The following is a 72,089-nucleotide window of genomic DNA, read 5'->3' as shown; positions in this document are numbered from 1 at the left end:
GAGAAATAAATTTGTGAGGGTTGCCCCAGCATCTTGAAGAGCTCTGTTACCACTCTTCTCTGTAGACTGGGAACTTAGTGAGAACTGTTGCCAGTGAACTGGGAAAACTAAATGTAATGGGTATAATTGGATCAGGAGGTGGCAGGGGCCATGTGGCTGCAAGGTGGGTGTGGTTACCATAATGAAGAGCAGATTTAAAGCGGAAATTAGAATAGCTTGACTTTCAGAGGCCTGTGGTATTGGCTAGTTGATCATGGTGTTCCAAGAAGTGAAATAGATAGGCAGTCAACAAAATTTTTACTTTATCTGTATAAGTATATTTCTAGGTCAAGTAAACAAAAATCTAACTTGAATCATAAGAACATAGAGTCATGACCCCTCAATCAATTCTCAGTCTTGATCCTGTTTACAGGTCCAGAATTCCTTGAAGGGAAGAGAGGCCAGGTTTCCTTAAGGAAGAACCATGATATACTGCCAAAAATTTATACTGTTAATCTTCCTCCCAGCCTTCCCCAGAGAGACATACAGCCTTTTACAAGGGTGACTGGGAAAAAGGAAATAATCAGACCTTTTGGGAACTACCAGACACTTACTCTGAACTCACACTGATTCCAGGAGATCCAAAATGTCACTGTGGTCCAGCAATTAGAATAGGGGCTATGGAAGGCAAGTGGTCAATGGAGTTTTAGCTCAGATCTATCTCACAGTAGGCTCGATGGGTCCCTAACCCCATTCTGTGGTTATTTTCCAAGTTCTGGAATGCATAATTGGAATAGACATACTCAGCAACTGGCAGAATCTCCACTTTGTTTCCCTGATCTCTGGAGTAAGAGCTATTATGGTGGGAAAGACCAAGTGGAAGCACTAGAACTGCTTCTACCTAGGAAAATAGTAAACCAAAAGCAGTACTGCACCCCTGAAGGGATTGCAGAGAATGGTACCACCATCAAAGATTTGAAAGTTGCAGGGATGGTGATTTCCACCACACCTCTATGATTCGACTCGCCTATTTATCCTGTGCAGAAGATAGATGGATCTTGGATAACGACAGTAGATTATTGTATGCTTAACTGGTTAGTGACTGTACTTGCAACTGCTGTACCAGATGTGGTTTCATTGCTTGAGCAAATTAACAAACCCCTGGTACCTTGTATGCAGCTACTGATCTGGCAAATAATCTTTTTCTCCATCTCTGTTAGTAAAGACCACCAGAAGCCGTTTGATTTCAGCTGGCCAGGTCAGCAGTACATTTTCACTGTTCTACTTTAGAGTTATATCAACTCTCCAGCCCTATGTCATAATTTAGTTTGTAGGCTTGCCTTTCCTTCCATAAGACGTCACACTACTCCATTACATTGATGACACTGTTATGATTGAACCTAATGAGCAAGAAGTAGCAACCACTCTAGGCTTATTAGTAATACATTTTTGTTTCAGAGGGTGAGAAATAAATCCAACAAAAATCCCAGGGTCTTCCACCTCAGTGAAATTTCTAGAGGTCCAGGGGTGTGGGGCAAGTCGAGATATCCCTTCTATGTGAAGGATAAGTTGTTGCATCTGGCCTCTCCTATTACCAAGAAAGAGGCACAACCTCTAGTGAACCTCTATTTTTTCTTGGCCATGCCATGCAGCTTGCAGAATCTTAGTTCCCCAACCAGGGATTCAACCCAGGACCATGGTAGTGAAAGCACTGGGTCCTCACCACTGGACCGACAGAGAATTCCCCTCTAGTGAACCTCTTTGGATTTTAGAATCAACATAGTCCTCATTTGGGTGTGTTACTCTGGTCCCTTTACCAAGTGACCCAAAGCTGCTAGTTTTGAATGGAGCCCAGAACAAGAGAACAGTCTGCAACAGACACAGCCTGCCATGCAACCTGTTCTGCTACTTAGGTTATGTGATCCAGCAGATCCAATGGTACTGGTGTCAATGGCAGATAGTGATGCAGTGTGGGTTCTTTGGCAGACCTCTATATGTGAATCAGAGCATAAACCCAAAAAGGAGCAAAGCCCTGCCATCCTCTGTGGATAACTACTCTCCTTTTGAGAAGCAGCTTTTGGCTTTCGATTGGTCCTTAGTAGACAGAATGCTTAACCATGGAAAGCCATGTTACCATACAATGCGAGCTGCCCATCGTGAACTGGGTGTTATCTGACCCACTATACCATAAAGTTGGGTGTATACAGCAGCATTCCATCATCAGACAGAAGTGGTATATATGATATTAGCCCTGGGAAGGCCCTGAAGTCACCAGAAATTTACATGAATTTACAAAATTTACATGAAGAGACCAAATACCCATGGTCCCTACTCCTGGTACACTGCCTTCTCTTTCCCAGCCTGTAAGTATGGCCTCATGGGGAGTTCCCTGCCATCACTTGACAGAGAAAGAGAAGACTTGAGCCTGATTTACAGATGATTCCTCACAATATTCAGGTATCACACAGAAGTAGACAGCTACAGCATTTTAGCCCCGCTCTGAGACATCCCTATAGCACATTGGTGAAGAGAAATCCTTCCAGTGAGCAGAAATTTGGGCAGTGCACCTGGTTTTTCACTTTGCTTAGAAGGAAAAATTGCCAGTTGTATTATTATATGCTGATCATGGGCTGTGGCCAAAGAGTTGGCTGGATGGTCAGGGACTTGGAAGAAACATGATTGGAAAATTGGTGACAAGGAAGTCTGGGGAAGAGGTATGTAGATAGACCTCTCTGAATGGATGAAAAACATGAAGATATTTGTGTCCCATGTGAATGATCACCAAAGAGTGATCTCAGCAGAGAAGGATTTTAATAATCAAGTGGATACCATGACCAGTTATGTGGATGTCAGTCAACCTCTTTCACCAGCCACTTTTGTCATTGCCCAATGGGCTCACCAACATGGACTTTCATTCATCAAGGTTGACGTGATTAGAGCCACTACTGAGTGCCTAATCTGTCAGCAGCAGGGACTAACACTACGTCCTTGACATAACATCATTCTCTAGGGTGATTAACCAGTAACTTTGTGGATTTTACCACTTCCATCAGGGAAGGGGCAGTGTTTTGTTCTTACTGGAATAGACACTTACTTTAGAAACAGATTTGCCTTCCCTTAATGCTATGCTTTTGCCACAACTACCATCAATGGGCTTACGGAATGCCTTATCCACCATTATGGTATTCTACATAACATTTCTTCTGTTCAAGGAACTCACTTCACAGAAAAAGAAGTGTAGCAATGGGCCCATGCACATGAAATTTACTGATCTTACCATGTTCCCCATTATGCTGAAGCAGCTGATTTGATAGAATTAGTGGAATGGCTTTTTAAAGACACAGTGACAGTGCCAGCTATGTGACAGCACCTTGCAGGGCCAGGGCAAGGTTCTCCAGAAGACTGTATATGCTCTGAATCAGTGTCCATTATATGTGCTGTTTCTCCCATAGCCAGGATTCACAGGCCTAGGAGTCAAGGTGTGAAATGGAAGTGGCACCACTTACTATTACCTCTAGTGACCCACTAGCAAAATTTTGGCTTCTTGTCCTCAAGACCTTATGCTCTGCTGGCCTAGAGGTCTTAGTTCCTGTGGGAAGAACAATTTGACCAGGAGATATAACAACATTTCCATTAAGCTGGAAGTTAAAATTGTCACTTGGCCTCTTTGGGTTCCTCATGCCTCTGAATCAATAGGCAAAGAAGGGAGTTGCTGTGCTGGCTGAGGTGTTCGATCCTGACCGCCAAGGGAAATTGAACTACTATTCCACAATGGAAGTAAGAAAGAGTGTCTTAGTTCAGGCTGCTATACTAGGGTACCAAAGACTGGATGGATTAAACAATAAACATTTATTTCTCACAGTTCTGGAGGCTATAAGTCTGAGATCAGGGTATCAGCATGGTTGGGGTCTTGGTGAGGACCTTCTTCCTGATTATGTCCTCACATGGTCTTCCTTGGTGCATGCATTCAGAAAGAGAAATCCTGTGTCTCTTCCCCTTTTGTAAGGGCATTAACCCCATCATGATGGCTCCATTCTCATGACCTAATCTAATCCATATTACCTACAAAAGGCCTCACCTCCAAATACCAGCATACTGAGAATTAGTGTAAGCAGATGGATTAGGGGGTCTTTGGAGAAAGCGAACAAGGAATGGCTTTCTTGACATAAGAGAACCCAATTTGGCCTAAGACATTTTGTGACCTAAACCTGGCTGCAATGCTTGCCCTTGAACAGGTCTCAGTAATTAACAATCATAAGGGGAAAAAAGAAATGCAGGAACAGAGAAAAGGCAGTCAAACAACAGTACAGTGATAAAGCAGAGTCCTAGCTCCTCCTCAAGGGATATACATAATAATATATCTTTGAGTTCTGCAGGAACTAAGGATCCCACCCACGTGAAGGATGGAATGATGATGTTGACCTTCCAGACTTCAACTAAAGCTCAGACACTGTTGACCTTTACCCAATTCTATGCTGAATTCTCTCTCAAGCTCCTTCATAAATGTGCACATACCCTTAGATTCAAATTTCCCCAATTTTGCTGTTTGGGAACATACTGCTTTGGGAAAGAGCCCCAGTATTCTCCTTATTTGTTGCAAGTAATAATAAATCCTTCCTTCTCCCATGCCTTGGCTTGGTTGTATCTTTTGGCTCAACACCTACCAAAAGGTGAACCCAGTTTTCAGGTAACATTAGGATTTTAACCTGTGTACTTTGGGGGGACACATTCAGCCCATAGCAAAGAGTATGCCTGGAATCCCTTGGGGCATCTCTCAGTATTAACGTGTCCTGTGGTTAAAGTCAGTGGAAGATACAACAACTCAAACCGGGCAGGACTACTAATGGCCCAGGAATGGAAGTTTGGGTCACTCCACCAGGTAAAGAACTAAAACAAGCTGAAGTGCCTAATGAAGGCAAAGGGAATGCTGAATGGGTAGTAGAAGAAGGTGATTATAAATACCAGCTACAACTACATGACCAGTTATAGAACCAAGGACTATAACTGTCATCAGTATTTCTTTCTTATTTTGTTATAATATAAGTTATAATTTTGTTATAATATAAGTATGTGTGTGTGTTTGTGTGTGTGTATCTCTACATATTTATATAAAACAAATATATTTGTTTTCTTCTCTATCTTTCTTATCCTCTTATCATATAAGGTAAGATGTATCGGCTTTACATAACAGTATTTAAGTATTGCTAACATTACATCATAGTATTTAAGTTATAGAATATCAAGGGGAAGAGTAAACATAACCCAAAGACTTTGTATCCTCTTCTGGAGAACAGCTTAGGGCGATTTTCCTTATAGGTAAGATGGTTGTATCAGGTGGAAGTGTGACCTTGTTATTGTCTTTACTCGGAGATGTAGTATGATTTAATGAGATGTGTATGGGTGCCTAGTTGACAAGGAGTAGAAATGTGATAGTTACTTTTATATGTTGGTGACATAGGAATAAATTGGGAGACTGGGCTTGACAAATACACACTGCTATGCAATAGATAACTAATAAGGACCTACTGTATAGCACAGGGAACTCTTCTCAATATCTGTAATGGCCTATATGGGAAAATAATCTAAAAAAGAGTGGACATATGTATATATATAACTGACACACTTCACTGTACAGCAGAAATGAATGCAATATTGTAAATCAACTATACTCTAATAAAATTTAATTAAAAAATAATAAAAGAAATACACACAATATTAAGTGGGGATAATAAAATTGGTCATTATGACTTATCATAGACTTCTTATAGAATGCATATTTTACAATCTTTGAAGCAGTTTATTAGTGTCAATGACATTGGGAAATAACACTTGTCCTATTGTTACCAGGCTACTGTCCCAGAATGAGACCCCTGTCTGATTTTTGTGTGTCAGTTTGGCTGGACCACAGTACCCAGGTATTTGGTCAAACATTCTGGGTGTTTTTGTGAAGGTATTTTTTAAGGTAAGATTACCACTTAAATCAGTAGACTTGGTGTCTAATGCAAGTTTGTGTGCCTGGCACACTGTGAGGCCAAACAAACTGAAACACTGGAGTTTGGAGCAGAGAAAGGTTCCTTGCATGACCAAGCAAGGAGAACACGTGGCTCATGCCCAAAAAATCCAAACTCCCTGATGATTTTCAGGGGAGTGTTTTTATAGGCAAAACTTAGGGTGAGGGCTGCAGGGTGTGTGACTTTCTTCTTACTGGTTGGTGGTGAGGTAACGGTGGTATTCCAGGAATCCTGTGCTCAGCATGCAGTTATCATCCTTCACCTGGGTGGGGGCCTTAGCACCTGTAGAAGAAGAACTCAAAGATAATTATTATGGATATCTCTTTAGGAGGAACCAGGACCCTGCTTTATTGCTGCACTATTGTTTCGTGACTGCTCCTCCTTTCTGCATTCCCTACAAACAAGAAACAGGGGACAAGGAAAGGCTTTTGTACTTGGAAAGTTCCCACAGAGTCCTGCTCAGTTTCAGACTGTGTAAAGCAGATTACATACCATAATGTGGATGAATCTCATCCCATCAGTTGAAGGCCTTTTTAGAAAAAAACAACCTCCCAGAAGATGAGGGAATTCTGCCAGCAAGCATTTAGACCTGAACTGCAGCTATACCCTGGGCCTCCAGCTGGCAGCCTACCCTGCAGATATTGGACTTGCCAAACCTCCACAATCACATAAGCTAATTCTTTAAAATAAATCTTTGTCTATGTATATACAACCTGTTGGTTATGCTTCTCTGGAGAACCCTGACTGACATCATTCATACAGGCAGTTTCTCTTGCCTGCTTTTCCTTCAGTGCATGGGTCATACTTTCCTGTTTCTTTGCATGTCTCATAATGTTTTTTGGAAATTGCACATTTTAGATACTATATGGTAGCAACTCTGAGTACTATCCCCCCTACCCCCACCCCCTGCCGATCCCAGGGGTTTGTTATTGTTATTTGCTTGCTTACTTGTGTGTAGTGACTTATTTGGCTGGATTATTTTCATGATGTCTGTTACCCCTCCTTCTCTTTTTTCCCCCATCTCCACAGGGGGAAGTCTCTAAGGATGCTCTTCAGGGGACATTATGTATATGCACCTTATGTAAGGCCACAGTCCCCCCTGGGGTGACAGTGGTTTTAGCAGTCTTTATTTGACTATCTTTTTTCCTGACTATGCCCAGCTATTACAAAGATTACTCTATTGTTTTCAATGAGTCCTGGGAATAAATGGCCTCATAGACTAATCCAACCAAATTCAGACTTCTTTTGTGAGGGAACAGAGAGTAGAGGTGGAGAGGAGAGTGAAGATTCGGAAACCTTCACTTGCCCAGTGAGGAGCTAGAGGATGTTGTCTATGGTTAGTGAAAAGCTTTAAGTGTATTGATTATTACTGCTGTTAGATATAATTGAAAACACAGTTAAAACACAGCTAAAAATATCAATATAACTATGTAGGAGGTAGTAGTGGTGAAAGAACCTAAATTCTTTCTATTATAGTAGGAAAATAACCAATGTCTATTGGTTAATCAAGAAATAGTGATTTGACCCAACCAAAAGAAATTGAGGTGACCATAAAAGAATTGAAGTCAGAACCAGTTAAAAGTGGTTACCTCAAAGGAGCAAGGCTAAAAGGCAGGGAAACTCATTTAGAGGCCCTCATTCCCGCTCCCTTTCTTCTCTCCCTCCCTTCCTCCCTTTGTCGTTCCACCTCTCCCTCTCTCTCCCTCTTTTTTTCCTTTCCCTCTCTCCTTCTTGCTCTCTCCGTCTTTTTTTAACTCTCTCTCATTAGCCTTTCTGTACTATTTTATATGTTAAACATGTGCAGTTATTACTTGCATTACAATTTCATTAAAATATTTAAAGATTTGCTCAGTAAACATTAGAAATTAGATTACTCAAGAGAACAAGAGGTTTTTTTTTTTAAGTACTTGAGGGTCACTCAATTATTAAGTGATATGCAAGTTATACAACATTCTTATCTATTTATTAAGGCATGTCCCCTTGTACCTTAGGATATTCTTAATGTGAGTCATTATAGACCATTGTCTGCCCTTAGAAATACTAAAATTGCATTCTTTGAGATGATCCACCTACCAAAAAAAACCCCAACCCCCAAAGCAACTCTCCCTCCAAACCAAATTCTGTCTCCTTTGAAGAAATAGTTCCCAAAGTCAGTGTTTGAAATTTGTTCTGACTCCAGAGGGCTCTTCATAGCTTTCTCTTTTCCTGTTCTCTCTGTAAACCAGTGGACCTATAGTTTAGTCTGTATCTCCAATGAATACATCATTTACTTCCCAGCTGCCTTTCACCACAACCTTCACTGTTTTTAGAACACCCTTAGGTTTAAACATTTCTCACTCTGTTGCAAATGAAGTCAGTTCCTTTGGGAAGATATTTGGAGCTCTCTGTTCTGTGGTTTGCTTCTTTCTCTGTTCTCTGGTATGATTCTCCCCCCGGGGCAAAATCTCTGAGCAGTGACTCTGGTGCTGGAGGTGGGGACAATGTCAGGCTTCTCTCCGAGTGACACGCTTGCATTAGGAGCTGAGTGCTCATTGGAGTGGTGGGCAACAGTCTCAGAACTTTTCTTGCCTCTCTTGGCATGGAAACTTGTTCCATGAGCTGGGTAAGGGGTGATCAGGGCTCCAGTATTGGCGTATTCTCAAGGTAGAGCCTCCATCCCAGGAGTGTTGGTTGTGAAGAAGAAGGGAACCCCTACCTTACAGCCACACTCCCCTGGAACTTATCCTTAGCAAGAGGAGGCCAAGGGCAGGATGAGAAATGTTGACTTCTGCCTCTCCCAGGAGGACAGTCCTCTGACTGGGAGGAAGGGTGACAAGGAGCTCTGTGTTCTTGACTGTAACAGTATGGAGTAAAGTTTCCATCTCACTGAGCTGGGAGAGGGGATGAGCATGGATTTTGGTTCAAATAATGTTTCTACTATTTTTACTGAATTTTAGTAAATTTTCTTGAATAACTTTTAAAATTTACTATATGCCCTTAGGACCATTTGCCATTTGCAGAGACTTACCATTTAAAATATAGTAATTTTCAGTAGTTGACTGGTCTGCAGAGCTTTTCACACTGTTGTACTGGAAGTGGAACTCTCACCCGGGCGCCACTTTAATTTGTTCTCAGGAGTACCCAGAGCCTGCTGGAGCCAGGGCATGCTGATTATATGTGAGTTCAGAATTAAACCACCATTTCCTGTTGTGGTTATGTATGTGGGAAAGGATGGTGTAGGGAGAGTCTTCCAAATGCTTATCAGACCCAGAGCATGGCAGGTGACTCACACACATGTGCATTGTCTCCTCCCTTCCTCCCTTCCTCCCTCCCTCCCCCCCTCCCTCCCTCCCTTCTTCCCTCTTCCCACTCACACATTCACAACAACCTATCCAACCACACCAGCTCATGGCAATCCTACCTCACCCTGTCACCCAAGTCCAGCCTTGTCATCCCACACACCACTTCTATGTTGGCCATAGTGAGAATGATCAAGTGGAAGAGGCTCCAGTGAGGAGCCTATCCTTGGACTCCAGGAGAGGCCTCAGTGGGCTGAGCCCCTCATTGTCCATCCTGAGCCTCTTCCACTCCTGGCTGGGTGGAGTTGTGGACAGGGTTACAGGTCCCAGGGATTCTTCTATGGTTGTGGCCCAACACACTGGCTGCTACCAGAGCAAAGGGGGACCTGGGTTCCCCATGTCCCAGCGCAGAGACATATATGGAGATAAGGGTCCTTGAGTGATCAGGAATGGAGCATGTAGTCTCTTTGAACTCAGATATTCTTCTACCCTGGACACCTTAGAGGGTGGGCAGGGACCGAACCTCCTTCATTCATTTCTGTCCAGATAATCCACTGAGTCCTAGATCATCTTTCAGTTTCAGATCATCTCCCCTCACAGCACACAGACAGGGACAGCCCTTAGCACTCTCCTCAGAGACTTCCATCTCCTGTTCAGCTCTCTCTCTATAAATAATTTTTGTGACAGAAATGTGTCAGAGCTGTTTGGTGTGGTGGAGAAAGAATGTGTCCAAGGTCAGAAGGTGGAGGTGTAAGCTCCTTCCCCTTCCAAGTGTGTGGCCCCGGACACCAAATAAGGTCACACAATACCCTCAATGTCCATTCATGTCATCACAAATGGCAGGATTTCCTTATTTTTAATGGCTGAATAGTATTCCTATATATATAATATATTATATATCTCATTTTCCTTTCTTAAATAAAGTATTTTATTGAAGTGTAGTTGCTGTACAATATTATGTTAGGTTCAGCCATACAACATAGTGATTCAACAATCAAATACAGTATGAAATGATCACCACAAGTCCAATAACCATCTGTCACCATGCAAAATTATTACAGTATTATCATATATATTCCTCATGTTGTACATTACATAACTATGACTTATTTATTTTATAACTGGAAATTTTTATCTCTCAATCCCCTTCACCTATTTTGCCCAACCCCTGCCCCCTTCCCCTCTGGTAACCACCAGTTTTCTCTATCTATAAGTCTGTCTCTGTTTTGTTTTGTTTGTTTCATTTTAAGTGAGATTATATGGTATTTGCTTTTCTCTGTCTTACTTATTTCACTTAGCATACCCTGTAGGTCCAACCATGTTTTTACAAATGGCAATATTTCATTTTTTTTATGACAGAGTAGTCTTCCATTGTATATCTATGTACCACATCTTCTTTATCCATTCATCTATTGATGGACATTTAAGTTGCTTTCGTATCTTCGCTATTATAAATGATGCTATTATGAACATTGAGGTGTATGTGTCTTTTCAAATTAGTGTCTTAGTTTTCTTTGAGTAAATACCCAGAAGTGGAATTGCTGGATTGTATCATAGTTCTATTTTTAATTTTTTGAGGAACTTCCATACTGTTTTTCACAGTGGCTGTACCAGTTTACCTTCCCACCAACACTGCATGAGGGTTCCCTTTTCTCCAGATCCTCATCAACACTTTTTATTTGTTGTCTTTTGATGATAGCCATTCTGACAGGTGTGAGGTGATCTCTCAATGTGGTTTTGATTTGTATTTACCTGATAATGAGTGATATGGATCATCTTGTCGTGTATGTTGGCCATCTGTATGTTTTCTTTGGAGAAATGTCTATTTAGTTCCTCTGCCCATTATTTTTTTTTTTTGGCCATGCTGCACAGTTTACAGGATCTCAGTTCCCCAACCAGGGATTGAACCTGGACCACAGCAGTGAAAGCTCAGAATCCTAACCACTAGCCTCTGCCCATTTTATAATTGAGTTATTTGTTTTTTGATATTAAGTTGCATACCGCATTTTCTTTATCCATTCATCCATCCATGGACACTTAGGTTGTTTTCATGTCTTGCTATTGTGAATAATGCTGCAGTGAATATGGGGGTGCACATATCTCTTTGACACACTGATTTCATTTCCTTCAGCTATATACCCAGAAGTGGAATTGCTGGATCATATGGTAGTTATCTTTTTAATTTTTTGAGGAACCTCCATTCTGTTTTTCAGAGTAGCTCTACCAATTTATATTTCCAGATAGAGCACTTTCATACAGGAATGAGTGTGTCCCTGGGGGAGCAGTGCTTGCTGCTTGAATGGGCACCAGAAAGGACAGAACTGGAGGGATCTGGAGAGGGGGACTGGAGCACAGAGAGTGGGGAAACCCGGGGGTTATGTACCTGTTATGCGTTGAGTTGTGTCCTCCAAGAAAGATATATTGAAGTCCTAACCCTTGATACCTTAGAATGTGCTCTCATTTGGAAATAGGGTCATTTCTGATGTTACTAGTTTAGTTAAGATGAGATCATACTTGAATAGGGTGGGCCCCAATCCAGTATGGCTTGTGTCCTTATAAGAAGAGGAGAGAGACATACACAGGAAGAACTCCATGTGAGGATGAAGGCAAAGATTGGAGTGATGTATCTACAAACCAAGGATTGCTGCAGCCACCAGATGCCAAGACAGGCATAGGACAGACTCTTTCTCAGAGCCTCTAGAAGGAACCAACCCTGTTGATACCATGGTTTCAGACTTCTAGTCTCCACAACTTGAGAGAATACATTTTTATTGTTTAAGCCACCAAGTTGTTGGAACCTTGTTATGGCAGCCTTAGGAAACTAAGACAGTTACCTTCATAGTTTGAACCCAAGATGTCTTCCTGCCTCTTGCCTTCACACACCCACCACCCAGTCCAAACTGATCCATTCATAGCCCCCACATAGACCTTTTAGTTTTGACATATAGACTTACTCCACCATCTGGAAAACTTCCACATCTCCAACCTAACTCCCTTTCAAGTCCAGTTCAAGTCCCCTACCCCACTTCAGCTCCTTGCATGTTTATGATGAAAGCCAGAAAGCACTTTCTTGCCCTGTGAATTAGTCAGTGGGGAAAAGTGCTTTGAAGCCAGTAGTCAGAAACAGCAGGGGTGACATTTTCTCTTTTACTCATCTCCTCTCATGTCCTCACAACAGCTGGATCCAGAGTCTCGGCTTCCATTGAGGAACAGTCTCAGGGAAGCAGACTGATAATGGGGCCCAGACCTCAGCCCGGACCTGCACTGTAACCTTGGTCTCCTAGGGTCTCCTTGCAGGGCTGCTGCAAGTGTCACAAGATAGGGCAGTATGCCCTGCACATCAGGCCCTGCAGCCCTGCTCCTTTCCACCAGATGCTCTGCCGTACATCCTTACTTTGACTCGCTCACTTCTCAGATGAACAAATGTGGGCCTTGGGATGAAACTTTGCTCCTAGCCCCCAAGCTGTGGCTTTTGATAATTCTGTCTCTACCTCTTGAACTAAAGAAAAAAGCTGGGACTCAGGGATGGGATCTTCATGGTTGGTCCAGTGGTTTCTTCACATATGACAACTGCCTCTTTATTTTCCCTGCAGGTCCCGGGAAGTGGGACTTCCACAGACCAAGGGCCCATGGCCCCATCTGAATCTCACTTATTCCAAGCCTCAAACTCAGACCACTCCTGCACATCTGTGTTCCTGGCTTATGAGCTCCATGGGAAATGATGGGTGAGAGCACTGTGGCAGCAACTGAAGCTAAACCTTCTTCAGATCTAGTCTTGCAGGTACTGTTCTAGCTGCTTTGAACTCAGGTGCTCTGGCTCCAGAGTCCAGGTAAGAAAACTGTAAGCTTTTATATTTTCCTTATGCTCAGGATCTTACAAAGAGCATAATAGCTATTGGTGGGTCCACCAGGGTCCCAAAGATGAGGGGGAGCTGCATAGTTGGTCACCCTTCTCTAGCGTGGACACTGCCTATGCTCAGCCTGACTCTATCACCTCTGGGCCCTTACCTGGCTCCTTAAACTTTGACCCAAGTCATTTTTCACCCATTTTACATGTTCAGGAAGAGTGGGATTTTGATGAGTTGGACAGCTGCCAGGTATACAAATGGGTACCATAAAGAGAGATTGAGTATGTTTGTAGAGCTCTTATTTCCTCCTCCACCTTCACATGACACAGATCTGTCTTTGAAAGAAGTGCAAACACCATCTGTCTCTTGTTAGCAAGTAGCAGAGGCCTTGGATACTCTAAGACCCTGTTCTCCTGGAGACAACCTGCCAGGGATTGTGCAAGTGGTGGGCGGTCCCAGGTCAGGACTGGACAACTTGACACCATCACATCTCTTTGACAGATGTCTACCCACATGTTATCAGGGATAGATAGCAATAAAACCCCTGCCTGAGATGATAGTCAGTGATTAAGAAACTTATTTTCCCCTACCCTGGCTTTCCTCCTCCCTGTCTTTCTCTTTAGTTTGAGAAGATTGGATGTGACACCCAGTCTCAAAAGACTCCCTTCTGAAGAAAATCCTTTCTCAGCAGCCTGGAGGATCAGTCCTTTTCAACATGCCCATGCTGATGAATGCACTTGTTCAGTTGTATGCATTTGCCCTTGCTTTTCAGCTAGTTCCATTCCTGGTCTCTATCCTGCATCTTGAGATTTTAGAGGGTAGAAACAGTATCTTCTACTTTTGTTCAAGTCAGATGCTATGACATGGAAACTTCATGGTCTTTAGACAGCAGTGTGAATAGCAAGTTGGAGATGACAGTGTGTTATCCTGTGTATCAGCCAGGAGAGGTTAGGTACTGCTGGTGTAACAAGCAACCCCAAGATGCTGGAAGCTACAACATCAAAGATGTATTCCTTGCTCATGCTATCTGAGTCAGTTGCATTTCCTCTCCATGTCATTTTAACTAGGGACCCAGGCTGATGGAGAAGATCCTATTTAAAGAATTGCTGGTTGTCATGATGGAGAGAAAAGAGAGCATGGTGATTAACACCACTGGACTGTGCAATTAAAAATGGTTAAGAAGGAGCTTCCCTGGTTGCTCAGTGGTTGAGAGTCTGCCTGCCGATGCAAGGGACACGGGTTTGTGCCCCAGTCCGGGAAGATCCCACATGCCGCGGAGTGGCTGGGCCCGTGAGCCATGGCCACTGAGCCTGCGTGTCCGGAGCCTGTGCTCCGCAACAGGAGAGGCCACAACAGTGAGAGGCCCGCGTACCGCAAAAAAACAAAAATGGTTAAGAAGGTAAATTTTGTTATGTGTATTTTACTACGACAAAATATGAGAGAGAGAGAGAGAGAGAATGGAAAACTATTACACACTAGCAAGTCATATGACCTGCCATCAATGAGACAGGGGAGTATAATCTACCCCAGGAGGGTCCATGAATCTCTGGAAATATTAGTATTGTCTCCCAGACCCTACTTGGATGCAAGAGCAAGCTTTTGGCTATCTATTCCTCTCAGGATTGGGGAAGTGGGGCAGCTGCAAGGTAGAGTGAGCCTCCTCTGGCTCTCCTGATGTTGATGGCAATTAGTGGTGGGGACGATGGGCATTAGAGGGAATCAGAAGACCTAGATAGCTCTCTTTCAGCATCAGCCAAGCTTTGTATCTTCTCTGAGCCTCAGATTCCTCATCTGAAAAGGAGCTTGGACTTGACGAGTGCTAAGTCTGGTGTTGGCTGGAGCTGATTGCAACTATGTGAAGAGCCAAGATCTGTCAGGGGAGTGACTCATGGTTTGCCCTGAGATAGCAGAGTACAATGTGAAATAGCAGGTACTCTTGTCCAGGCCCTCACCTAAAGTCTCCACCTGTTTTCACATCTTGGCTTACTTTTCCCCCAGCTTGGTATTCCCTCTTCTTTATTCTCTGCTTCCTCAAAATCTGTTTGTATCCCTCCTTAGAGAAATTCTACTCTCCCATGGCAGGGAGAGCGTCTCACAGTTTTCTGGTTCACGCACTCATGTCTTATCTTCCCAACTGTCTATAACCTTCTTGAAGTTTACATCTAAGTTTTGTACTTCTTTTCTTAAGCTCCTCCTACCCTGCTTCTTCCCCACCTCCTACCATATCTTTCACAGAGCTGGACTCAATTGCAGTTTTTAAAGCACCAACTATGGTTTGCATATATTACCTCATTTGGTTCTTATAACATTACCCTAAGGAAGATATTATTTCCCTCATGATAACATCCAACTCATAGCTCTTTGGACAATCCAGTGAAATGTAAAATATTTAGTGCCATGTTTGGTATGTAGTGAATGATCAATAAGTAGCAGCTACTGCTATTATTGTTACTACACTGATGAAAACATTGAGGTTTGGAAAGGCCAAATCATGAGCACCTATTGCACAGTTAGGGGCTGAGTTTGAATTCAGATTCTTTTGATTCCAAAATCCAGTGACTTTATTTCTGTTCTAGCCCTCCTGGGTATATGTTGGATTGACATTCCCCACTCTGTGCAAGGTAGTATGACCATGAATCCTTGCTTCGGCAAAAGGTGACATTTGTCACACTCTGCTGCCCCCATGAAGCATGGACATTCAGTTCTCAGAGTCAAAGGAGAAAGCACTAGTGATGGGCTCACTGTAGGGCTCAAGTAACATGAACACTGATGTCTGTGTGTTTATTGTTTCAGGAAGCTTTTCCATCCCCTCAACAATGGCAGTCTCTCCTGTCATTATCATCACAGGGCACACACTAAACCATTCACAGCTCTGGTTCTCCACAGTTTACAAAGAACTTTGTCAGACATGTGGTGTCTCTTTGCTCTGCCCAAGCCTCCTGCAAAGGGTGTGCTTCTCCCTGCACAGTGCCGCTGCGTGCTGCTGCCTGGCCAGGTGAGGGGGTGTGTCTCAGGCTATGATCAGGGAGTGAGGCTAAGAACAGGCCCCTGCCTCTGCCTCTCAGGGCCTGGGCCACACACTGTGTCCCTCTGTATCCACCTCATGGCATACCGCTGTATGCTGGCCTGGATCAGCCTCTCCTGGAGGTGGGAGATGGGAGCCCCTCTCTCTTAGAAACTTCCAAGCTGGAAGTCCATAGTGACAGGTGCTTCACATGTGCAAGTCCCTGGGGCTGGGGGGAATTCAGCGGCTCTGATTCACAGTGGTGTGAATGCAGATCTCAAGTTGCTCCCAAGAGCAGTTTTGGTGGGAAGAGAGAGATTACAGAGCTTACATGGATGGGTACACATGTGGGTGCAGCCAGCAGGAAGGATTGTATTTGGGTGCTGGCTGTGGGGAGCATAAACTGGAGACCCTAGCGGCAGGTTGTTTGACTCCACAATGATACCCCTTCCGGTTGAGCCTCCCCTTACAGATGGGTGCCTGGAATTGTCTTCCCCTGTTAGACTGTAGCTGGTGCTCACTATGGACATGGCTATCCTCACCTTAATCTTCCAGGCTGGAAGCGCTGGCGGGCTACATGGGCACCCACTTCCCAGTTCGAGTAACTGGCCAGCATGGGGATTATTGCTGCTCAACTAAGTCTGAGCTCATGTCAGAAATGTGCGGCCGAAGGGGAGGCGGAGGGAGTGGGGCTGAGGGTGAAGAGGGCACCACAGAGTGGGTGTGGAAACCAAGAAGGGGACAGATATGTGCTAGTCTCCTTGGGTGCTGGAGAGAAGCTCTTTGATCTTCTTCCCTCATAAAGAGGTAAACCTCAACAGAAATTAGAACCGTGGTCTGGTGAGCTAGCTTGGGACTGTGTATGTCCCAGTTAAGAGGCCAGAAACATTAGTAGGAGATGGAACAATTTAAGATGACTCTGGTTTCTGGAGTGGCTGACTGGCTGGATTACAGTACCAGTGCCTACAATGGGAGAGGGAATAGGAGAATAAACAGGTTTGAGAAGCCAAGTTGAGCTTAGCTGGAGTGGTGTTGAATTTCAGTTCCCCATCAATATCCTGGTTGAGATGGAGACACCAGAATGGCACTCTGGAGAGGGAGAGTTCTGGACCTGAGGAAAAGGTGACCTTGAGTCCTCCTCAGTGGGTGGGGTGGGGGGCGGTTCTTCAGTTATTAAAGTTTGCTTTGGACACACCTCAAAGCTCATTGGAAACCTGTAGAAAACACCATGGTTGAGAGGGGCTCCCCTGGGGGAAGGCTGAGTTTTTTGGGCCGAATGTGTGTGTTTGTGTGATGTTAATTTTTTTCTAGCTTATAGATGTCAAACCCAGCTGAGACAACCTTACCCCAAAGAACAGTTGAGAGGACTGACACTCCTCCCACCCCTCACCACTGCTACCGAGGAAGCTGTGTTTCAACCAGGGCTCCATAATCTGATTGCAGGGCTGTTGCCAGGAATTCTCTGGAGATGGTCTTCTGTATGCTGAGGCCCATGAGTTTCACAGTAACTCCATCATAAATGTACAGGGAAATGCTCTAAATGATTAACCTGCTCCTTTACCTGCCCTTGGCTTTTACTGTAAGCAGATGCCACCCATATGGAAATGGTGGGGGGAGGGGATGGGAGGGCCCGATGTGCTTCATGAGATCTCCAGAGTGGCCTGAGATCTATGTAAAGCATGGATAAAACATGTGTTGGGACCACTGTAGAAGGTTCTGGGGATCCAAGCTGTGTCTGCCAGGAGCATGCAGCAGTAGGACGGGTGATGGGGGCAGCTGTGGTCTTGGGGTTGGTTTGGAGTCAGTAGCCTTGTTGTTGAGTCCTACCTCTGCCCCTTCACAGCTTCAGTGAGCTCTGGAGGCCCCAAGCTGGTGCACATAGGGCAGACGGGACATGATATCTTGGATTTGATACCCCCATCCAGCTGCCTTGCTCTTTGAGCTCAGATGGAACCCCGGGAAGAATACACTTTTGAGAAGTTGCTGAGTGGGAATTAGGGTTAGGGGCAAAGAGGAGAGGCAGCACTTGGGACCTGTGTACCTCTCCCCACTTGCTCTGCCTAGAGAGAGAAACAAAATCCAGTGTTCCACCCTCCTACCTACCCCACCCCAAGTAAGGATGATCCTGAGGCTCTCTCCTCCACCCAGTCACATTGGCCATTGCCTGGGTGTGGGGCTAAGTACAGATAAGCCTTCCGTTCATCCTTTCCCATCAGAACTCTGGAAACTCCCTTCCTCCTCCCAGCCTCTCTCTTTCTAAGAAGGAAAAAGTAAAGTTGTGCATCACACCTCACACCTCCTAGAGTTCATCAGTGGAGAGGATTCTGTATTGCCTGAGGCCCGACACATGCTATTTAATACCCACATCGCTAATCTTATGCTAACAATTAGCTTTTTTTTAAACATAGCAAACAATCATCAATCATCTAAATATCTGTACTTGGGTTTAACAAATTACATTTCCCCAAATGCATTCGTTGTAAAATGAACAAAACACTTCTACGTGTTGAATTAGTCACAGCCTGATGTGTCAGCTGCCTGTGAAACAATTTAATCCTTTTAGTGCACTGAGAAGGTATGCACAGCTTTATAGGATTGCAAAGTCCACCATTGTGGGGACACCAGCACTGCTTCTAACTGCTCTAACGCCAGGAATTGATGGATAATTGTTTACCTTTTCTTCCTTTTTGTCCTACTCTTTCTTAGGGTTTGCCTCCCTCAGGTCTCATGAATATCACTATTCTTACTCCTCCCCATCATGCTGTAATCTTACCAGAACTTTAAAGCAGAAATGGTATCCTTCCAGCCACGTCCTTGGTCTGGGTAACTGAGCAGGTAGCTCTCATTGGGTCCTGACATATGTATGTAGTTCCAGGTGATTCAAAACTACCTCTCTTAAGTGATCTCCATTAAACTTGTCAGTAAGACTTTAAAGTCCACACTGTTCTCATAAATTTCTTGTTTGTCTTGTTTTGTTTTGTTTTGCGGTACGAGGGCCTCCCACTGTTGTGGCCTCTCCCGTTGTGGAGCACAGGCTCCGGACGCGCAGGCTCAGCGGCCACGGCTCTCGGGCCCAGCCCCTCCGTGGCATGTGGGATCTTCTCGGACCGGGGCACGAACCCGTGTCCCCTGCATCGGCAGGCGGACCCTCAACCACTGCGCCACCAGGGAAGCCCTCTTGTTTTGTTTTTACAATGTAGTCTTTCCCCAGTTGTGTTCTCTTGGTGTTGACTTGGCCAGTGCTGTGTATCTAAGAGCCTGGTCAATGTGGTATGGAGACTTGACCTGCTAGCAGAGTTAAACACCCTGGAATCCTCCTCTGTATTCTGTTATAATCAGTGGGCCCTGGAGGATCCAATTTCCAGGATGTGTAGGAGTCAAAGATAAAGAAACCTGGACTAGCTAAAGTGGTAAGGACAGATTTTAATCAGTAATATACAATTTCAGTAGGGAAAAGAGTCCAGCATGAATTGAACTCAACTTTGATGTGTACAGGGGTGATAGGAGGTTTTAAAGAGAGAATGAGGGACTAGGGATGGGGAATTGAGGGGTCCAGGGGCTTGAGCAGAGACAGGGAAGTGAAAAATTACAAAAATAGTGAAGAGGGGATTGGTTCATGTGAAGCCCATCTGCGTTAGCTAACTGGTGCTTATAGAAGTTAGGCCCCTGCCCTCCCACACAGGTTGGGAAACAGGTGCTGGCTGGAGCAGTCAATTCTTCTGGCAGCCTTGAGTTTTCTCAGTAGGGATTTTTAAGTTGGGGTCATCCTAGGGTTGTGATCTTGAGCCGTTAGAAACTATGTTGGGGTTTTGTGCAAGTCTTTATAGGCCAGGGTGAGGTCCAGTGGAGAAGAGGAGCCTGGCTAGAATTTGGTCAGGGAGAGGATCTTTGTCAGGGCGTTGAATCTAGGTGAATGAGCTTTCCTTTAGGAACTTGGCTCCTTCTTCCCTGTGGAACACACTCTTGAACCCCCTCCTCCTGGTTCATCTTGTTTTATCTGCTTCTATTTGGTACATTTAGAGTTAGATCCTAATCTTTTCCCCTCCTCCTGCTTATACAGAAAATGACGTGTGCAGATTTTCCTCAACTTACAAGGGATAAGCTCCAATAAACCCACTGTAGGCTGAAAATGTCATAAGTAGAACATGCATTTAATACATCTGACCTACCAAACATCATAGCTTAGTCCAACCTACCTTAAAAGTTCTCAGAACACTGGGACTTCCCTGATGGTCCAGTGGTTAAGAATCCACCTCCCAATGCAGGGGACACGGGTTTGACCCCTGGTGGGGGTAAAAAGATCCCACATGCCGCGGGGCACCTAAGCCTGTGTGCCACAACTACTGAGCCCATGCCACAACTAGAAAGAAGTCCACGTGCTGCAAGGAAGAGTCCATGCACTGCAAAGAAAGATCCCACATGCCACAACAAAGATACCATGTGCTTCAACTAAGACCTGATGCAACCAAATAAATAAATATTAAAAAAAGAAGATGCGAGATATATATATATATATATATATATATATATACACACACACACAATGGCATACTACTCAGCCATAAAAAAGAATAAAATTTTAAAAAATGTTCTCAGAATACTAATATTAGCTTAAAGTTGGGTAAAATCAAAGAACACAAGATCTATTTTATAATAAAGTATTGAATATCTCTTGTAATTTATTAAATATAGCACTGAAAGTGAAAAACAGAATGGTTGTACGGGTATAGAATGGTTCTAAGTGTATTGGTTGTTTACTTTCATGACTGCATGGCTGACTAGGAGCTGTGGCTCACTGCCACTGCCCAGCATCATGAGAGAGTATAGTACCACATATTGCTAGCCCAGGAAAAGATCAAAATTCAAAGTATGGTTTCTACTGAATGCGTATTACTTTTGCACCATTGTGAAGTCAAAAAAACATGAGTCAAACCATTGTAAGTCTGTACTTAGCAGAAGAAGCAAAAACCCATTTCTCGTGAACACTTCCTGTATCGGTTTTCTGTGGCTGCTGTAACAAATTACCATTCAGCTGTGGCTCAAAACAACGTAAATTTATTCCCTCACAGTTCTGGAGGCCAGCAGCCTGAAATCAGTTTCACTGGACTGAAATCCAAGTGTTGGTAGGGTCACACCCCCTCCAGAGGCTCTGGGAGAGAATCCATCTCTTGCCTCTTCCAGCTTCTGACTGCTGGCATCCCTTGGCTTGAGGCTGCATCCCTCCAATCTCTGCCTTCACAAACACATCACCTTCTCCTCTTCTCTGTGTCAAATCTCTTCCTGCCTGTATCTTATAAGGACACTTGTGATGGCAATTAGGGTCCACCCACATCACCCAGGATCCCAATGCAGGATCCTTAACTTGATCACATTTGCAAAGTCTTTGCTATCTAAGGTAACATTCTAAGGTTCCAGGGATTAGGAACTAATATATTTGGGGCCCGTTATCCAGGCTATTACCCTTCCCTACTTGGTAAACTGGATAGAAATGAAACATATTACCTTCCACTGGCTGAACTTTTTTCTTTGAGGGTCACTGTGAACTCATGGTCTTTCAGAGTCTTGCTTATATATTAATATTTGCTGCTCAGATTGTCACATCATGGCCAATAGGTTGGCTCCTTGGTCCTTCATATGTGACACTGACATTTGTGAGAAAATTTCTGCTTTCTGGATGACAGAAGTAATCCCAGGGCTGTTAACTTTCCTTTCTGACACACAGAATGGCTGTCTTCATGGACTCCTGCTTCCTCTGGGTCAAGCCAGCATAAGATTCAAATGCCTGGGCACTGTGAAGGGGTATGAATCAGGGGTGTGAGAAGCGCTGCTGCTGGGGCCAAGGGGGTCACTTTCAGGAGTGTCAAAGATGGAAAAGATGCAACTTTTTAAGGTTCTTCCTTCCCACTGGTTTTTCTACTGTCACATGCAATGTTACTAACACCTTACTTTTCTCGTTGCATGAGGTCTCATCAACACTGCAGCCTTCTCTGAGCCGATGTCAGCAGTGGTCCTTGGCAGGGGCCCTTGCAGAATGGCTCTTTGGCCCCTAGCTTTCTCCATTAATGTAAGGCACCCCTCTCCCTGGAAAGAGAGTGAGAGCACCTCAGCAGACCTCCTCTTCTCTGACTGTAGGCTCCGAATTCTCTGTCTCTGGCCCTAGTTAGCAGAATAAGGAAATCTTGCCACTGACATATCCCCCTTTTATGTTATCATAAGGAGCAGCTTCTTCTTCACCAATGCAGCCTCTCTATTCAGTGAGCAAGGACTGAAAGGTAGCAGATGGTCCTAAGGTGTCCTGGTAAGCTGTGAATCACAGAGAGGGGATACTACCATGACGTGAGGGTGCAGACAGCCTGGTGACATCTGTGTGACAGGGTCCAGCTCTGCTGACTGCTCGCTTGGGAGCCTGCTCACACTGGCTGCAGACACTGCCCTCCTTGGGTGCTGTGTGGCTGGGCAGCCTATTCAGATCTGAAGGTCTCAGTCCAGGTTATAGTATAGACTGTGGTTTCTTTTATTTTTTTTTTTTTGCAGTACACGGGCCTCTCACTGTTGTGGCCTCTCCTGTTGCAGAGCACAGGCTCTGGACACGCAGGCTCAGCGGCCATGGCTCACAGGCCCTGTCACTCCGCGGCATGTGGGATCCTCCGGGACCGGGGCATGGACCCGCGTCTCCTGCATCGGCAGGTGGACTCTCAACCACTGCGCCACCAGGGAAGCCCCTAGCTATGGTTTCTAAACTACTGGCTCTGACCTGTTACTGAGTCATAAAGTCAATACAGTGGGTCTTGACTAGCTTTTACAAATAGTAATTATTGTCACTGTACAAACATGTAAACATCCCTCACTGTCAAGCTCTGTCTGAAGTGCTCTACATGTATTTCCTCATTTAATCTTCATGTCCACCCTATGAGTAGGGCTATTATTATTTCCAGTTTTCACAAGGGGAAACTAAGGCACAGAGCCCTTAAGTCACAGAGTTAATACCTGGCAGAACTGGGATATTTATTTATTTATATTGAAATATATTTGACATATAATATTTTGTAAATTTAAGAGTTACAACATTTTGGTTCTATACATTGATATGATTTCCACTGTAAGGATAATTAGCACCTCTATCACATTACATAATTATCCTTTCTTTTAAGTAGTTGGAATAATTAAGTCCTAGTCTCTTAGCAAGTTTGATGATTATAATAATACAATATTGTTGTCTATATTCACTGTATTGTGCATTGTATCTCTAGGGCTTATTTACTACTTGTTGTAAGTTATAGCCTTAAACAACATTTGTCCTGTCTCTTCACCCCCCCACACACACACCTGGTAACTACCATTTTATTCTCTGTTTTTACAAGTTAGGTTTTTAAAATTTTTACATATGAGTGATATCATACAGTATTTGTCTTTCTCTGTCTGACTTATCTCACTTAGCATAATGTGCTCAAGGTCCATCCATGTTGTTTTTGCAAATGGCAGGATGTCCTCCTTTCTCATGGCTGAATAATATTCCATTATGTATATATAATATGTATATAATATCCATTATATATAATATTTCATTACATGTTATATATATATATGTATAAAACATCTCCTTTATCCATTCATCTGTTGATAGGCATTTAGATTGTTTCCATATCTTAGCTTTTGTGAATAATGCTGCAATAAACATGGGAGTGTACATATATATTTGATATCCTGTTTTCATTTCCTTTGGGTATACATTCAGAAGTGGAATTGCTGGGTCACATATGGTAGATCTATTTTTAATTTTTTGAAGACCCTTCATATTGTTTTCCATAGTGGTTAAACTAATTTACATTTCCACTAACAGTTTATAAGGGTTCCCTTTTCTCCATGTCCTTGACAACATATCTCTTTTCTTCTTGATGATAGCCATTCTAATAAGTGTTAGGTGGTATCTCATTGTGGTTTTGATTTGCATTTCCCTGATGTTTAGTGATGTTGAGCATATTTTCATGTGCCTGCGGTGATTTGGATGTCTTCTTAGGAAAAATGTCTATTTAGTTCTTCTGTCCATTTTTTAACTGGATTTTTTGGATTCTGAGTTGTATGAGTTCTTTATATATTTTGGATATTAACCCCTTATCCAATATATGGTTTGCAAAATTTTTCTCCAATTCTGTAGGTTATCTTTTTATTTTGTAAGTGGTTTTTGTTTGTTTGTTTGCTTTTTGCTTTGCAAAAGCTCTTAAGTTTTGTGTAGTCCCAATTGCTGATTTTTGCTTTTTTGTGTGTGTTTTTGGTATCATATCCTAAAAAATCATTTCCAAAACCACTGTCCAGGAGTGGTTTTTCTTTCCCTAACCTTTCTTCTTGGAGTTTTATAGTATCAGGTTTTATGTTTAAGTTTTTCATTCATTTTGAGTTAATTTTTGTGAGTAATTTTGTGGGGTCCAATTTTATTGCTCTGCACGTGTTTGTCCAGTTTTCCCAACATTTGTTAAAGAGACTATCCTCTCCCTATTGGATGCTTTTAGCTTCCTTGTTGAGTATTAGTTGACTGTATAAACAGGAGTTTAATTCTGGGCCCTCTATTATGTTCCATTGGTCTATGTGTCTATTTTTGTGCCAGTACCATACTGTTTTTGTTACTGTGGCTCTGTAGTATAGTTTGAAATCAGAAAGTGTAATACCTTTGGCTTTCTTCTTTTTTCTCAGGATTGCTTTTGATATTTGGAGTCTTTTGTGGTTCCATACAAATTTTAGGATTGTTTTTTCTATTTCTGTGAGAAATGTCATTGGTTTTTTGATGGAGATTGCATTGAATCTATAGATGGATTTGGGTAGTATGGACATTTTAACAATATTAATTCTTCTGATCTATGAACACAGGATGTCTTTCCATTTGTTTGCATCTTCTTTGATTTCTTTCAGCAAGTTTTGTGGTTTTCATGTACAGATATTTCACTTCCTTGGTTAAACTTATTTTGAAGTATTTTATTGTTTTTATGTTACTGTGAACAGAATAGTTTTCTTTATTTCTTTTTCAGCTATTTCATCCTTAGTGTATAGAAATGCAATTGATTTCTGTTTGTCAATTTTGTATCCTTCAACTTCAGAAGTAGAATTTAAACCCAATTGGGCTGTCCCTAGAGTCTGTGATCATAATTGCCATACTTTCTGTCCATCAGTATAGAAAAAACAAAACAAAGCAAAGCAAAACAAAACAAAAGAGGAAATAGAATAGAGAATATTAGATTGCTTGTACTAAGGATTAAGTATTATTTTATGAAACTTATTCAAGTTGTGTTTTCACTGAACTGAAGTTGGGTCTGCTCACCTAACATGGAGCAAAGCCTATCTACTGACATCTGGTTGTGGTGAAGGAAAGTACAGCGTTTATTGTAGGGTGCCAAGCAAGGAGAATGGGCAGCTCATGCTCAAAAGACCCAAACTCCTCAATGGCTTTTAGGGAAGAGTTTTTAAACACAGTGTGAGGGAGAGTGTCACAGGGTGCATGATCAGTTTGTTCACAATTTTCTGATTGGCTGATGGTTAGATAACAGTGTGATGTTTTGCATATCACAATCATCAACCTTCTGGTTAACTTTTTCCAACTGGTGGGGGTTTTGGTATCTCTAAAACAACTCAAGGATATGGCTCTGGATATTATCTATAGCCCTTGAGGAGGAACTAACAATCCTTGACTTTGTTTTATGGCTAAACTATTATTATTTTGTCTTGCTTGACTGGTTAACTTTTCTGATTAAATTTGCTCTTTGGAACTCAGGAAGGTCTCAGAGGCTAGAAGTATTTTACAAACAAGAGGTGGAGGACATAGGGATTCTGTCCTTGGGAAGGCCCCATGGGGTCATGCTTGATTTCGGTGTGTGTATGTATTGGGTTGCAATGTGAAATCTATTTCTTAAAATTGGTCATGATCAAAGAGTTTGAAAAGTTCTTACTGGCCCAGAAGATATTCTGTCTGATGTGAATTTACAAATATATGGTTCAGCCCATTGCAGACTGAGTTTATAATTTAACTCCCAGGTAGCAATGATAAACAGTAATATAATGGAACACAACATCATAAGCTATGCTACGTGCTAACAGCTACGATTTATTGAGGCCTACTGAATGCTAAGCACTTTGATCACATCTTCATAAGGTCTAAATGAAAATGGAAGGCTGAGAGTGGAATAAGGGGCTAACGTCATCTGAACCCCAGGACCTGCGTCTTATGGGGCTGTTCTCACCAAGCTCTAGATTTCTCTCCAGAAATAATTTGATGTCTTAAAACTCTCTCGGAATTTCCTGGAAATTGACTTGACAGAAAAAGTTGGCCATAAAGTAGGTCATCTTAGTGGATAGTCCCTAAAATGTCAGCATACTCAAATATATCTTTATCTACTTACTCCCTTCCTCCTCTTTGTGTTTCTGGGAATCCCTACCAGCCTTAGGAGAGAAGGTCTGGCATTTTTCACTATCCTCCAGGATAATGGCTTCTGTTCTCCGAATTCACTGGCTCTCTACATCTTTATATCATTTACATTCAGCAAGTTAATTTACCTCTGTGAGACTCATGTTTGCATATCTTACAATAGAAATAATAATAAGGTTTACCCTACGGTGTTTCTATGAGTATTTAATGAGTATATATATAATCTATGTATAGGATTCCAGCTAACAAAAATAAACTTCCCTGGAGAAAGATAAGCACTCAAAAATATTAGCTGTTCACAGGACAGGATCTCTGGTGCCTGACCCAGTACCCTGAACATACATATGTTATTAAGTATATTGTAGATTTATTGATATAATTCCTACTCCTACCATTTTGCTTTCCCACTAACAATTGAATGAGAGTTCCTGTGGTTCTACATCCTTGTCAGCATTTGGTGTTGTCAGTATTTTGGATTTTAGCCATTCTAATAGGTGTGTAGTGGCATCACATTGTTGTTTTAATTTGCATTTCTCTAATGACTTATGATGCTGAATAAACTTTCATATGTTTGTTTCTCATCTGCATAACTTTTGTGAGATTTCTGTTCAGATCTATTGCCCATTTTTTAAAACATCTTTATTGGAGTATAATTGCTTTACAATGGTGTGTTAGTTTCTGCTTTATAACAAAGTGAATCAGTTATACATATATATATGTTCCCATATCTCTTCCCTCTTGCATCTCCCGCCCTCCCACCCTCCCTATCCCACCCCTCCAGGCGTTGCTTCCCACTAGCTATCTAGTTTACGTTTGGTAGTGTATATATGTCCATGCCACTGTCTCACTTTGTCTCAGCTTACCCTTCCCCCTCCCCGTATCCTCAAGTCCATTCTCTAATAGGTCTGTGTCTTTATTCCAGTCTTGCCCCTAGGTTCTTCACGGTCTTTTTCTAAAAATTTTTTCAGATTCCATATATATGTGTTAGCATACGGTATTTTTTTTCTCTTTCTGACTTACTTCACTCTGTATGACAGACTCTGGGTCCATCCACCTCACTACAAATAACTCAATTTCATTTCTTTTTATGGCTGAGTAATATTCCATTGGATATATGTGTCACATCTTCTTTATCCATTCATCTGTTGATGGACACTTAGGTTGCTTCCATGTCCTGGCTATTGTAAATAGTGCTGCAATGAACATTTTGGTACATGACTCTTTTTGAATTAAGGTTTTCTCAGGGTATATGCCTAGTAGTGGGATTGCTGGGTCATATGATAGTTCTATTTGTAGTTTTTTAAGGAACCTCCATACTGTTCTCCATAGTGGCTCTATCGATTTACATTCCCACCAACAGTGCAAGAGTGTTCCCTTTTCTCCACACTCTCTCCAGCATTTATTGTTTCTAGAATTTTTGATGATGGCCATTCTGACTGGTGTGAGGTGATACCTCATTGTAGTTTTGATTTGCATTTCTCTAATGATTAATGATGTTGAGCATTCTTTCATGTGTTTATTGGCAATCTGTATATCTTCTTTGGAGAAATGTCTATTTAGGTCTTCTGCCCATTTTTGGATTGGGTTGTTTGTTTTTTGTTATTGAGCTGCATGAGCTGCTTGTAAAGTTTGTAGATTAATCCTTTATCAGTTGCTTCATTTGTAAATATTTTCTCCCATTCTGAGGGTTGTCTTTTGGTCTTGTTTATGGTTTCCTTTGCTGTGCAAAATCTTTGAAGTTTCATTCGGTCCCATTTGTTTATTTTTGTTTTTATTTCCATTTCTCTAGGAGGTGGGTCAAAAAGGATCTTGCTGTGATTTATATCATAGAGCGTTCTGCCTATGCTTTCCTCTAAGAGTTTGATACAGTCTGGCCTTACATTTAGATCTTTAATCCATTTTGAGCTTATTTTTGTGTATGGTGTTAGGGAGTGTTCTAATTTCATACTTTTACATGTACCTGTCCAGTTTTCCAGCACCACTTATTGAAGAGGCTGTCTTTTCTCCACTGTATATTCCTGCCTCCTTTATCAAAGATAAGGTGACCATATGTGCGTGGGTTTGTCTCTGGGCTTTCTATCCTGTTCCGTTGATCTATCTTTCTGTGTTTGTGCCAGTACCATACTGTCTTGATTACTGTAGCTTTGTAGTATAGTCTGAAGTCAGGGAACCTGATTTCTCCAGCTTCATTTTTCTTTCTCAAGATTACTTTGGCTATTCGGAGTCTTTTGTGTTTCCATACAAATTGTGAATTTTTTTGTTCTAGTTCTGTGAAAAATGCCAGTGGTAGTTTGATAGGGATTGCATTGAATCTGTAGATTTCTTTGGGTAGTATAGTCATTTTCACAATGTTGATTCTTCCAATCCAAGAACATGGTATATCTCTCCATCTGTTTGTAACATCTTTAATTTCTTTCATCAGTGTCTTATAATTTTCTGCATACAGGTCTTTTTTCTCCTTAGGTAGGTTTATTCCTAGATATTTTATTCTTTTTGTTGCAGTGGTAAATGGGAATGTTTTCTTGATTTCACTTTCAGATTTTTCATCATTAGTGTATAGGAATGCCAGAGATTTCTGTGCCTTAATTTTGTATCATGCTACATTATGAAATTAATTGATTAGTCCTAGTAGTTTTCCAATAGCATCTTTAAGATTATTTATGTATAGTATCTTGTCACCTGCAAACAGTGACAGTTTACTTCTGCTTTCCGACTTGGAATCTTTTTCTTTTCTGATTGCTGTGGCTAAAACTTCCAAAACTATGCTGAATAATAGTGGTGAGAGTGGGCAACCTTGTCTTGTTCCTGATCTTAGTGGAAATGGTTTCAGTTTTTCACCATTGAGAATGATGTTGGTTGTGAGTTTGTCATATATGGCCTTTATTATGTTGAGTTTAGTTCTCTCTATGCCTACTTTCTGGAGGGTTTTTTAAATGATAAATAGGTTTTGGATTTTGTCAAAAGCTTTTTCTGCATCTATTGAGATGATCATATGGTTTTTCCCCTTCAATTTGTTAATATGGTGTATCACATTGATTGAATTGTGTATATTGAAGAATCCTTGCATTCCTGGGATAAACCCCACTTGATCATGATGTATGATCCTTTTCATGTGCTGTTGGACTCTGTTTGCTAGTATTTTGTTGAGGATTTTTGCATCTGTGTTCATCAGTGATATTAGCCTGTAGTTTTCTTTCTTTGTGACATCAGTGTCTGGTTTTGGTATCAGGATGTTGGTGGCCTTGTAGAATGAGTTTGGGAGTATTCCTCCCTCTGCTGTATTTTGGAAGAGTTTGAGAAAGATAGGTGTTAGCTGTTCTCGAAATGTTGATAGAATTTGCCTGTGGAGCCATCTGGTCCTGGGCTTTTGTTTGTTGGAAGATTTTAAATCACAGTTTCAATTTCAGTGCTTGTGATTTGTCTGTTTACATTTTCTATTTTTTTCCTGGTTCTGCCTCGGAAGGTTGTGCTTTTCTAAAATTTATCCATTTTTTCCAAGTTGTCCATTTTATGGGCATATAGTTGCTTGCAGTAGTCTCTCATGACCCTTTGTATTTCTGCAGTGTCAGTTGTTACTTCTCCTTTTTCATTTCTAATTGTATTGATTTGAGTCTTCTCCCTTTTTTTCTTGATGACTCTGGCTAATGGTTTATCAATTTTGTTTATCTTCTCAAAGAACAAGCTTTTAGTTTTATTTATCTTTGCTATCATTTCCTTCATTTCTTTTTCATTTATTTCTGATCTGATCTTTATGATTTCTTTCCTTCTTCTAACTTTGAGGATTTTTTGTTCTTCTTTCTCTAATTGCTGTAGGTGTAATGTTAGGTTGTTTATTGAGATGTTTCTTGTTTCCTGAGATAGGATTGTATTGCTAGAGACTTCCCTCTTAGAACTGCTTTGACTGCATCCCATAGGTTTTGGGCTGTCGTGTTTTCTTTGTCATCTGTTTCTAGGTGTTTTTTGACTTCCTCTTTGATTTATTCAGTGATCTCTTGGTTATTTAGCAGTTTATTGTTTAGCCTCTATGTATTTGTATTTTTTTACAGATTTTTTCGTGTTTTTGATATCTAGTCTCATAGTGTTGTGGTTGGAAAAGATACTTTACACGATTTCAATTTTCTTAAATATACTAAGACTTGATTTGTGATCCAAGATATGATCTATTCTGGAGAATGTTCCATGAGAACTTGAGAAGAAAGTGTATTCTGTTGTTTTTGGATGGAATGTCCTATAAATAAAAATTAAGTCCATCTTGTTTAATGTGTCATTTAAAGCTTGTGTTTCCTTATTTATTTTCATTTTGGATGATCTGTCCTTTGGTGAAAGTGGGGTGTTAAAGTCCCCTACTATTATTATGTTACTGTCAATTTCCCCTTTTATGGCTGTTAGCATTTGCCTTATGTATTGAGGTGGTCCTATGTTGGGTGCATAAATATTCATAATTGTTATATCTTCTTTTTGGATTGATCCCTTGATCATTATGTAGTGTCCTTCTTTGTCTCTTGTGTTAGTCCTTATTTTAAAGTCAATTTGTCTGATATGAGAATTGCTACTCCAGTGTTTTCTAATTTCCATTTGCATGGAATATCTTTTTCCATCCCCTCACTTTCAGTCTGTATGTATCCCTTGGTCTGATGTGGATCTCTTATGGACAGCATATATACAGGTCTTGTTGTTTTATCCATTCAGCCAGTCTGTGTCTTTTGGTTGGAGCATTTAATTCATTTACATTTAAGGTAATTATCGCTATGTATGTTCCTTTTACCATTTTCTTAATTGTTTGGGGTTTGTTATTGTAGGTCTTTTCCTTCTCTTGTGTTTCCTGCCTAGAGAAGTTCCTTTAGCACTTGTTGTAAATTTGGTTTGTTGGTGCTGAATTCTCTTAGCTTTTGCGTGTCTGTAAAAGTTTTAATTTCTCTTTTGACAATGAATGAGATCCTTGCTAGGTAAAGTAATTTTGGTTGTAGGTTTTCCCTTTCATCAGTTTAAATATGTCCTGCCACACCGTTCTGGCTTGCAGAGTTTCTGTGAAAGATCAGTGTTAACCTTATGGGGATTCCCTTGTATGTTATTTGTTGCCCTTCCCTTGCAGCTTTAATATTTTTTCTTTGTATTTAATTGTTGATAATTTGATTAATATGTGCCTTGGAGTGTTTCTCCTTGGATTTATCATGTATGGGGTTCTCTGAGCTTCCTGGACTTGATTGACTATTTCCTCTCCCATATTATGGAAGTTTTCAACTATAATCTCTTCAAATATTTTCTCAGTCCCTTTCTTTTTCTCTTCTTTTTCTGGGACCCCTATAATTCAAATGTTGGTGCATTTAATGTTGTTTCAGAGGTCTCTGAGGCTGTCCTCAATTATTTTCATTCTTTTTTCTTTATTCTGCTCTGCAGTCGTTTTTTCCACTATTTTGTCTTCCAGGTCACTTATCCATCCTTCTGCTTCAGTTACTCTGCTATTGTTTTCTTGTAGAGAATTTTTTATTTCATTTATTGTGTTGTTCATCATTGTTTGTTTGCCCTTTAGTTCTTCTAGGTCCTTGTTAAACGTTTCTTGTATTTTCTCCATTCTATTTCCAAGATTTTGGATCATCTTTACTATTATTACTCTGAGTTCTTTTTCAGGTAGCCTGCCTGTTTCCTCTTCACTTGTTTGGTCTGGTGGGTTTTTACCTTGCTCCTTCATCTGCTGTGTATTTCTCTGTCTTCTCATTTTGCTTCACTCACTGTGTTTGGGGTCTCCTTTTTGCAGTCTGTAGGTTTGTAGTTCCCATTGTTTTTGTTGTCTGCCCCCACTGGCTAAGGTTGGTTCAGTGGTTTTTGTAGGCTTCTGGGTGGAGGGGACTGGTGCCTGTGTTCTCGTGGATGAGGCTGCATCTTGCCTTTCTAGTGTGCAAGACCACGTCCAGTGGTGTGTTTTGGGGTGTCTATGACCTTATTATGATTTTAGGCAGTGTCTCTGCTAATGGGTGGGGTTGTGTTCCTATCTTGCTAGTTGTTTGGCATCTTCATGTATTCTTTAGGTACACATCTGTTCATAACCCTTATATCTTCCTGATGGATTGATACTTTTATCATTATAAAAGTCCCCATATATCTCCAGCAATACTTTTTCATTTTAAATCCTTTTTATCTGATATTAGTATAGCCACACTCCAACTTATGGTTGCTATTTGAGTTATACATACATACATATATATATATATATATATATACACATATATATATATACATACACACACATATATATGTATATACAATTTCAGAGATTTTTTACATGGTTATATTTTTAATAATTCTCACCAGTTATGCTTATTTCATTGGGGAGGGGATCCACAGAGCTTCTAATGTTGCCATTACTGAAGTGGAACCCAGTTTGTAAAATGTGAGGTTTCTTTGACCATGTTTTCTTTTGTCAAGGATTTTGTCTTTATTTTTCCCTTATGAACTTTTCAAATACATTTTAACTTATGAGATAGTTTTAAAAGGCTTTGTGTGATGGGTTTGCACATGGTCTGCACTAAGGTCAGGTTGCCCAATCTCAAGAACCATATTTGTACTCAGAAAAGAGATTCAAATTCTGGGGACTGAAGCCTCAGACCAGTTGGTTCTGTTAAAATAATACAATTGAAACTAGACTGAATTCTGGACTTATCAGTGTCTTTCCTGGGGCACATATGAGGGAAGGACTTTGACCAAAATCACACCGCCTATGAAAACCAGAAATAGAAACCAGCCTTATATTCCATACTTCCTTATTGCCACCAGTGTCAGTATAGGCCTTTCACTGTGTCACCCTTTAAAAACTCATTTTTAATTTCTGAAATAGCATGGTATTCCCTATAGGAGTATGCCATTTGAATGAGTCCCAAAGGCATGGAAAGCTTGTCCCTGTACCAGTAAGCATATAGACGCAGCCTTGTAAGCAAGATGCAGGAAATAGCCTTATGTATTGTCTGTCTTCAGCTGCCCTTGTACTTGTTTTTTCTTCCTTTAAGCTTGCCAGTTCTTCTTGGCCCTTCACCATTCTAGCTTCTGACTTTAGGACAAACTGAATAAGAGAATGAATTGTCTGCACCCCCGGTTTCCCAAGCAAATATTTGAAGCTGCCATAGATTTTCTAGATTTTATGTTGAAAAGTAACAAACAAAAACAGCACTACCATCTGTCATCAGAGTGATGAGAAAGTGGTTGTAACACCTCTCTGAAGCAGGGCAGTTTTGCTCACTGGTGGAGGTGCATTCAGTGACAGGTTGTTGGGTGCTGTAGACCGATACATCCAGAAGGAGCCTGAGTCAACTCACTTCTGTCTTGGGTCTCAAAGAGGAAGCAGAAGGAGGGAAGGAGGGTCCTGGATGATTCTTCTTTCTTCTGGGTCTACCTCTTCTCACTCCTCCCTGATTTATCTCCCTCTGTTTCCTATGAAGCCTCCAGTATTATCTCTGCTTTCCCTCCTTCCCACTCCCCAGGGAAACTCAACTCCACTGCATCCCTAGAGACACAGAATCTCATCCCTTGTTCCCTTCTGGAATCTCACCAATGCTATCACCTTGGGCTCTGGCCAGCTGCTAATGGAGGCTGTCCTCTGCCCGGGGTTGTTGGTTCTGAAGAGAGGAAGAATGAGCTACGGAGTGGGGGAGGGGGTTAGCTGGGATCAGTTCAGACTCTTCAACAATGGGAAAATTGCAGGTTACCTCACTCATTACCTAGAAAGCAAAATTGAGTCTTAATATTCTTCTCAAGACAATGTAATTCAATCCTATATTAAGAAAGTATAGTCTCCCAGTCAGCATGACTTTGCTCCAAATGGACACAATAACCTTGACATGGTCTGTAAGGGATGTCTTGTTTCTGAGCCTGTGCTCACCTACCACATTCATTAGGAATGATAAAACCAGTGACAAATTAATTGTTTCCCATTCTATTTCATGGATGAAGGGCAGGGAGTCACCATCCATTTTCTCCCAGGTAAGTATTACTAATTTTACCATTTTATGTAAGGGAATTGTGATTCATGGATAAAAGTTAACACCTGACTAGTAAATTGCAAAACTAGGTTTTGAACTCTCACTTTCTGTCAAAAAGCCTGGTACTCTTTGCACTTCATCTAAGCTGTTTGTGAGAAGAGCCAACATAAAATGTTGAAATGAGCTCAGTAAGGTGTGGATGTAACCTTGTGATTCTTCAATACACTGGTGTGCCTTTTTGCCAGTTCCTTCAGCAAGGCATGTTCTTCACTGAGGAACCTTTATTGCTCATGTTTTTTGCTCTGTTCTGGGAGACATCTGACCTCCCTCTTCCCTTGCCTGTTTCCTTCTCACCTCTTGGAGAGGTCTTCCCGCCTCAACCCTATTCTTTCCTAACTCAGTTACCATTTTGTTTCCATAACAAATCTTCAATTTGCAATTATCTTTGTCTATTTACTTAAAAAATGTTTCCTTGTTTGTTTGTAGTTGTTATTAGCTTAAAATTTTAGGGATGGCGAGGAACTCATATGTCTCATTAACTTTGTAACCACACTACCCAGTGTCTGGCATAGAGTAAATGCCCAAACACATATTTGTTGAATAAATGAGGACATTTAAGGTTCAATTGTCAGAGAAAGGATGGGGGGAAGGCAGCTGCCATTCTTTGTGTGTCAGCCACTATGTGAATGAGCAACCATGAACATCTCTGTCCCTTTGTTTTGATGGAGATACTGAGAATCCTAAACAGGTTACACAGCTCATAACTGGTGTAGACAGGTGTCAAACCAGGCCTGTCTGTTCTTTCTCACCAACCCAGTGGAAGTTCACATTAGTAGATCAGGCAGACAAACTGGTTTTATAATGTCAGATGCAATAATTCTTTTTTTTTTTAACATCTTTATTGGGGTATAATTGCTTTACAATGGTGTGTTAGTTTCTGCTTTATAATAGAGTGAATCAGTTATACGTATACATATGTTCCCATATCTCTTCCCTCTTGCGTCTCCCTCCCTCCCACCCTCCCTATCCCACCCCTCCAGGTGGTCACAAAGCACCGAGCCGATATCCCTGTGCCATGCGGCTGCTTCCCACTAGCTATCTACCTTACGTTTGGTAGTGTGTATATATCCATGACTCTCTCTCGCCCTGTCACAGCTCCCCCCCCCCCATATCCTCAAGTCTGTTCTCCAGTAGGTCTGTGTTTTTATTCCTGTCTTACCCCTAGGTTCTTCATGACATTTTTTTTTTTCTTAAATTCCATATATATGTGTTACTTCACTCTGTATGACAGACTCTAGGTCTATCCACCTCTAGGTCTATCCACCTCATTACAAATAGCTCAATTTCGTTTCTTTTTATGGTTGAGTAATATTCCATTGTATATATGTGCCACATCTTCTTTATCCATTCATCTGATGATGGGCACTTAGGTTGTTTCCATCTCCGGGCTATTGTAAATAGAGCTGCAATGAACATTTTGGTACATGACTCTTAAAATATATTTAGAGCCTGGAGTTTTTCGAGAGATGGTCATATTGAAAATGTCCTGAGATGATTACTGATTTGGTCCTAGACATTGATTTGTTGCCTGCCACAAAGAAAGCCCAGGAAAACTGTCAGTGACTGAGTTGATGGTAATCATAGCAAAATGTCCTTGGACCAAATTTATAATAGTGTATACCCCATGCAAAGAGCACCATGTGTTTCCTCTTAATCTTTATGAAAAGTTGGATATTGTGGATGTCCCTTTTCTCTCAGGTGAGGAAACTGAGACTCAGAGAACTTGCAACTAATGGTACAGGCTTAATCGATCTGTAGGTGGCAGCAGCGTGCTCTGAGGTCGGGCCCCACCTTAACCCCTGCCCTATGTGACCTGGTGTGTCCCCCTAGGCTGTGGTGTCACTGGTGCAAACTCTAGGAGCAGTAACTGTAGTGGGAGTAATCATTTTTTGGAGTCCCTACAACATGATGGATGTATACTAAGTGTCTGTCCAAGAGATCTCCTTTAACTCTCAGAATTACTCTTAAGGAGTGAGTGGCAATGCTTTTCCCATTTGACAAAAGGGGAACTCAAGACTCAGAGGCTTACCACCTTACACAGAGCATGGACTATCTCTCAGGTCATGCACATTTCTCCTGCATGGTGCCTGCAGTTAGGGACAGCAATTTCATTATTTTTAGCCTGTTCTCACGTTTCCAAGGTGGAGGAACAAGCCAGTCAACGAAAGCTCCCAGAAGCAAACATAGATGGAGAGCAGACGAAGCAGGGGTGGAGGTTCTCGACTGAACCCTTTGCTTAGCTCTCGGCTTGGACACCTGTTGGAGTTCCTGCTCTGGCCATCCTGCCCTGATGCTGCACATCTCTGCATGTTTATTCCAAAACAGAGTGGACTCTTCTAAGAACTCACCTCAAAGCTTTGTCTGCTAATGATCGAGGGAAATGGGAGAAGCCCATTTCCCACAGTGGTTCTGATTCACACCCTAGGATAACTCTCCAGGATCCAAGTGAGTCCCAGATTGCCCCACAGAGTGGTCATAAGGACAGCCAGCCTTGTCTTCTTCTAAGGGGATAATGGAGCCAGGGTGACTGAGGTGTGCCCACTGTGCTTAGTTTAAGAGCAAAAGTTGGGATGTGTGTTGAGACCTTGTCTCTCTTGGGTCCCTGGACATCTTGGCTAGTCAGGAGGGTTTGCTTTAGCGGGGTGTCTTCTTGTAATACCTTGTGACTGACCCCAGCCCTTGGACCCTGATAGCCCCGCAGTGATGACAGAGAGGTGACCCTGGAACAGGGAGGAGGAGAGCTGGGTAGATGTTCTCAACTCTATGGGCAGAGGCTGGTCCTACATAAGCTGTGTTGGCCCTGGTACCTGAAGACCTGGAAGAGAGGCCTCTCTGTGGCTCAGTCTCCTCATCTGTCAAAGGGATAATGATACTCATCTTGCCCAGGGCCTTGGGAGGGGCAGACCCAGGCCTGCTGTTAGTGGTCATGCACAGCCCAGCTCAGGGATTGCCACTGCATCACACAAGATCAAATGCCCCCATGGCATTACTGTTAGATGACACTGGAAAAAACACAATGGAACAGGGTAAGGATTCCAGGATGAAATAATCAGCAGGCGTTTCTTCAGTCTGTTGTTCTCTTTCTACAGATGGGAAGCTCAGGACCAGCAAGCCAGGTTAGTAAGTAACTTACGGGACATGAGGAGCAAAGTCTGTATTCAGACCCAGACCTTCCGAAAAGAATTAACATTGATCAGATTGATTTTCCGGTCTGTCCTTGGCTAGACACTGGAGCACAACACCCCCCCACCCCACCCCCCTCCACACACACCCAGGGCTGTTATCTCAAAGGCAGCGTATGTGGGCTCTTCAACTCCTCTATCCTCAGACCCTCCCCCACCCACATCCCATTGGCTGCTCCTGCTCTCACTTCCCCCACTGGGCCCTGCCAGCTGGTTATGGTGAAGATTGAATAGGATTCTGTTAGGGAGAGAGCTACCTTTGTTTTGGAAATTGCTGTTGTAGTCAGACTGATGACAGAAGAGGAAGAAAGGAGAAAACAAGAGATGGCCAGAGGCTCTGCTTGTAGAAATGACCCAAATTTTGCCTTCTCCATGAGACCAATGCAGACCTCTCTATTTAAAATTGAATCATGTGCCCCCTTTTCCCCCAGTATGGTTGATCCCTCACCTTTGCTCTTCTCTGTCTCTTTGCCAGAGCAGTCACCGCATTCTAATCTACCCTGTAATTTGCTTATTTATCGCTTTGTTTATGTCATGTCTCCCCCTCTAGACTACACTCCAGGAAGGCAAAGTCTCTGTCTCTTTGCTCAAATACCTCCCAAATGCCTGGAGTGGGCCTGATGCATGGTGGGTCCTCCAAAAATATTGAATAAATGCATGAGTTTGGGGAAAGAGGGAGAGCTGAGCCACAGACCAGCACAGAGTGAACAGCAATGAACAAGGAGTATCTTCAAGAGCAGGGATCTCTAAGGTTTAATTGTAGGCTGGAGATGTTGGTGTGATGCGTACCCCCAACCCCTGAATCCTCAGTCCCCCACCCATCCCGTGTGTGTGTGTGTGTGTGAGTGTGTATGAGTGTGTGCATGTGCCTGCGTGTGTGTGAGTGAGTGTGAATATCTGAAGTGGCAGGAACAGCAGGAGAGAAGGGAACTCAAATCCACATTCAAAGCCAGGAGCACACACAGCACAATGTGAGGGCGGGGCTGGGAGAATCCTGGGCTGACCTGAGCTCTCACCAACAGTGGCTGCCCAGACAGCACTGCCAGACAAACTGCCTGGGGTGTTGGAAGCTGCAGCAGCTGTAGCTGTAGGCCCCTCACTGAGGTGCATAGGGCATCCTGCAGGCAGGGACTTTGTGGTCCCTCTACCCTGTAAGTTTACCCAGTGAGTTTATCCTCGTCTTGTCTGTAGGACCCTGAGACTTAGTGAAGTTCAAACACTTTCCCAAGGGTACTTGAGACCCTTTCCCGAGCCACACAAACCCCATGTAACCTGATTCTGAGTTCTGACCCTGTCCCAGCTGTGTAACCTTGGGCAAATCTGTTATGTTTCTCTTACGTGCCTTGGTTTCCTCAGCTGTAAATGGGCTAATCAAGGTGAGAGCTTTACCAGGTTGGGATAAGGGGATGCTTGTGACACATTAACCAGTCATAGAATCCATCTGGTGGGTGACAGCCAACATGAGACAGTGCCAGGGACACACCTTGCTCTCTTGCACATTTTGCCAAAGGCAGGTCTTGACCAAAGTTTCTCCCAATTCCTGGAGGCTTCAGAGAGTTGACCAACATCATCGCTGCCTAGGATTAAGCCACCTATGTCCCTAGGGTTGGGCAGGGCCCAGTCTGGCCCAGAAGCCCCTCCCTGTAGGCAGCCGTGCTTTCTGACTGTGCAGCCACCTGCTATATAAGGGCCCTCACACACCTTCTCCAACCTTCTGCCAGGATCCACCTTCTTCGGGGCAATCTCTGGGCCAGACAGAGAGGTAAGGGACTGGGGCTGGGCTGTGAGACAGGACCCAGCCTGGGAGAAGCTGAAAGCAGGGGAAGGGCATTCAGCGCTGGCTGGGGTCCAGGGCATTCTCCTGGCATTCTCTTGCTCCTCCAGCAGTGCCCGGGAAGGGGAAGGCTGGAGTGGAGAGGTGCTGGGGTTTGCTCTGTGTGTGTGCGTGTGTGTGTGTGTGTGTGTGTGTGTGGTGCTGCGTCCTTCTCACAGCTTCTGTGAGCTCTTGCTCCTCTGTGTAAGATGAGAACAACTGAGGTAAGACCCTTTCAGACAGCTAAAAATGTCCAACAATAGGATGAATAGGAAGGACTTTGCAAAGGGGTGTACAGATGTACTTGGTCTCATTTTCCCTATGGGGCCCCTGCCCTGACCCCCAGCTCACTGGCTCCTCTCTTCTGCAGAGGTGGTGCACAGGGCCCTGAGTCCCACCACCTCCAAGATCTGCCTCTTCTGCTACATGTCCCTAGGTAGGGTCCTGACCTCTCTGGGCTTCCATTATTTCCCTCTGAAAATGAGGCTAATCATCAGGTCTATACCGCAGGGCCGAGGTGATTTGTGCACTTAACTGATGTGGCTGCTGTGGACTCTTTCCCCTCCTTTCTTGCCCTCCCATCTCCTCTTCCTTTACACCTACAAGGCTTGAGAGGCCCTTCCCAGGAGGCCCAACCCCTGAACCTCTCTCTCTACTGGGGTTCTGGGCCTGGAGTGGTGACTGGGCACTGGGGGATGCAGGGTGCAATGCACAGAACATCTGCCACAAGCTTCAAACCAAACATACTTAATTTTTCTCCTAGGATCTCTAACTATTGGGGCCATTAGATAATTGATGGGCTGTCTGTCTCCCTCCATTGGGGCTAATGTCTCTTTCTTTTCACCGACTCTTAATCAGTTAACTAGGGGATCATAGTGTTTGTGTGTGTGTGTGTGTGTGTGTGTGTGTGTGTGTATGTATGGGTGTGGAGTGTATGTATGTGTGTGTGTGGTGTGGTGTGTATGTGGGGGAGCATGTGTATGTGGTGTGGTGAGGTGAGATGCAGGCGGTGGCCTGCAACGTCCTAATGAAAGTCAGTTGCTCCTTAGTAAGTGGCAGCTATTATGGTACAACTCGGCTTTGGACCTGGAAGGACCCTGAATGGAGTCCCACTTTTCGTCTTACAAGCTGGGTGAGCTTGGGCAGCTTCCATTATCCCTCCGTCTGCAGTTTTCTCAGCTGTGGAGTGGGCAAAAATCTTTACAGCAGCACTGTGCCCTGGGACTTGTTCCATACTTGCACTGACCAATACAGCAGCCACCAGCCACATGTGGCCACTGAGCACTGGAACATGGCTGGTGACTGAGAAACAGTATCTTTCCTTTTTATTCCTTCAATGAATCCAAAGGTAAGTAGCCACAGGTAGCTCCTGGTTACTATTCATAGTATAAATGAGCTAACGATGAATTAAGGGTTCAGTGCAGAGCCAGACATTTCCCTTCCATGCTTTTTGATACACGGGCAAATTAAAATTCTAGGAGCTCTGATTCAGGATCTTTTTTTTTTAATTGAAGTATAGTTGATTTACAATGTTGTGCCACTCTCTGCTACATAGCAAAGTGACTCAGTTATACACATATAGACATTCTTTTTTAAAAAATATTCTTTTCACTTTGTCCCAGCTGGCATGGACTTATACATACTACCAAATGTAAAATAGATAGCTAGTAGGAAGCAGCCGCATAGCACAGGGAGATCAGCTCCGTGCTTTGTGACCACCTGGAGGGGTGGGATAGGGAGGGTGGGAGGGAGGGAGACGCAAGAGGGAGGAGATATGGGGACGTATGTATAAGTATAGCTGATTCACTTTGTTATACAGCAGAAACTAACACACCATTGTAAAGCAATTATACTCCAATAAAGATGTTAAAAAATATTCTTTTCCATTATGGTTTATCACAGGATATTGAATATGGTTCCCTGTGCTATACAGTAGGACCTTGTTGTCTATCCATCCTATATATGAGTGTACATCTGCTAACCCCCAACTCCCAGGATCTTAATAAATACAGCTAAACCTTAGCTATTAGATGACTTTCATGTGCAGAGAGATTGATGACAGACCAGTCAGAAGTGTGCTGGGGCTTCTGATTGAGCTCTGTAGGTTGAGCATGTCCAGGTCCGGGGCTTTGGGGGTCGTGTGTGTTAGAGTCAGTGTGGTTAGAGGCCTGGGCCAAATCTAGCTCTAACCCCTCCCAGGAGTGCAACCTTGACTTTGAGTGCTTTACTTAACCTCTCTGGGGCTTGATTTCCCCTTTGAAATAAGGTGATGCTAAAAATAGTACCTGCCTGCTGGGTGGAGGAATTACATGAATCAATGCACATAAGTGCTTGGAACAAGAGTAAGTGCTCAATATGTGCCTGCCTGTTGGAGTGGCGATGGCAGAGACAGAGCTCCTATGCATTATGTGAATGTGGCAAGATACCACCTACAGGATGGACATTATGCTCCGGGACATGAGAGCCCAGCGTTCTTCTTGGTCTCCCATCCTCAGTGGGGTTGGCAGTCATCTTTCTGCCCATTTTGTACCCATAGTGGCTCTGTAGGAAATGCCCTGGGCTGTGTTTTGTACTTGTGTGTGGACGCCTTTGCAGGCATCTAGGATTGGGAAAACCCGACTTTTGTGGGTATAAGGGCAGGGTGGAATCTACATCTTGGCTCGGTGCTCCCAGCTGAGGATGCTGATTCCTTCTGTCACAAGGATGGGCTGGGTCTGTTGAAGTTTGATTGCAATCCTAGGGAATATCACTCCCCAGCAGCCTTCTGATTCCCCAGACTGCCCTCTTTGTGCCTCTTCTGGCTTAAGGCTCCGCGGCCACAGTCCTCATCCTCAACGACATACGTCCAGCACCATGAAGGGCTTCCTCTTCGCTGGTATCATCGTCATGCTCACGGTTGCAGCTGTAGGTGAGGGAAACCACATGGCCCCCTTTTGGAACGAAGACCCCTCTTTCCACCTCACCACGGTCTTCTCACTCTTGGTGCCCTGGGATCCCCTCATGTGACCTCTCGTGTCAAGGTGTGGGCAGTGGAGGCCATGAGACCTCTCTGTGCACACTGCCCCCTGTGGTACCACTCAGTGCTGTGGGTCAAGGTTGGGTCTTCCCAATGGGGAATGGTGGACAGTGGGGATAAACTTAATGCGGGTGGCTCCATCTCACAGCTTAAAGTTTGGGGGACCCCAGAGGGAAGGGATGCCATCCTGGCTATTCTTTTACCCTGAGGTGAGTGCAGTGCTTTGGCCAGAGCACACTCTGTAAATGTCTCCTGAATGTTGACGATACCGAACATCTTGTCTTCCCAGAATCCTTGAGTTGTGTGCAGTGTAATTCGTTGACAGACCCCTGTGTTGACGGAAATGCCGTTGAGTGTCCCGCAAATGCCAGTATCAGCTGTACCACTTTCTTGACGAACTTTTCTCTAGGTGAGCCTGGGGGATGCTCATCATTCCCATTTCTGGAACTTGCACAGGGCAGGTGCTGGAGGGGTTGGCCAGGAAAGCAAGGCTAAGGCTGGGCTGTGCAAGGAGAGAGGGGGTCATGAAGGCGCCTCTCAGGAGGAGCAGCATGCAGGAGTCAGTAACAGTGGTAGAGCCAAGCAAGCAGACAAGCCCTGTGGCTCCTTGGAATTGCGGCACCTGACTCAGACTTCATGCTAGACCTGTATTAGTGAACGTAAGAAGCAGGGGCAGCTCTTAGCTACATTACAAAGCAGGCAATTTGCTCTAGGTGTTTTCATTTTTCCATTTTCTGCCCCCCTTTCCCTCTTCTCAGTGTTCCTTCCTGTTCCAGATCCAACATATTTTCACTCAGACTTCCTTCTAGGGTGTTCTGCTGGCGTGATTGTTACCTCTCTCTCAGAGCATTTTGACTTATTTTAAACTTTTTATTATGGACATTTCAAACACACACAGAAGCAGGTAGAAGACTATAATGAACTCCCATGTAACCACCATCCTGTGTCAACAATTAACATTTTGCTATTTTTTCCCCATAGTATTTTATTTTTATTTTTAAAATTTTTATTGAAATATAGTTGATTTACAATGTTGTGTTAGTTTCAGGTGTACAGCAAAGTGATTCAGACACACATATATATGAATTCTTTTCCATTTTAGGAAAATGGATTCTTTTCCATTATAGGTTATTACAAGATATTGAGTATGTTCCCTGTGCTATACAGTAGGTTCTTGTTGGTTATTTATTTTATATACAGTAGTGTGTATATTTTAATCCCAAATTCCTAATTTACCCTCTCCCCATAATATTTTAAAGCAACCCAAGATAGCATGTTATTTCCCCTATAAACACTTCACTATTCATCTCTGATAAGAACTTTTTTCCCCTTTTTATATAACTACAATACAATTATCACACCTAAGAAAATTAGCTATAATTTAAAAATTTCTTGTAATACCCAGGCCACCTTAAAAATGTTCCAAGTGTTTCAAAGATGTATTCTAGTAGATGCATTGGAATCTGGATCCAAACAAAATCCTCACATTGCATTTTGCTGTTAGGTCTATTGTGTCTAATTTGTTTAATAATAACTAATACCACTTTCTTTGCTCAATCCCATTGATTTGTTGGAGAAATGGGGCCATTTATCCTGTAGCTGTCTTATATTCTGGCTGTGTTTGATTGCTTCTTTGTAATGTCATTTCACTTGTTCCCCTACTCCTGGTCTTTCCTGTAAACTGCACTCATGCTGTTCAGTACAACTTGCTTCAGTGATGTTAATGTCTATGTCAATGCTGTCCTATGTGGTAGCCACATGTAGCTATTGGTCACTTGAAATATGGTTAGTGTGACTGAGGACTGATTTGTAGGTGGCCACATAGAGCTCGGGCTACCATATTCGATAGCTCTGGTCTAGAAGCTTGATTGACTTCAGGTTCAACATCGTGTTGCACATAGACCCATCACATCTACTTGTCTATATTTAGATGCTAAGACTGTTCAGTGGGTTCTGGGTGTGTCAACCTGAACCACCCACTTCTAAGCTCCCCATCAGCCTTTCACCTGGAATTTAAGCTGCTTCTCTGATAATCTCTTGCTAAACAAAGGAACTACCTCACGGAGAAGGATTTTTCTTTTTGCAGGAAACCCTCTCCAGTGTCCCCCAAACTGCATTGAGCTGAGGGTGTGTTTTCTGCCCTTGCCTAAAGCAGTTGCTCTTCAGGACCTTTGCCCTCCCTGAACGCTCTGTACCCAGGACTGACAGTCTGTGTTTGCCTTTGTGTAGGAGAAAACATCACATGGTATGAGGATAAGGCCTGCTCTGCGGATAATTGCAGCGTGGCTGAGACCTTCACAGTCCACGTATCTGCTAATGAAACCTTCCATTTTGCAAGCCAGTGTTGCCAAGGAAAGGCGTGCAATGACACCAACGACACCATAGGTGGGTGCTGGCCACATCCTTCCTCTGTCCTCCCTGCTCCGTCCCTTCCTGCGCTACCTATGGTTCTCACTCTTGGGTGGACATCTTAAGTCTAGGCACTTCAGTGAATATTTGGGTAACACTAACTGCTGACATACAACAACTACTTGAGAAACAAATGAGGAAAACCAGCGCTACTACCATGCTTTCCCCTTTCTCAGTAAAGACAGAAATCACAGCGCTCCGAGATGTGTGGGAGGTTACTGGATGCTCATTAGTAGCTTTCAAATTGTGTGGCCTCAGGACCTCTTTCAAGACTCTAAGTCTTAAAAATTATTGAGGACTCCAAATAACGTTTGTTTCTGTGGACTATATCTATCAATATTAACTGTATTAAAAATAAGGCTAAGAAATTTTAAAAATATTTATTAGTTCACTAAAAAATAATAAAACTCATTACATGTTACCATTAATAACATTTGTTTTTACATAGAAATAACTATTTTCCAAAACAAAAAATATTTAGTGGGAAGAATAGCATTGCTCCATGTTTTCTCAAAGCTCCTTAATTTCTGGTTTAATAGAATACAGCTGGGTTCTCAGATTTGCTTGTTCTCTTAGTCTGTTGCAATCTCACATGTCATGTAGCCTCTGGAAAACTCCATTGTATTTTCATGAGAGAAAGAGAGTAAAAGAAGCAAAGAACATCTTAGTATTATCATGAAAATGATTTTGACCTAGTGGACTCCCTGAAAGGGTCTCAGGGATCCCCAGGAGTCCCTGGACCACCATTTAAGAACTGTTGGCTTAGATCAAAGCCTTCTTTTTTTTTGCGGTACGCGGCCCTCTCACTGTTGTGGCCTCTCCCGTTGCGGAGCACAGGCTCCGGACGCGCAGGCTCAGCGGCCATGGCTCACGGGCCTAGGCGCTCCGCGGCATGTGGGATCTTCCCGGACCGGGGCACGAACCCGCGTCCCCTGCATCGGCAGGCGGACTCTCAACCACTGCGCCACCAGGGAAAAAAACCTTCTTTTTGAAGAGGAGAAAATGTGGCCATAGTCATAGAGCATGGTTCATTAATAGCAGAGCTGAATCTCGATGTAATTTTTTTTTTTTATCCAAGTCACGTTGTTAAATAATGGCCTGTGTTCATTTGTTCAGAGCTAGATTTAGTAATAGTCACACACCTGTTGGCTAATGTTCAGAATAGCTGGCTACCGTTGACATTAGCTATAGGTTGGTTTTAGCTCAGAATCTTACCTTTCCCTCCTCATCCCAACACCCTCACTGACCACAGTTCTTGAAGACTGGATGACCTGTAAGGGCAGGTCTGTGAGGTTGTGTGCTGTAAATATTTTGGTGGGACATGGGATGGGATGACTGGTATTTTTATGGCAGGATCTGAGATTCCTGAGCATGCAGAGAGACCCTGAGAGGTCTCTCTGGCTAGCGTCTTTGTCTGCCTTTCCCCTTCCACCCAAGGCAGTACCGTGATATTTGTGATAACACTGTTCTGAGTTAATGACTCTTACTCTACCCAGATCCCCCACAGGAAGAGGTGTCCAGCAACACAGGGTGCTCTGCATGTTATGGATCTAGTGAAACTTCCTGTAATGAGACAACCCAGAAATGTTATAAAGAAGAAAGATGTGTCAGTCTAATCGCAGAATTTAAGAATGGTATGTCATTTCCTTTTTATGGGACTTGAGTTTAAAACATGTCATGCCTTGGATCATAAATTCTGGATTAACAAAAAAGGCCTGGAGGAGGTTAGTAAGAAGAGGGAATAAGGTCAGGATGCCTTTGAGATAGTGAGGCTGTTAATGTAGCTTTGAGCTGGTTGCTATTTCTGCCACCTCAGTCCAGAGTTCATTCCTCCTGGGCTGTTGGTCTCTTGAACCCTGTTCTCTTATGGCTTGTAATCAAGCCAGGCTCGTTTAAGGGCATCATGTCACTCCTGACATTTATTTCTTTACTAGGGTGAGCTGTTCTGTAGGTATGGGTGGGTCTGACTTTTATTTCCTTTTATATGTATACTTCCCTTCTCTGCATGTCACTGAGAGGTATTGGATTATGACAGCTTGGGTCACCTGGAAGGAAGAGTCAAACGGGGCTTTAATATCCAACTAATTGAAAAAAGAACAACAACAACAACAAAATAAAAAAAAATCTAACATTTTAGCCATGATCTATTCCCCTGTGGTGGTGGTGTACAACCAATACAGCATTTCATACTTAAAAAAAAGTCATTGTAAACTTGAAAATAAACAATACTGATGATTTCTCTCAAAAAAAAACCAACCAACTGTTCTTTTCTACAAAAGTAATTTGATATTAACCATTATGAGATACAAATTAACCATCATACAATATAAAACCAATAAATAAAAAAGGCTTTTTTTTTTTTTTTTTTTTGCGGTACGTGGGCCTCTCACTGTTGTGGCCTCTCCCGTTGCGGAGCACAGGCTCCGGACGCACAGGGCCAGCGGCCACGGCCCACGGGCCCAGCCGCTCCGCGGCACGTGGGATCTTCCCGGACCGGAGCACAAACCCGTGTCCCCTGCATCGGCAGGCGGACTCTCAACCACTGCGCCACCTTTGACTTAATCTGAAAGCCAGATCAAAGCCATCATAAATGTAGGATTTTGTTTTTGTTTTTGCCCAAGCTGTATGACACAGGGAGATCTGCTTGGTGCTTTTTGTCCACCTAGAGGGGTGGGATAGGGAGGGTGGGAGGGAAACACAAGAGGGAAGGGATATGGGGATATATGTATATGTATAGCTGATTCACTTTGTTATAAAGCAGAAACTAACACACCATTGTAGAGCAATTATACTCCAAAAAAGATGCTAAAAAAAAATACTGTAGCCATGTGCCAGGCAACACATCTTCCTAACACACTCTAATTCAACCTCCAGCACTGATATTTGCTCTAAAGCAGCAACGAATTGCTTTCTTTACTGGGATGTGGAGGCTTCCCCCTCCTTCTCAGAGCACGTATGGAGTCAGTCTTGAACTCAAATTGCAGCCCTGCCTCTAACAAGTAGCCAGTCACCTCCTCCAGCCCCTTCCTCCCCTGTGAGCTGCCTCTCCTCCAGGGCTGTTTGACTTGCAGCCTACAGAGCAATACTGGCACACAGTAAGTACTCAGTAAAAGGTAGCTGCAATCACAATCACATCTTTGCAAATTCCCTTGTCTTTTCCTAGGACCTGCACCTTAAAACGGGGTTAAACACATCACAACACAGATTTAGAGTTAAGACACAGGGGTCTCTCTGCATCCCCTCTGGCTGTTTTTCCCTCTTCTCAGGGAAAACTCAGGCAGAGAGAACTCAGGTCCAGAGAGGAGTGGGGATGGAAAGCAGAGCCTAGAAGAGGGGAGGCCAGGAGCAGGTCTGAAATGCTGACTCCCTCCTGGATTGAGAGCAGAGGACTACGGAGGGTCTGAGCCTGTTCCTGGATTTCACCACCTGCCAGCTACTCAGGAAAACACTGAAGAGTTCAGTCTCAGGTTCAGCTCTGGCCCTAACCCATGAGCTCAGGTTCCCATCCACCTCCAGGAGCCTCGGTTTCCTCCAGGACTGATTTGGAAAGGGTATCTAGGCCCTCACCTCCACAGCCACTCTGCCATTACCATTTGGTGTTCTTGATCCTGGGCTCCTTCTTCCAAGCTCCTGTGTCAGGAACAGACCTGTTTCAGCTCTTGCAGGTCATTGAGAAGACTGGGGAGGAAGGGCGAAGGGGCTGTGAAGTCCTTACTGTCTCTTTTGAATTCACAGAGATGAAGCTCGTGCTGAAAGGCTGCTCCAATGTCAGCAACTCCACCTGTGAGTTCCTGGCTACTGGAAATCGGACGGTTGGAGGAGTCACTTTCCTAAAGTTTGAGTGTGAAAACAGCTCCGATGTCTCCTCAACACCCACTCCCACTCCCCCGAGCTCCACCAGTGACACTGGCTCTAAAGGCTTCTTCACACCCTTGACCCTTGGCAGCCTTCTCCTGCTGAGGTTGCTGCTCTGAGATCTGCACCCTCAAACCCCCCCGTCCCCTGTTTAACTGCTCAGTGAGTAACAGTAGCAGTCACAGCCTTCCAGGTAATGCCCTGTGATAGCCACATTATTCCTTATTATTAAAGCATTGATTCATTCAATGACCAAATCTGTCCTGATATGTTCTGGGCTGGGCTTCCTTCAAGCCACTGTCCAGCACCACTTCCCAGTTACTTGCCTTTGAAATCTTTGCACCTTTGTGTGTGGGCTCTCAGGACCTCCCTGATCCCTGTCTAATTTGCTTCTGAGAAGCAGACCCTTCCACCTTGCTGGCATCTTTTGCTTACAGCCCTGCACTTCTGGGGATCAACATGCCACTGTCCCCATCCTCACACTCGGAGGGAGGGGCCCAGCCATAATGCCCTGTGTTGACCCCAGCACTGATATTTGGCTCTTCAGCAATTGAACTGGCTGTAGTCTCGGGCCCACAGTGACATTGTCTAGGACACTGTCACCACCAGACCCAAAGTGGGTGCACAGGGGTTGCTGAAAGTTGTCAGATTCCCCTGCCTAACCTCCCAGGCAGGGGCATAATGCTGTCAGTGCCCTGCTGACTAGGTGTCTCTAAGCCTTGTGCAGAATGGAACATGGCTACAGAGGCCCAGCCCCTCCTCTCAGAGAACTACAATCAAAGGCAGAGTCCTCAACTCCACAGCAGATACCCAGGGAGCAAGAAAACCATTCAATCCAATATGCACAGAAGCCCAGTTTTAGTAAATAAGGGGGGCCTTGAGCTGGACTTGGAAGAATGGGGTTTTCTGTAATAAAAACTTTTAAAGGTGTAACCCAGTGTGGGTCTTTATTGTCCAGGCTTGCTGATGAAGATTAAGACCAAAGCCACCAGAAAGGCCATCTGATGGTAGCTCATCACCACATTCATTTTCATTTATTTATTTTAGTTTTTTTATTTTGAAATAATTTTAGATTTCTCAAAGAGTTTCAAAAATAGTTCAGAGAGTTCTAGTACCCCCTCACCCACCTTCCTCTTACATTCACATGTTACATAACCACACTGCAATTACTAAAACCAGGAAGTTAGCATTGAAACCATACTGCTAACTAATAGACCTCATTTGACTTTTGCCAGTTTTCACTAATGTCCTTTCTCTGGTCCAGGATCCAATTCTTTGCATTTAGTTGTTATGTCTCCTCAGTCTCCCACACTCTGTGACAGTTCTGGAGTATTTATTTTATTGACCAGTTTTTCAGAAATTTGAGCTTGTCTGAAGTTTTCTTAGGGTAAGATTGAGGCTATATCTTTTTGGCAAGAATCCCACAGAAATGATGTGTCTTGTAGCCTTGCATGAAATGGAACATGGGTACAGAGCCCCAGTGCATCTTATCAGGAGTTACATGATGTTGATATGTCATATCAACTGGTGATGTTAATCTTGATTGCTTGGTTAAGGTCATATCTGCCAGGTTTCTCCACTATAGAGTTACTGTTTTTCTCCTTTGCAACTAAAAATAAGCTAAGGTGTGCTGCTGTAACAAATAGATCTTAGTAAAAAAAACCCCAAAACATCGGGGTTTAATACAAGGAAAGTTGATTTCTCAGTTATTTAAACCCATATAGATGTTCCTGACTGGGCAGCTGTCCTGGGCAGCTCCCCTCTGAGAGTGAGGAAGGGGCCAGACTCCTTCTATTCCATGGTTCTCCCATCCTCTGGGATTCTTGGGCTCTTAGTTAATGGTTCTGCATCCAGCTTGCTGACATGCAGAGAGTCTAGAGGACCATGCAGCATGCCCCAGGGGCCAGGCCTCAATTACATGGCCTGGGAGGAAGTAGTTTATCCACATGCACCTTGCAGGATCAAGGTGCCAGGATCAGAGCCAGTATGGCTTGGTGGTAAGGGGCATGGCCTCTAGATCCAGAGGCATAGCTTCAAATTCCAGGCCTGGAACTTTGGGCAACAGATGTCTTTTCTCTGTGCCTCAGTTTCCCACTACTACTAGAGAGATAGTGATAATGCCTGATGCCTGCGGTTGTAAGAGCTGCCAACATAGTTCCCCTTGTCAAGGAGTAAATACTGGTCTATGCAGATGACTCCAGTTTGAAAGCAGCTCTCCCCATCCTCTAGGGAGAGGGTGGACTACCAGAAAGAGTGAAGAGTGCAGCCCTGGCCCACTTCCCTCAGACCATGCTGACCTCACCAAAGTTATAGCTGCTTCTGTGTCTCAGGATTCCCTCTCCCTTTTCATCCCCTCCCCAGATCTCTATGGCTGCTGCCACCATGACTGCACAGGCCACAGCACAGCTTGCTTACATCTTCACGTGGCTGCTGACTCCAGGCAGCCAAGGGCACCACCAGAGCTGACCTGTTCTTAGAACCTCCTGGAAGTTCCGCCGCTCAGGCTCGCTGAGAAGAAGTGGTACTTTGGGGGAACTGCAAAGAGTCACACAGGAATGGAAATCAGGGCTGAGGACTGGGAAGGCAGCTGGAAGGTGAGCAGGGCTAGATCCCAGGAGGTTCCACACATTGGAAAGACTTTGGCTTTAGACCGAGGGCTGAAAAGGGCCACGGCAGAGGTAAGCACAGAAGTAGGAGTAGGATTGGTTTTCCATCCTGGGAGGTTCTCAGACTGTAGGGTGCAGGTAGAAAGACAGCAGAAAGACAGTACAGGGAGGGAGTTTAAATGGAGAAGTAGTAGGGACATGCCCAGGGCAAATGCTCTGTCCTGCTGCTGTAATTGAAAGTAATTCACACCATTCTATGCACTTCTGTTTGCACTGTTGGCTCCTGCCTCCTCACCCAGAGTAGGGACCAGGTCAGAGCACCACTCCTGCTCAATGTCTACATTCCTTTCCTTGGCTGTCCACACGTAACTCTGGATTCCTGTCTTCTGGGCAGGGTCTAGGACTTCCCACCCAGATAAAGCCCTTTGCTGCCAATTCTTCCTTAGTCCCAGCCTGGGCTCCAGCATAAACCCTGTATCTGAGGAGGTCCACAGAATTCTATACTCACATTGTACAGTTGGACAAATCATGAATCACTGATTTTCACAGCTCTTTACAGTTGGTAAAGCTCTTTTGCCCAGGTTATTTTATTTTTTTTAGAATTAGCTTCATTCATATATTGTATGATTGACATACAATAAAATGTACGTGTACCAACTAATGAGTTTTGACAAATGTGCCCATGTAACCACTCCTCCAGTCAAGATATAGAAGCCCTCTCCCCTCAGACCCCCAAGGTCCCCCACTCTCCTTGGAATCCACTCTACTCCAGCCCCAGGTTCCCACCTGCATCTCCACTGTCCCAACCTGGAAGTGACAGGCAGCTCTTCTGCTCATATTCCATTGAGCTGAGCTGCTATTTGGCACCACCTGGACACAAGGCTATGGGCAACATAGGCTCTGGGGAGGTCAGTTCTTCCCAGCAACAACTCCCCTGCCATGGAAGAGGGAGGTCAGGGGACTGTTTCCACTAGGTTCCAAGCCCTTCCACCCTGTCCTCCTCTCCCCACCCCACTCATTTCCTGGGCCAGGAAGACAGAAGGAGGGTGTGGGGTTCTCTTTTTTGTGGACTGGATATAGCAACTGTCAACTGAAAGAAAATGCACAACCTAAAAGCTGAGAATTATGTTTTATTGGGCAGACTTACTGAAGACTTAAGCCTGGGATACAGCCTGTCAGATCTCTCTGAGGGACTGTTCCAAAGAGATAAGGGATCACCTACAAATTAGCACTTGCCATCTACCTTTACAAGGATCAAATTATGAGCTGCTGCAGCTGCTGACCTTCAACATACCCTGAAAGGAGTTCAGTGTAGAGATCAGGAATGAGGCCCTCTGTACTCTGGAAAAGCTGGCAGAACAAGTCTTCAGAGAGTTAGATATTTTCAAGAGACGATTTTATGAGCCCAATTCTTGTATCTCCTCATAACCAGAAAAGCACTAAAATCCTTCATGGTGACGTCTGCTCCTTGTCACCAGCAGTGACCTTCATGGGACCAGCAGAAAGCTTCTGAAAAAACTATGTGCTTGATTGCACATGCTTCCCCTTCACCAAAATCACATATATATTGACCTTCCCCCCACCTCTTGGGAGCAGCTCCTCAGAGCTATATGAAATGCTGTCTCCTGGGCTATAGTCCTCATTTTGGGCCCAGTAAAACTTAACTCACAACTCTCACGTTGTGCATTTTTTTCAGTCGACAGGGAAGAGCCAAGATATATTGGAGTTTTTGCTGAAATAAAACTGTGTAGTGGGACATCAAAAGATTGCTGCTAATCACAAAAAAACACATCTCAAGTTAATGATTTTACTGCTTTTCTATGTATGGGAAGATGCAACAGTCTGGGCTCACTGAAATTATCCCTTTGATATGCACCTTAACTATCTAAGGCCAGAATCCTCTTTTTCTCCCTCCTGAATTCCCCTCAGGATACACTATGGCGGGGTGGCGTGGTGGGGATGGGGAGAAGGGTGGGTGCAGTGGCTGATGGCTTTATGGTCACAACATCCTTTGTTAACTGAAGTGGCAGGCAATATTCTTTGTTCACACACCTCTCAGTTGAACTACCATCTGAACTAGATCTTCAAATAATTCTTGATCTGAAATATGAACTGAACCAAAGCTAAAACCACTAATCACTATGAATCTTTTCAATATCTGTTTTTAACTGGATGAGTGAATATGCCCCAGGGGACTGTGAGAAGAATGCTGTCTTGATATATTCTGCAGGAGCCTTAAGCATCCAAGTGTGACTGTAGATGTGAGCATGGGAGTGAGGAAGGTTGAGAGAAGGGACAACCCAAGCAAGATGGGCAGTGGGCTCAGGACATTGTTGCTCTTATGCTGGGGAGACCAGCTGCTTGGATCAAGTAATTCCAGGGATTCTGGTGTACCCAAATGTGCTCCCATCAGGGGTGGAGTCAAGATGGTGGCAGGGGAGGATGTGGAGGTCCCATCTCCCCACACCTAAGGCACCTGCTGGACACTGGTGAGGGACCACAACACCCAAGGAGATGGTAGTAACCCCCAAGCAACTGGGTAGGATGAGGGGAGAGTGAGGGGAGAGAAGAAGTGGAGGCTGGACAGGACAAGCAAGCGCCCCTGAGGGGTAGCTGAGAGGGGGGAGGCGTTCCCATGCCTGGAGGGACACTCAGGGGCTTGGAGGATCATGAAGGAGTGTGCCTAGCATCTCCCCTGCCCAGTCAGGCCCCAGGAAGCCTGCAGGGCTCCTGGGCCGGGTCCTCCGCCCTCAGAGGCCCCTTCCAGGATGCACTGGTCCTAGGGGCATAGGAGGGAGGCAGGGGAAGAAGAGGAGAGGCGGATGGTGGGGGGGCTCTCTGGGATTGGAGGATCAGGGGAGGTGCAGAGGGTGTTTCCCCCACCCACTCAGACCCCAGGAAGCCTGCTGTGCTCCTGGGCCTGGTCCTCTGCCCTCTGAGGCCCCCTCAGCTGTGGGGATCCTAAGGGTGTAGGAGAGAGGGAAGAGGGGGTAAAAGGAGGAGAGGTGAGCAGCAGGGACCATGTGGGGTCAGGGGATCAGGGGAGGTGCCTTGGGCATTTCCCCCACCCACTTGGCCCTGGGAAGCCTGCTGGGCTCCTGGACCTGGTCCTCTCCCCTCCAAGGCCAGAGGCACACCTGGTTCCCTCTGGCTGCATTGAGCTTAAGCCCCACCCCCACCCCCTCAGGGCCTTTTCTGGCCCTGTGGGTCCTAAGCATAGGCCCCATCCACCACCTAAACCCTACCCCTACTTAAGCCCCGCCTCCCCAGCCCCCAGAGCCAAGGCCTTTTTTCCTGCTTTTTTTTTCTTTTTCTTTTCTTTTTTTACTATTGTGGTTCTGTTTTACCTTCCAGTTGTTGTTTCATCTATCTATCTATCTATATATATGTTTTATTCTTTCTAACATACATGTTTGCTTTCTAATTTAATTTTATTTTTTACTTTTGTTATGGTTCTCCTTTTCTTTTTTTTTTTTTGCTGCCCCATGCACCTTGTGAGATCTTGGCTTACAAGCCTGGGGCTGGGCCAGAGCTACTGCAGTGGGAGCTCTGAGTCTGAACCACTGGACTAACAGAGAACCTCAGAGCCCAGTGAATATTCACTGGAGTGAGGTCTCCTGGAGGTCCTCATCTTGGCACCAAGACCCAGCTCTACCCAACAGCCTACAAACTCCAGTGCTGGAAACCTCAGGCCAAACAACCAGCAAGACAGGAACACAATCCCACCCACCAAAAAAAAAAAAAAATGAGATGACAAAAATTATGTCACAGATGAAGGAGCAAGGTAAAAACCTACAAGACCAAATAAATGAAGAGGAAATAGGCAACCTACCTGAAAAAGAATTCAGAGTAATGATAGTAAAGATGATCCAGAATCTCCAAAATAGAATGGAGGCACAGATTGAGAAAATACAAGAAAAGTTTAACTAAGATCTAGAAGAACTAAAGAACAAACAAACAGAGATGAACAACACAATAACTGAAATGAAAAATACACTAGAAGGAATCAATAACAGAATAACTGAGACAGAAGAATGAATACATGAGCTGGATGACAGAATGGTGGAAATAACTGCCGAGGAGCAGAATAAAGAAAAAAGAATGAAAAGAATTGAAGACAATCACAGAGACCTCTGGGACAACACTAAACACACCAACATTTGAATTATAGGGGTCCCAGAAGAAGAAGAGAAAAAGAAGAGGTCTGAGAAAATATTTGAAGAGATTATAGTGGAAAACTTCCCTAACATGGGAAAGGAAATAGTTGTGCAATTCCAGAAAGTGCAGAGAGTCCCATTCAGGATAAATCCTAGGAAAAACACACCAAGACACATATTAATCAAACTCACAAAAAGTAAATACAAAGAAAAAATATTAAAAGCAGCAAGGGAAAAGCAAAATATAACATACAAAGGAATCCCCATGAGGTTTTGAGCTGATTTTCAGCAGGAACTCTGCAGATCAGAAGGTAGTAGCAGGATATACTTAAAGTGATGAAAGAGAAAAACCTACAACCAAGATTATTATACCCAGCAAGGATCTCATTCAGATTTGACAGAGAAATCAAAAGCTTTTCAGACAAGCAAAAACTAAGAGAATTCAGCACCTCCAAACCAGATTTACAACAAATGCTAAAGGAACTTCTCTAGGCATGAAACACAAGAGAAGAAAAAGACCCACAAAAGCAAACCCAAAACAATTAAGAAAATGGTAATAGGAACATACATATCAATAATAACCTTGAATGTAAATGGATTAAGTGATCCAAGCAAAAGACACAGACTGGCTGAATGGATAAAAAAACAAGACCCATATATATGCTGTCTACAAGAGACCCACTTCAGACCTAGGGACACAAACAGACTGAAAGTGAAGGGATGGAAAAAGATATTACATGCAAATGGAAATCAAAAGAAAGCTGGAGTAGCAATACTTGTATCCAATAAAATAGACTTTAAAATAAAGCCTGTTACAAGAGATAAGGAAGGACACTACATAATGATCAATGGATCAATCCAAGAAGAAGATATAACAATTGTAAATATTTATGCACCCAATGTAGGAGCACCTCAACACATAAGGCAAATGCTAACAACCATGAAAGGGGAAATTGACAGTAACACAGTAACAGTAGGGGACTTTAACACTCCACTTACACCAATGGTCAGATCATCCAAACAGAAAATAAATAAGGAAACACAAGCTTTAAATGACATAATAGACCAGATAGATTTAATTTATATTTATAGGACATTCTGCCTGAAAGTGGCAGAATACACTTTCTTCTCAAGTGCACATGGAACATTCTCCAGTATAGATCACATCTTGGGTCACAAATAAGGTCTCGGAAAATTTAACAAAATTGAAATCCTATCAAGCATCTTTTCTGACCACAACACTATGAGATTGGAAATCAATTACAGGAAAAAAACCTGTAAAAAACACAAATACATAGAGGCTAAAGAGTGTGCTACTAAATACCCAAGACATCACCAAAGAAATCAACGAAGAAAAAGAAAATACATAGAAACTAATGACAATGAAAACAAGATGACCAAAAACCTAGGGGATGCAGCAAAAACAGTTATAAGAGGGAAGTTTAGAGCAGTTCAATCTCACCTCAAGAAACAAGAAAAAACTTAAATAAATAATCTAACCTTACACCTAAAGCAACTAGAACAAGAAGAACAAAGAAAACCCAAAATGAGTATAAGGAAAGAAATCATAAAGATCAGAGCAGAAATAAATGAAATAGAAATGAAGAAAACAATAGCAAAACTCAGTAAAACTAAAAGTTGGTCCTTTGAGAAGATAAACAAAATTGATAAACCTTTAGCCAGACTCATCAAGAATAAAAGAGAGAGGACGCAGATCAATAAAATTAGAAATGAAAAAGGAGAAATAACAACTGACACCACAGAAATACAAAGGATTATAAGAGCCTACTACAAACAACTATATGCCAATAAAATGGACAAATTCTTGAAAAGGTACAATTTTCCAAGATGGAACCAGGAAGAATTAGAAAATATAAAAAGGCTTATCACAAGTAATGCAACAGAAACCGTAATTAAAAATCATCCAACAAACAAAAGTCCAGGACAAGATGGCTTCACAGGCAAATCCTATCAAACGTTTAGAGAATTAACACCTATCCTTCTCAAACTCTTCCAAAAATTTGGAGAGGGAGGAACACTGCCAAATTCGTTCTATGAAGCCACCATCACCTGGATACCAAATCAGACAAAGACATCACACAAAAAAAGAAAATTACAGGCTAATATCACTGATGAACATAGATGCAAAAATCCTCAGCAAAATACTAGCAAACAGAATCCAACAACACATTAAAAGGATCTTACACCATGATCAAGTGAGATTTATCCCAGGAATGCAAGGATTCTTTAATATATGCAAATCAATCGATGTGATACACCATATTAAAAAATTAAGGAAAAAAATACATATGATCATCTCAAGAGATGCAGAAAAAGCTTTTGCCAAAATTCAACACCAATTTATGATAAAAACTCTCCAGAAAATTGGCATAGAGGGAACCTACCTCAAGATAATAAAGATCGTATATGACAAACCCACAGCAAACATCATACTCAATGGTGAAAAACTGAAAGCGTTTCCTCTAAGATCAGGAATGAGACAAGGATGTCCACTCTCACCACTATTATTCAACATAGTTTTGGAATTCCAGCCACGGGAATCAGAGAAGAAAAAGAAATAAAAGGAATCCAAATTGGAAAAGAAGAAGTAAAACTGTCACTGTTTGCAGATGACATGATACTATACATAGAGATTCCTAAAAATGTCACCAGAAAACTACTAGAACTAATCAATGAATTTGGTAAAGTTGCAGGATACAAAATTAATGCACAGAAATCTCTTGCATTCCTATACACTAATGATGAAAAATCTGAAAGAGAAATTATGGAAACACTTCCATTTACCATTGCAACAAAAAGAATAAAATACCTAGGACTAAACCTACTTTAGTAGGCAAAAGACTTGTACTCATAAAACTATAAAACACTGATGAAAGAAATCAAAGGTGACATAAACAGATGGAGAAATTTACCATGTTCTTGGATTAGAAGAATCAATATTGTAAAAATGACTATACTATCCAAAGCAATCTACAGATTCAATGCAATCCCTATCAAACTACCAATGGCATTCTTCATAGAATTAGAACAAAAATTTTACGGTTTGTATGGAAACACAAAAGACCCCGAATAGCCAAAGCAATCTTGAGAAAGGAAAACGGAGCTGGGGGAATCAGGATACCTGACTTCAAAGTATACTACAAAGCTACAGCAATCAAGACTGTATGGTATTGGCACAAAAACAGAAATACAGATCACTGGTACAGGGTGGAAAGCCCAGAGATAAACCCACATACACATGGTCACCGAATTTATGACAAAGGAAGCAAGAACATACAATGGAGAAAAGACTGCCTCTTCAATAAGTGGTGCTGGGAAAACTGGACAGCTACATGTAAAAGGATGAAATTAGAACATTCTCTAACGTGATACACAAAAATAAACTCAAAATGGATTTAAGAGCTAAATGTAAGATCAGAAACTATAAAACTCTTAGAGGAAGACATAGGAAAAAACACTCTTTGACATAAACCACCATAAGTTATTTTTTGACCCACCTCCTAGAGTAATGAAAATAGACAAATGGGACCTAATGAAACTTAAAAGCTTTTGCACAGCAAAGGAAACTATAAACAAGATGCAAAGACAACTCTGAGAGTGGAAGAAAATATTTGCAAATTAAGCAACAGACAAAGGATTAATCTCCTAATTATACAAACAGCTCATGGAGCTCAATATAAAAAAAAAATCCAATTAAGAAATGGGCAGAAGATCTAAATAGACATTTCACCAAAGAAGACATACAGATGGCCAAGAGGCACATGAAAATATACTCAACATCACTAATTATTAGAGAAATGTAAATCAAAACTACAATGAAGTATCACCTCACACTGGTCAGAATGACTTTCATCAAAAAATCTACAAACAATAAATGCTGGAGAGGTTGTGGAGAAAAGGGAACCCTTCTGCACTGTTGGTGGGAATGTAAATTGATACAGCCACTATGGAGAACAGTATGGATGTTCTTTAAAAAGGTAAAAATAGAACTACCATATGACTCAGCTATCCCACTCCTGGGCATATGCCCTGAGAAAACCATAATTCAAAAGGACACATGTACCCCAATGTTCATTGCAGCACAATTTACAATAGCCAGATCATGGAAACAACCTAAATGTCCAACAATAGATGAATGGGTAAAGAAGATGTGGTAAATATATACAATGGAATATTACTCAGTCATAAAAAGGAAAGAAATTGGGTTATTTGTAGAGATGTGGATGGACCTAGAGTCTGTAATACAGAGTGAAGTAAGCCAGAAAGAGAAAAACAAATATCATATATTAACACATGTATGTGGAATCCAGAAAAATGGTACAGATGAACCTATTTGTAGGGCAGGAATAGAGACGTAGATGTAGAGAACAGACATGTGGACACAGAGGGGGAAGGGGAGAGTGGGACAAATTGGGAGATTAGTTTTGACATAAATACACTACCATGTGTAAAATAGATAGGTAGTGGGAACCTGCTGTATATCACAGGGAGCTCAGCTCGGTGCTCTTTGACAACTAGATGGGTGGGATTGGGGTTTGCGAGGGACGTCCAAGAGGGAGGGGCTATAGGTATACATATAGCAGATTCACTTCATTGTACAGCAGAAACTAACAAAATATTGTAAAGGAATTTTACTCCAATGGAAAAAAAAAAGTTCAAACAAAAGAGTGCTCCCATCAGCCAAGTTACCAAGAGAAGTAAGGTCAAGCACAGCATCCCAGGAAAGGGAATAGTGACCAGTTGGATCTCTGATGCCAGGGTCTCACAGTGAATCATTCCCAGAAGTGGTTTTCCATTATTATTTTTTTATTGAAGTATAGTTGATGTACAATATTATGTAAGTTACAGGTGTACAATGTAATGACTCACAATTCCAAAAGGATGAGGTTGGGGGGGGGGGGCTTCCTTGAACATCAACCCTGAAGCTGGAGGTAGGTCCCTGACCCTGGCTTCAGAGGTGGAAGTCATATGTAGATTAATAGTGGTGGCAGGGCTTGGCTGACACAGAGAAAGCAGGGTCCCCTGCTGCCCATATTTCCCCAGGGACTGTCACAGTCTCAAATGCAGCCACTCTCTTGGTGCTAAGAGCCACCTATTTCCTATGAACTAATTGTAATGACCATCACTTTACACCTTATTGGAGATGCTACCTAGATGTGGAGATTGTGAGGAAGTTGAACCAGACGGTAGGTGAGAAAACGAGCAAGAGTCTGTGACAGAGGTAGATATGAAGACTAAATCAGGGGATCGAGGGTCCCTGAGACACACCAATAAGCCCAGACCTCACTTCTGTGTGATTTGGCATCAACTCAATATCAGAAGCCACAAGGATGGTAACAGTGGTGATGATACCGAAGTCAAAGCTCCCTCTGAACAGCTGGCTTTGTGTCACACTTTATTTTCAGGAGGTAGGGTATTATTTGTCCAGCTGAGAAGACAGAGGCTTGCAAAGGCCAGATTCCTTACACACAGCTATCTACATAGGTCCTGGGATCGGATCAAGTTCTCCCTGACCACGAAAATCGAAAATCAAGGAAGAGCCAAAGTGAGCTGTTACTGCTTTCTTACTGACTGGGTGTGGGTGGCTGGGTCCCTGAGCAAGTCGACTCTCCTGGCTTCAGGATCCCTCAGATTCCTTCCCATCTGTGTCCCTTTAGAACGTTATATCCACGGTGAGGACTTGGGTTCGGGCATCATCCTCTTCAGGCTTCAAGGCGGGTGTGAAGGGGCAACAGAGAACTTGGAAGAACTTGAGGTCTCAAGTGAGCACACTGGCCTGGGAGCCTGGACAAGGCCAAGCTTCTTCCTCAACTGAGGGGCCGGCTTGAGACCCAGTGTCCCTGCCCTGGGGCACTCAGTCCTGGTGTCGGCTAAGAGCATACTCCCAGCTGTCTTTCTTCCTGCCTTCAGCTCTTCGTTTCACTTTTTGCCTTTTTTCTTGGAGTTCACTGTGTAATTTGTGTTCCCCCAGCCCATCTCACTTGCTTCCACTTTCTTCCCCTCTGAACTGGACACAGAACTAAAGTTTAACTTTTTCATTTCTTAAAATGAATAATTTCTATGGTTTCTCTGTAAATTATTTACTGTTTTATCTGGATGAATTAAGCTTTTATTTGTTTGTTTGCTTGTTTATTATGTATTTTCCTCCTGAGGGTCAGAGACCTTCTTGGCAAAAGGATTCTCTGTCCCCCCACCCAAACACCACCCCTTTTGAGACCCAAGCACACCCGGGAGCATGGAAATGGTTCAGGCTGAGCTACAGAGGGTTTGTGCTCTGCTTGAGGGCCCAGGGTGCCCTTCCAGAAGAAGCCTGTCTGCACTTTGGAGGGGGCACAGTCCCCATCAGTGAAGGACCTCCTTGGGGACTGAGGCCTCTCTTGGACCTGTCTTTTGTCCAGGGCATCCCATCTGGTCATCTTGGATTCATAGACACCAACCAGTTAAGAGCAGCCCACACAGAGCAGCCTATTATAAATTACTTTTCTACAACTTTGATTTTCTCACCTCACAATATATCCTGGAAATCGCTCTGCACTTGTTCATGGAGTCTCCCGTCCTGTTCTAGGGGTGCTCAGGATTCCAGAGTGTGTCTTTTTAACCTCTTCATGCTGTATGGGCATTTAGGTTGTTCCAATATTTTGAAATCACAATGTTTCAATGAATACCTTTGTACGTATGTATTTTTATATTGCTAGAGGTACATCTTCAGGGTAGATTCCTGGAAGTGAGTCAAAGAAATGTATCTGCATATAATAGTTTTTTTTGTTAGGTTTACTGAATTCTGCTCTTGAAGAGCTGTGTTATTCTGCATCCTCACCAGCAGTTTATGAGGGGATATGTTTCACCACGGCCTCGCCAAAGAATGTGTTGTCTTACATTTTAATGTTTGCTAGTCTACAGGTGAGAAATAGTATCTCAGTGGTGTTTTGTTTATTTGTTTGTTTGTTTTTGCGGTACGTGGGCCTCTCACCGCTGTGGCCTCTCCCGTTGCGGAGCACAGGCTCCGGACGCGCAGGCCCAGCGGCCATGGCTCATGGGCCCAGCCGCTCCACGGCATGTGGGATCCTCCCGGACCGGGACACGAACCCGTGTCCCCTGCATCAGCAGGCGGACTTCCAACCACTGCGCCACCAGGGAAGCCCCTCAGTGGTATTTTAATTTGCATTTCTCTAATTATGGAGTTGGATGAATATTTTTTCAAATGTTTAAAGACCACTAAGATTTTATATAGATCTCACATATTTTGTCCGTTCATGTCCTTTTTCTACTTTTCTAGGAAATTTTGTTTCTTTGTTTTAAATTGTTTTTTTCATTTTGATTTAATAGGTGCAGAAACAAATTTTATAATCATATCAGGAGTATATCTTTCACTTCTAAGTTTACAAAAGTACAGTACATACTTTATCTCATTCAATCTTCATAAGATGATTGTGATATACAATTAATAAAAAATCTACATTATTGGGGATTTGTGAGGATTAAATGAAATAATGCACAATTGGTCACTAATCTGCACAACTTAACAAGTTACTAAACATTAAATAAATGCCAATAATGGTCAATTTAATTATTATAATATTAATATTTCTAATAATCTTTTAGCAAAAGGTAAACTTTGGGAAATTAGAATATTTATGTTTTTAACATCCCATATTATGTGAGTCATTTGTTTCTATTTTTTGAAATACTGTGTTTTCCTAATCAGTTAAATGAAAACTATAGTTCTCTTTCTATAACTAATGTAGGAATAGATATATGGATAAAATCCTATAGTCAAGAACTCTGCATTAACAAATTAAAAAAAAATTAGCCATTGTAGCCAGTGCTATTAAGTACATTCACGATGTTGTGCAACTGTCACCACTATCTAGTTCCAGAATACCTTCATCACCCCAGAAAGAAAGCCCATACTCATTAAGCAGTCATTGCTCATTCTCCTCCTTCCCTAGCCCCTGGCAACTACAAATCTGTCTTCTGTCTCTATGGAGTTGCCTATTCTGGCTATTTCATATAAATGGAATCATTTACTATGTGGTCTTTTGTATCTGATTTCTTTCACTTACCATAGTGTTTTCAAGATCCATCTATTGTAGCATGTACCTGTGTGTCATTCTTTTTTATGGCTGAATAATATTCCACTGTCTGGTTATAACATATTTTGTCTAGCCATTCCTCTGTTAACAGACATTTGAGTTTTTGCCACCTTTTTTAACTGAGCAGGACCCTAAGAGGCTTTCCTGAGACAGACCACCACCCCCCGCCCCCGCCAAATCCTCTGCCTTCCTCTCGTTTGTAGAAAATCTCCCAGGCCTCCCCTGAGTCACCAAAGCCTCCCTTTAGTCACCAAAGCCTGGTTCAAGAATTAAAGATTGAAAGGATGTGAATATGTAATGACAAAAATAGCAGTTGGGCCAGGAGAACTGGTGACAATTTAAACAGTAAATCAGCCATATGGGAGTCGCAGAATCTTTAGTTTCTCCCTGAAGTACATATATAACAGTATTTGATGCACATTCCTGACTTGTTTTTCAGATACTAAAGCCCCTACAAAATGGAAGAAGTTAATTGCATGATGCCCATGAGCACATAGCTCCCAGACTGGCTGGAGCCTGATAATGTTAACCCCTGTGACACCACCCTGTTACCCCACCATCAGCCAATCAGAGAATTGTGAATAAGCTGATCACACACCCTGAGACTCCCCTCCCTCACCTTGCCTTTAAAACTGCTTCCCTGGGGGCTTCCCTGGTGGCACAGTGGTTGGGAGTCTGCCTGCCAGTGTAGGGGACACGTGTTTGAGCCCTGGTCCGGGAAGATCCCACATGCCATGGAGCAACTAGGCCTGTGCGCCACAACTGCTGAGCCTGTGCTCTAGAGCCTGTGAGCCACAACTACAGAAGCCTGCAACTACTGAAGCCCATGCTCCACAGCAAGAGAAGCCACCACGGTGAGAAGCCTGAACTCTGTAATGAAGAGTGGCCCCCCAATTGCCACAGCTGAGGAGGGCTCTCACACAGCAGTTAGGACCCAATGCAGCCAAAAAAAAAAAAAAAACAAACTTCCCTGAAACCCATTGGGGAGTTCAGGTCTTTTGAGAATCAGCTGTGCGGACTACTTGTTTGGTGCCTTACAATTAATGCTGCATTTCCTTCACCATAAGCTGTTGTCAGTAGATTGGCTTAACTATGTGTGGATGAGTGGACCCACGTTTGGTTCAGTAACACTTATGACTATCATGGCAGTGTTATTATGCACATATCAGGCACAAGTTCAAACCCCTGTTTTAAATTCTTTACGGTATATACCCACACGGGGAATTTCTGGGTCATATGACAATTCTATTTTTAACTTATTGAGGAACCACCAAAATTTTTTCCACAGTGACTGCACCATTTTACATTCCCACTTGAAACATGATGTTTCAACATTCTTGCCAACACTTTTTTTTAAAAATTATGGTCATTCTAAGTATTAGGTATGTAGTAGTATCTCCCTGTTGTTTTGATTTGCATTTACCTAATGATTAGTGTTGTTGAACATTTTTCCATGTGCTTGTTGGTTATTTATATATCTTCTTCAGAGAAATGTCTATTCAAGTCCTTTGCTCATTTTTAAATTGTGTTGTCTTTTTGTTGTTCAGTTGTAAAAGTTCTTTATTTATTCTAGCTATTAGATCCTTAACCAGATATGTGATTTACAAATATTTTCTTCCATTCTGTGGGTTGTCTTTTCACTCTCTTGATACTGTCCATTGATGCACAAAAGTGTTGAATTTTGATGAAGTCCAATTCATCACCTTTTCCTTTTGTTGTTAGTGCCTTTTTGTCATATTTAAGAAACCATTGCCAAGGTCATGAAAATTTACCCCTATGTTTTCATCTAAGAGCTTAATAGTTTTAGGTCTTATATTTAGGTTTCTGATCTATTTTGAGTTAATTTGTGTATAAGGTGTGAGGTAGGGGTCCAACTTCATTCTTTTGTTTGGGATATACAGTGATCCCAGAACCATTTGTTGAAGAGACTATTCTTTCCTCATTAAATAGTCTTGTCAAAAACCAAGTGACTATAGTTTATGAGCATATTTCTGGACTCTCAATTCTAATCCATTGATCTATATGTCTATCCTTATGCCAGTACCATATTGTTTTGATGTGTAGTAAGTTTTGTAGTAAGTGGCAATAAGTAATAGCTTTGTAGAAAGTTTTGAAATTAGATGGTGTGTGAGCCTCCAACTTTTATTTTTTTCCGAGACTTCTTTGGCTATTTGACTCTCTTACTACTTCAGATGGATTTTAGTATTGGATTTTCCATTTTTGAAAAAAAAGGCTGTTGGGATTTTGATAAGAATTGCATTGAATGTGTACATCACTTTGGGAAGTATTGCTATCTTATATTGTTTTCCAGTTCATGAACATAGAATGTATTTCCATTTATTAGGCCTTCTTTAATTTCTTTCAGTGATATTTTGTAGTTTTCAGTGTGCAAGTCTTGTTCCGCCTTGCCTAATTTATTCCTAGGTTTTTTAAAAAACTAATTAATTAATTAATATTGAAAAATAGTTGAGTTACAATATTATATTAGTTTCATGTGTACAACATAGTGATTCAAAATTTTTATAGGTTATACTCTATTTAAAATTTTTATAAAATATTGGTTATATTCCCTGTGCTGGACAATATATATCCTTGTTGCTTATTTATTTTATACATAGTAGTTTGTACCTTTTAATCCTCTATCCTTTTCATACCTCTCTCACCCTTCTTCTCCCCACTGGTAACCACTAGTTTGTTCTCGATATCTGTGGGTCTGTTTCTGTTTTGTTATATTCACTAGTTTGTTTTATTCTTTAGATTCCACATACAAGTGATAACATATGGTATTTGTCTTTCTCTGTCTGATTTATTTCACTAAGCATAATACCCTCCAGGTCCATCCATGTTGCAAATAGCAGAATTTCATTCTTTTTTATGGCTGAGCAGTATTTCACTGTTTATCCATTCATCTGTTCATGGACACTTAGGTTGCTTTCATATCTTGGCAATTGTAAATAATGCTGCTATGAACATTGGGGTGCATGTATCTTCTCGAATTAATGTTTTTCTTTCCTTTGGATATACACCCAGTGGTAGGACTGCTAGATCATATGGTATTTCTATTCTTAGTTTTTTGAGAAACCTCCATACTGTTTTCCATAGTGGCTGCACCAATTTACATTCCCACAGTGAACTAGGGTTCCCTTTTCTCCACAGCCTTGCCAACATTTGTTATTTGTAGACTTTTTGATGATAGCCATTCTGACAGGTTTGACGTGATACCTCATTGATGTTTTGATTTGCATTTCTCTGATGATTAGCAATGTTGAGCATTTTTTATGTGCCTATTGCCCATTTGTATGCATTCTATGGAAAAATGTCTATTCAGGTCTTCTGCCCATTTTTTATTTGGGTTGTTTTTTTCTTTTGATATTGAGTTGTGTGAACTCTATATATTTTGTATATTAACCCCTTATAGATCATATCACTTGCAAATATTTTCTCCCTTGTGGTAGGTTTTCTTTTTGTTTTGTTGATGGTTTCTTTTGCTGTGCAAATATTTTAAGTTTAATTAGGTCTCATTTGTTTATTTTTGCTTTTGTTTCTTTGCCTTAGGAGACAAATCTAAGAAAATATTTGTACAGTTTATGTCAAAGAGTGTTCTGCCTATGAGTTCTTCTAGAGTTGTATAGTTTCTTGTCTTACACTTAGGCCTTTAATCCATTTTGAGTTTATTTTTTGTATATGGTAAAAGAAAATGTTCTAATTTCATTCTTTGTCATGTAGCTGTCCAGTTTTCCCAGCACCACTTATTGAAGAGACTGTCTTTTCTCCATTGTATATTCTTGCCTCCTTTGTCATAGATTAACTGACCATAAGTGTGTGCATTTATTTTTGGGCTCTCTATTCTGTTCCATTGATCTATGTATCTGTTTTTGTGCCAGTATCCTACTGTTTGATTACTGTAGCTTTGTAATATAGTCTGAAGTCAGGGAGCATTATACCTCCAGCTCAGTTTTTCTCTCTCAAGATTGCCTTGGCTATTCATAGGTTTTTAAATCTTTTTAATGCTATTGTAAATGGAATTGTTCTCTTAATTTCTTTTCTTTTCTTTTGGATTGTTTTTTGCTAGTGTGTAGAAGTACAATTGATTTTTGTATGTTGGTCTTGTATCCTGCAATTTTGCTGAATTCATTTATCAACTCTAATATTTTCTTCTTTTGTTTACAGTTCCTTTGAAATTTTGACATTCTCTGCCTTCAAATTATGCTGATGGCATGGTTTTGTGTAGATTTAATTTTTTCTTTTTTTGTATTGATTTGGGAAGATATACTGGAAGACACCTAGGTAGGTGGCCTCACTGTCTTTAGTTATACAGAAGTCTATATTATTTTTAAAAATCAACATTATTAAGTTATACTTTGCATACTGTGAAATGAGATACACAGTTCAGTGAATTTTGACACGTGGTTATAATTGTGTGATGACCACCACAATCAAGAAGTGAAATATATCCAACACCCCAGAGGGGATCTTGATGTTCTTTCAGTCAATCATCAACCCACACAACCCTGACTTGCTTTTTGACACTATGGATTAGATTGGAGGTCTCAACCTCACACTATTGGTATGTGACGCTAGATGAGTCTCTGTGGTGGGGGGCTGTCCTGTTGTCTAGTGTCTTTTAGTATGTTTAGCTGTATCCCTGACCTCTGCCTACTAGAAGCCAGTAGCACCCCCAGTTGTAATAACCCATAATATCTCTAGGCAGTGTCACATATCTCCTGGGAGGCCAGTTGTCCCAATTGAAAACAACTGGATTAGATAGATTGGCTTGTTTTAGGGCTTTATATAAATGACATCATACATTGTGTACTGTTTTGTGTCTGGCTTCTTTTCCTCAGTATAATGTTTTTGAGTTTCATCCATGTTGCTACATGTAGCAGAGGTTCATTCATTTCATTATACAGGGGCACACAGTCATTTGTTTATGGTATATTATTTTTGACTTTGGATCAGTAGTCAACACACTTGGATTTTGGGGTGTTCTGCTCCAGATTTCCCTGGAACAACATTATTGGACATGATAATTTTATGATCAAATGTCTGCTTATGTGAGCATTTTGTTTCCCTCCAGGCAACCCTACATTTCCATACTTACTGAGCCATCCATCTTGTAAACTTGTTGCTGCCTTTTGCACATGCTCAGGGGTATTGTCCAGGACACACAGTAATTTATCTCATCACATACAATCAGCGAAAGTCAGTCGGACATATGGCTGGAGTCTGAACTCTTTGCTTTGCTCTCCTTCTTGGTAGGGAGGCCAAGGACCAGACCCTAACTCTGCCACCCTTCCCATTTGTGAGGGGCTCACATCCCTTGCTATGGTGGATGGAAAAATAGGGAAAGGAATGGGGTCTGTCCTTCCCACTTCTCCTCCAGCAAAATATGTATCCTTTCTGCTACCCACACTTCAGAACATTCAAGGGATTTGGGGCTGATCAAGGAAAAAGGTGACCGTGGGGAAGCAGTAACACATAAAAGGCTTTATTGACAGTGGATGAATAGGGCCACATGCAAGGGGAAATCTCTCCCAGTATGAGGTTGTCCAAAGGCTTGTGGCATGGGGGCCCCTATCCAGAAGGGAAGGAAGACAAAGGAACTCCTGGGGGGAAGGGGATCAGAGGAGGGACGTATGTGTTTAGGTGATGTCACTTAGCAACATGATGGAGAGTCTCTAGGTCAGAGAACTCTGAAGTGCCTTAGTAGCTTGGGGCCTTATAACTGCAAGACCTTATCTAAATGATGTTGGATGAGGTTTCAAAGAGGTATACAAAGGCAATCTCTGAATGTCTAAAACTTTGCTTGTTTGGGCTATTTTAAAAATAATTAAAAATTTGAATTTCATGATCACAGGCTTCTAAGCTAAGGGTAGCAGCCTGCTGTGAAGAGATAAACAACCTAGGAGCTGATACACAGAGGCCATCTTTGGCCCATTTATATAACACACACCAAACACTCAAGTGCTCCTCACTGGGTGCCTTTGCCCTCCACTCTCTTCAGGGATTTGTTCAGTGAGACACAAAAAGATGCAGTCATCACCTTCTGTGGAGATGCCTTGGACTTTTGCTTCCTTTGCATCCTTTGGACTCTTGGTGAAAGCTGAGGCAGACAGAGGCCAAGAAAGAAGGAGATGGGACCCAATGATGGAGAGGAAGTTCCCAGATTCTTGGTTTTAGAGACCAGTAAAAAGAACTTTGAGGAAGAGCTGCAGGGAAAAATAAACAAAGAGTGAGAATGTGGTGCCAGATCTCCAAGACTACCCACCTAGATTCTCCATGTGGCTCTCTACCTGAGAGCTCAGCAGGCCCATTCCACACATAGTCAGGGCCAGCTGGAAGTGCTGGGGACTTCATACTGAGACCAACCTCCATTACTGTGGGATGAGAGCTGGTAGAGAAGTGCCCCTCGGTAGGCCTAAGTCTCAAGTGGGCTCTGTAGAGTAGTAGCTGGCTCAGTAACCCACACTTTACCAGTGACTTTCCCTTCCCTGTGTCACTCCTGACTTCTCCCACTGGTGTTTCCCAATGAATGCATATCAGGGTCTGCTTGTGCCGTCTGTTAGAAACTCTACCATGTACTAGCTTCATAGCCTTGTAACTTCTCTAGCCTCATTTATAGAATGTGAGTCACCGTAGAACCCACCTAATAGTGTTAATATGAGGATTAAAGAAGTTAATACATGGAAGTGTTTGGAACAGTGTTTGGCATATAACAGATGCTCAATAAATGTTAACTATGAGAATTATTGTTAATTTGCCAACTTTTTGTTTCACCAAGTTAGGGCATTAAAAAAAATGCCCTTTCCATTTGCCATCACCACCTATCCTCTCACATGCCTTTCCTCTTGTAATCCATTCTGCATAGACCACCCAGATCCTTCTAAAGCCTCTGGTCATCAGGAACACTCCCTTGCTCAAAACCTCCCAGAGATTCAAAATGAAATCCACAGGTCCTTCCTTGGCCCATGTGGCCCTGCACTGCTGCCCATGAGTCTCTCTTAGACCACACCTTGCCTCACCCCACTCTGCCCCAGTCTTCCTGACATCTCCAGAACACACCACACTTGCTTCCTCCTCAGACCCTCTGTACTCAGAGTGCTTCTGCCAGAACATTCCTCCCCATGTGTCTGCAGGGCTCACCTCTCCATTTCTGTAGGTTGGCTCTAATGTCCCTTTCAGAGAGGCAGGGACAGAAAGGGGATTGTCTAGGGGACCCCCTCCCCCCACTTCCCTCACTCAGTTTCCTTCCCCTGCACTGGTCAGCCTCCAGTGTATCAGGCGTGCATTTGCTTCTGTGTTCATAGCCTGAGCTCCACTATCCCTGGGGTATGTCTGGCCCACAACAGGTGGGAGGAATGAATGTTGAATGAATGGACACCTAGAGAAAAGACAGCACATTTTACTTCCCAAACTCGCAGAATAAAGCATGGACTTGAAACAGAGTTTGTTATTTATCCCAGGAGTGGTGCCAGTGGGTACTGGAGAACCCGGCTATCGTCACTGCCCATGGGAGAGTCTGGTGGAAGCCAAGCTCTTCTCTTCAGAAGAAGGCATCTATGTATTTTCAAAGCAAAAATTGCATCAGAGAAGGTTAAACAGGCAACCAATACTTTATTCATAGCTATCACCATAGGGGAGAGAGGCCAGAACTCAGTCTGAACTCAACTCCATTGAGGCAGAGGGGGAAGAGTTTTTAAGTGCTGGGGTGACTTAGTGGGAAAGTACTGGAGTACATTAGAGAGAAGCCAGAGCCATTTGTGTTTGCTAATTGGCTTTATCCTGAGGTAAAATAAACTTCTGCCTTTGTGTCAGGAGGTAGTTTTGCAATTCCGAGCAAGGCACCCACTCACCAGAAAGACTGGGAAATAGACGTGCTGTCTCCATCGATGATGACATTTCAAAGGGATGGCTCCAAAACCTTGAGAAAAACTTTTCTGGGTTGTAAAATTGTCAATAGGCTTTTAAAAAGATGTACATCTCTTGTAAAGAGAAATGATTTACAATGGCAAGTTTTCTAAAGCAAATGCTCTGAGAAAAGGGAGGTCAGGGGCCTAGGGTCTGGAGGAAACCTGCTAAAGTTTAGTCAACCTGAGGGGAATGGCAAGGCCACCTTGTTCAGTGCCTGTTGTTCTCATACACACACTTACACGTATAATTTCAGGGAGTTTGAAAGCTCCTGAGCTCATCCCCAGACCTAGATGTAAAGACAGGTGATTTTGGAGGTGAAAGGGCAAGAGCAGCTGGGCCTAGATGGCTGAGAGACAGGAATAAAGAAGAGGAAAGACTAGAAAGAAAAGCCGCAGCTCAGGCAGTGGGGAGGCAGAGTTTGAAACAAACCAAGTGGGGGAGCTCCGCAGTGGAGACCACCTATTG

General features: G+C 42.6%; 1 protein-coding gene across 4 annotated transcripts; it reads left to right on the top strand.

The window, feature by feature from the left end:
- Nucleotides 1–12,911: 12,911 nt before the first annotated feature.
- LYPD8 (LY6/PLAUR domain containing 8) lies at nt 12,912–49,769 on the top strand. Of its 4 annotated transcripts, none has more exons than XM_033413497.2 (6): nt 12,912–13,049; nt 42,364–42,464; nt 42,862–42,981; nt 44,802–44,957; nt 46,478–46,615; nt 48,717–49,769. In XM_033413497.2, the coding sequence occupies exons 2-6, from the start codon at nt 42,410–42,412 to the stop codon at nt 48,953–48,955; spliced, it is 708 nt and encodes a 235-aa protein (XP_033269388.1). In that variant the 5' UTR covers nt 12,912–13,049; nt 42,364–42,409; the 3' UTR covers nt 48,956–49,769. The 4 variants fall into 4 exon arrangements, with proteins under 4 accessions (XP_033269388.1, XP_033269387.1, XP_033269389.1 ...); XM_033413496.2 differs by having other exon boundaries at nt 12,969–13,098; XM_033413498.2 differs by lacking the exon at nt 12,912–13,049 and adding an exon at nt 32,834–34,502.
- The last annotated feature ends 22,320 nt before the right edge of the window (nt 49,770–72,089 follow it).

The sequence above is a fragment of the Orcinus orca genome, chromosome 3, assembly GCF_937001465.1.
Source record: "Orcinus orca chromosome 3, mOrcOrc1.1, whole genome shotgun sequence".
NCBI lineage: Eukaryota > Metazoa > Chordata > Mammalia > Artiodactyla > Delphinidae > Orcinus > Orcinus orca.
Note: the sequence above shows the minus strand (reverse complement) of the source record. Positions and strands in the feature narration are given on the sequence as shown.

What these genes read in the sequence shown, in the direction of transcription:
- LYPD8 (XM_033413497.2), top strand. Translation starts at nt 42,410, where the DNA reads ATGAAGGGCTTCCTCTTCGCTGGTATCATCGTCATGCTCACGGTTGCA. An exon ending in CTTGACGAACTTTTCTCTAG is followed by an intron (nt 42,982 to 44,801) that starts GTGAGCCTGGGG and finishes GCCTTTGTGTAG; the next exon opens with GAGAAAACATCACATGGTAT. An exon ending in AATCGCAGAATTTAAGAATG is followed by an intron (nt 46,616 to 48,716) that starts GTATGTCATTTC and finishes TTGAATTCACAG; the next exon opens with AGATGAAGCTCGTGCTGAAA.